The sequence below is a fragment of the Mustelus asterias genome, chromosome 26 (assembly GCF_964213995.1).
Source record: "Mustelus asterias chromosome 26, sMusAst1.hap1.1, whole genome shotgun sequence".
Taxonomy (NCBI): domain Eukaryota; kingdom Metazoa; phylum Chordata; class Chondrichthyes; order Carcharhiniformes; family Triakidae; genus Mustelus; species Mustelus asterias.
This window is the reverse complement of record NC_135826.1, coordinates 45,354,351-45,426,439: the sequence shown is the minus strand read 5'-3', so window position 1 is coordinate 45,426,439 and position 72,089 is coordinate 45,354,351. Positions and strand designations below refer to the sequence as shown.

The 72,089-nt window shown below is 46.1% G+C and overlaps 1 protein-coding gene across 1 annotated transcript; it reads right to left on the bottom strand.

Annotated features, from left to right (window-relative positions):
- Positions 1-37,999: 37,999 nt before the first annotated feature.
- On the bottom strand, positions 38,000-59,369 carry use1 (unconventional SNARE in the ER 1 homolog (S. cerevisiae)). The gene is made up of 8 exons (XM_078198659.1): positions 59,131-59,369; positions 54,272-54,321; positions 53,231-53,309; positions 51,764-51,916; positions 49,874-49,892; positions 47,040-47,070; positions 42,279-42,438; positions 38,000-38,676 (listed from the first exon to the last, which is right to left on the bottom strand). Exons 1-8 carry the CDS (start codon positions 59,230-59,232, stop codon positions 38,494-38,496), a joined length of 777 nt encoding a protein of 258 aa, XP_078054785.1. The 5' UTR covers positions 59,233-59,369; the 3' UTR covers positions 38,000-38,493.
- Positions 59,370-72,089: the final 12,720 nt, after the last annotated feature.

The window sequence follows — 72,089 nt, the reverse complement described above, 5'->3', positions numbered from 1 at the left end:
GCCTGGATTGGAATCCCACCACGGCAGATGGTGAAATTTGAATTCAATAAAAATCTGGAATTAAGAATCTAACGATGACCATGAAACCATTGTCGATTGTCGTGAAAACTCAACTGGTTCACTGATGTCCTTTAGGGAAAGGAAATCTGCCGTCCTTATCAGGTCTGGCCTACTTGTGACTCCAGAGCCACAGCAATGTGGTTGACTCTTAAATGACCTCTGAGCTGACCTAGCAAGCCATTCAGTTCAAGGACAATTAGGGCTGGGCAATGAATGTTGGCCCAGCCAGCAATGCCCACCCCCCCCAAACCAGACAACGATCTGGCCTCACTCCCGTCCCCTCCCCCCCAACCAGAGAATGATCTGACCCGCCTCCCTCCCCCCCCGCCGCCCCCCCCAACACCGATCTGAGTCAGAGAGCCGTTGGAAGCTCTGAACTCGCCTCTTCAACAGCTGGAGCGCCCGATTCAGACTTTTATTCAGCAGGTTCATTTCGGCGCGATTCCGGATCGGCGAACGTGGCGGTAAAGGGGGAAATGCTGATAAAGTTGGCCGGGCAGTTCATTAATTCAGTTGAAATACATGCAAATGCATTTAAATCGTGAATCGGATCGCCGCCATTCCCAGGTCTCGGTAAAGTGGCCATCTGCACGGGCGCGGATCGCGTTAATGGCCTCACACCCGACTTTACCACGTTTTTGCGCCCGAAAACGGGCACGACGCAATGGTAAAATACGGCCCATGGTGTTAAATTCTTTACTATTGAGGGGGTTTCCTCAAGAACTCAGTACACAGACAGGCATCAGGGAACACAGGCATTTATTGCAGCCTTAGTCGCTCCACACTCCAAACAACAACTGCCCCTTCGGAGCGGTTCCCAAGCAGATCAGGGGTTATGGGGGAAAAATGGGGAAAGGGGATGAGAAAAATATCAGCCATGATTGAATGGTAGAGCAGACACGATGGGCCGAGTGGCCTAATTCTGCTCCTATATCTTATGGTCTTATCACCCCACACCCAGGGTCATCTGACCTGTTCCCTTAAAGGGGCTATGCCCCAGCATACATAACACATGGCACTGTTTCAAAGGAGAGTAGGGGGTTAATTCTATCTGGTGTCCCAACCAATCTTTATCTCTCAACCAATGGCCAATTCTTGGAAAATGCAAATAGATATTTCATTATTCTCCAGCTGAAAGTCCCACTAGATAAACATTGTGCAAAAATTTCCACCGTGTGTTGGGCACCACCTTCTGTAAATATTAACTATCACTTCCTCCATCTTAAGCTATTTGTGTCTCTTGAGAGGTAACCTGAGTACAAAGTGTTTGTTGTTGCAGCTAGAATATCAGGTCCCCATTGCACTTATTGGACTTAGCAGCCACCTTGGAATCATCAAATCCCTTGAATCCGAGGGAATGCCATAAAATGAAGAAGTAGCATCACTCACTCGATGTTAGTTTGAAAGTGGCTCATTCTCTGAGCTAGTACAAAGCCAAGCCTTCAAATTCCATAGCATAAAGTGATAACCTCCACTTGTCTGGAGCATCTATAGTGACGTACAGCTAAAAAAGCAGGCGATCTGGTCATTGTGATACGGTTTGTGGGAGCTTGCTGTGCACAAACTGGCTGCTATGTTTCCTGCACTATGAGATGAGATTAGTTAACATTTCGGGTCACTGATCTTTTACCTGAACGGAACCTGGTTTGAGTGGTTCAGTCACTCACTGGATAATGATGGCAAACCCAATGGGGACCTGATATTCTAGCTGCAACAACAAACACTTTGTACTCAGGTTACCTCTCAAGAGACACAAATAGCTTAAGATGGAGGAAGTGATAGTTAATATTTACAGAAGGTGGTGCCCAACACACGGTGGAAATTTTTGCACAATGTTTATCTAGTGGGACTTTCAGCTGGAGAATAATGAAATATCTATCTGCATTTTCCAAGAATTGGCCATCCTGTTATTGTTATGTTCTTCTTTTGGGATAGGTTATTGTGCAATTTCTATTCGAATCAACATCATATCCTACTTCTCACTACTTTTCTCAAAGAGAAAAGATATGATGAGTTTTAGGACTGGAGGTTGTCAGATGGTGCTGGTCAGTCCAGAATAAAAATGACAAGGAAATTTGTGTAAAAACGGTAACTCGGATCTCATGGACTGCAACATATAGAAAAATTGGAGACATATTTTCCACTAATCTAACAGATTGCAAGTATTTACATGAATAAACCATCCCAAGAACTCATAACTTTTGCCTTAAGCTGAGATACCTCAGTCAGGACAATTGTATAGGGGCAGCACAATGGCACAGTGGTTAGCACTGCTGCCTCAGAGTCCCAGGTTCAATTCCAGCCTTGTGTGACTATGTGGAGTTTGCACGTTCTTCCCATGTCTGCATGGGTTTCCTCCGGGTGCTCTGGTTTCCTCCTACAGTCCGAAAGATGTGCTGGTTCGGTGGATTGGCCGTGCTAAATTGTTGTTTAGTGTCCAAAAATGTGTAGGTTAGGGGAATTAGTGGGGTAAATACATGGGGTTACGGGGATAGGTAAGATACTTTGTTGGAGAGTCAGTGCGTACTCAATGAACCGAATGGCCTTCTTCTGCACTGTAGCGAGTCTATAATTCTGTGATTAACAAGGTCAGAAACAATTAGGAGAGAAGTCAAAATATAATGGATAAGAAGGTTAATTTGGGAAGTCAGTGACCACTCAGAGAAACACAGAGGTGAAGTTGAGGCGTCAGAGAGAGTGCACAAAGCTCCTAAACGTCCCAACCCTCCGAGCACCACCTGGCCTCCATGTGGCAGAGCCTGTAGATCACTCATTGGACTTAGCAGCCACCTTGGAACCATCGAATCCGAGAGAATGCTGTAAAATGAAGAAGTAGCACCACTCACTCGATGTTCGTTTGAAAGTGGCTCATTCTCTGAGATAGTACAAAGCCAAGCCTTCAAATCCTACAGCACAAAGTGATAACTTCCACTTGTCTGGAGCACCGATAGTGACATGCAACTCCCACATTTCCATTCAATTTCTTATTTGGTGGCTATTTGTTCAGTTATCAAAAATCCGCGGACAAGGTACATTTTTGCTGAATCCCATGGAATAGTGTTGTATTCAGAAAGAGAAATTCTTACTTCGGATAAGTTAAGCGGGAGGGGAGGGAAGCAGAGGAAATTGTTTTCAATGGAGCCCGTATCAAACATTCTTTCGAGTACTGAGTGTCAGAGAAAAAGCTTTCTAATTTGGAGGGGATATTGGGCTACTGCTTTCCTCCCAATCGTTGCAGAATCAGGAATTTCAGCAAAGCTTTGTCACAACATTTTTTAAAATAATAACTTTCCCAATGTTCCAATGGGTAACGTTCGCCACCTGATGAGGTGTCGAGTTATTTAGGTTAAGAAATCTCCAGAAAGCCCAATCGCTGCGGGGCTACAGCAGTTAGAAAAGGACAAGAATGAGTTCTGGGCTTAGAGAAATATTTGTCCCAGTGCCGAGAACTGGGATGAGCAGCTTGTCCACTCTGGGTGAAGACAGGGTTGTATGGTCTGCGATGCCCCACGTGGCCAAATAGTCTGCACTCACTTCCTAGTCCCAGACTAGAGAAAAAAAATCCCTTGGATGAAGGGACCACAGATTCATTGACAAACCTTCAGAAGTAGACAGGAAAAAAGCTGGAACTAAACTTTTCGTAGGGTTTCTCAAGTTCAAGCATTAACAGCTGTGAAGACGACACAAGGCTGTGTTCATTACAACTCAGCAAGTGAAAGAGTAACTGCTTGGTACAGAATTGGAAAGCTTCTGTGGCAGGGGATAACCAAGATCCTTCAATCCTGACTCAACGTGGGAATCAGGAGTTCCCTGACTCAATGGGTGGAAAGGAAATATTTTAACAATAGGAGAGGAGGGAGAAAAATCATCCAGTCTAGCCCAGTTGGACAGTTACAAAGAACAAAAACAGGGACAGGCCCTTCAGCCCATCAAACCTGTGTCGGCACATGACATCTTTCTAAACTAAAGACACACTCCGTACCTCCCTACTCCCTGCCTATTCATGTATCTCAGTAAGAAGTTTAACAACACCAGGTTAAAGTCCAACAGGCTTATTTGGTAGCAAAAGCCACACAAGCTTTTGGAGCCCCAAGCCCCTTCTTCAGGCCTATTCATGTATCTGCCAAGATGCCTCTTAAATATTGCTTTTGTATCTGCTTCTACCACCTTTTCTGGCAGCACATTCCTTTTTTTTTTCAAAGTTTATTTATTAGTCACAAGTAAGGCTTACATTAACACTGCAATGAAGTTACTGTGAAATTCCCCTGTTCGTCACACTCCGGCGCCTGTTCGGATCAATGCACATCTTTCAGAATGTGGGAGGAAACCGGAGCACCCGGAGGAAACCCACGTAGACACGGGGAGCACGTGCAAACTCCACACAGACAGTGACCCAAGCCGGGAATCCTACCCGGGTCCCTGGCGCTGTGAAGCTGACCACTGTGCTACCATGCTGCCCCTTACCAGGCACTTACCACCCTCTGTGTAAAGAACTTGTCTCTCACATCTCCTTTAAACTTTCCCTTTTTACCTCAAACCTATGGTCCTCTCGTAATTGACATTTCTACCTGGGAAACCTGTAGGTATATCACCTCAAGTAGAGCTGGTTAGTTCAGCTATTCTGGAGCTTGGTGCTTAATTACACAGAAGGCTCGGGTTCAATCCCCCATCGTAGTAAGGTGGTTCTTGGGTCCTGCCTCTGTTACTTGTCCCACTGCGATCTCATGAAAAGACTGCTAGAGATAGAGAGAGATGTGCGGAGAGCCATAACCTCTGGACAACCTGGAATGCTCCACGAAGAGAGAAATTACATCATTGTAATCCAGCTAAAGGAGCCCAACAACTATTTACAATTAAATAGTTACTTGAACACAGAATAACATCCGATGGCAGCTCTCATAGAGCAAGTGGTGATCAAACTTTTGATCAAAGAGATGACTTTGATGTTTTTAAAGTCAGAAAGAAGATCCAAAGGCAATTAAGAGCTTTTACTCTGGAATGGCATGGTAGCACAGTGGTTAGCACTGCTGCCTCACAGTGCCAGGGACCCAGGTTCGATTCCTGACTTGGGTCACTGTCTGTGTGGAGTTTGCACGTTCTCCCCGTATCTACGTGGATTTCCTCTGGGTGCTCCGGTTTCCTCCCATAGTCCAAAGATGTGCAGTTTAGGTGCATTGGCCAGGCTCAATTGCCAGAGGAACTAGGGGAACTAGCAGGGTAAATGAGTGGGGTTATGGGGGACAGACCCTGGGTGGGAGTATGGTTGGTGCAGACTCGATGGGCCGAAAGGCCTCATTCTGCACTGTAGGATTTTGTACATCGAAACTGAAGTGGACAGAAGGGATAGGAGGCCAGAGTCAGAGAGCTGGAGAACACCAAACCTAATGCTGAAGTGGGGGTGGTTGCAGTGGTTAAGGTGGGTCAAAGCCGTGATGGATTTGTGGATAATGATTTTCAATGCAATCCGTTTCAGGTAATGATGGTCAGTCAAGGATTGGTGGAAGATAGACTGAGGGTGGGAGACCTTTAGACAACTTGGAGTTTACAGAGGACGAAGAACAGGAGGGTGGGAAAGACAAGAATAAAAGCAAATTACTGCGGATGCTGGAATCTGAAACCAAAAGAGAAAATGCTGGAAAATCTCAGCAGGTCTGGCAGCATCTGTGAGGAGAGAAAAGAGCTGACGTTTCGAGTCCAGATGACCCTTTGTCAAAGCCCAAGGAGGATAAGAAAGTGGGGGATGAAGAAAGGTCGGCAATGTGGCACTGGTGCAAAAATAAAGGAAGAATGAACCTTAAAAAGGGAGAAAACTGGGAAGAATGAGAAAAAGCAAATGGAAAGGATGCAAGTCTTTCACCACTTCAGGACATCCCAAAGCATTTACAGCCAAAGAAATACTTTTTAAAAAGTAGTATAGTCACTACTGTAACGTGGGAAATGCAACAGCCAATTTATGCGCAGCAAGATCCCACAGACAATAAAGAGATGATGACCAAGCAATGTTTTGAAGTGATGGATGGAGGGTAAATATTGGCCAGGATACCAGAGGAAGTCCCCAGCAGGCAACAAATATGATTGGTGCTTTAGCTGTTGCCCATTGAATCCCTGCAGTGCAGAAGGAGGTCATTCAGCCCATTGAATCTGCACTGACCCTCCAAAAGAGCAATACCTAGGCCCATTCCCCCACCCTATCCCCGTAACCCTGCACATTGATTACGGCCAATCCACCCAACTTACACATCCTTGGACTGTGGGAAGAAACCGGAGCTTGCGGAGGAAACCCACGCAGACGCGGGGAGAACGTGCAAACTCCACACATATGTAATATATATTGTAATGAACTTTTCTTATGATATTGTTTTTTGAGGCTTAGCCTGACACCAAACATATGGTAAAACTATAAAGCTGAAGAAACATAAAACTGTGTTAAGGGAAGTAGCATAACCAGCAGAGAGAGCACTGAGTATACTTTTTCCATTGAGTAAGTATATCGTCTAATGTATTCCTGAGCTACGTAAACTGAAGGACCCAGGTTCAATTGTTTAGTCTGTCTTAAGTCAGTTGATCTCAGTTAAGGGCAGCAGTCAGAGTGCTGTAAGTTGCCCTCAGTGCCCTGGATTATGAAGGGAAAAAATATATCAAGGGGATACTTGCTTCTAACCTCAAGGCTTAAAAGTTAAGTGAGATCAGGATTGTGCTTGTGGGAAGAACATAAGAAATGGGAGCAGGAGTAGACCATATGGCCCTTCAAGCCTAATGGTGCATCAATTAAAATGAGCATGACAGGTCTTCCTATCAGCTCCACTTCCTCGCCCTATCGCCATATCTCTCAATCCATCAGTATCCAAAAAATCTATCCATCCCAGCTTTGAATATACTCAACAACCGAACATCCACAGCACTCTGATGTTGTGGATGCTAAAGACTCAACTCTTTGGACTGAAGAAATTCCTTCTCGTCTCAGTCCTAAATGGGACATACCATGTGGCTGGAAATCCTGTTCACAGAAGGAAGAGAATAGACCCGTGGGTGAGGTAGAAAAGTTGGTGTTCTCCATCAGGAAACAATGTCCCAGTTGTGGCTATGGATTAATGAAAGGAACGCAGTTAGGAACAGATCCATTTATTACTGATTTCATAGAATCACTACGGGCCCATCGAGCCTGCACTGAGTACAATCCCACCCAGGCCCTATTCCCGTAACTCCCCTATATTTACCCTGCTAATCCCCCTGGCACTAAGGGTCAATTTAGCATGGCCAATCAACCTAACCCGCACATCTTTGGACTGTGGGAGGAAATCGGAGCACCCGAAGGAAACTCACGCAGACACAGGGAGAAAGTGCAAGCTCCACACAGACAGTGACCCGAGGCTGGAATCGAACCCGGGTCCCTGGCGCTGTGAGGCAGCAGTGCTAACCACTGTGCCACCGTGCCGCTCCATAAAAATACAACTTTGAAGGTGCAGAGGAGCCTTGAACCATTAAACCAAATGCAAACCTCTTCTGGCTGTGTCGAGTAAACAAGCATCGCCAGCCCAGAGAGAGAGATGTTTAATCCATTGTCTTCACAGTGTCTTCTTGTCCTATATTCTCATGTACCCAATGGTACTCCCTCAGATTTCCTTCATTGTTTCAAAGTCCATCCTTTCTCTTCACCTGTTAAGGGTGCTATACAAAAGCAAGTTGTTACTGTCTGATGAGACGACGATATTAATGACTGTGATAACGCCCAGGACGTGCATGGGAATCACTGATTGACCTCCCTGTTGGACCCGTTGAATACGAGCTCCTTGACGATAGGTAATTATCTAATCAGGTGGAGCTCGTATACTGAGCCCTTTATAAAGCAGGCCCCCGAGCGGGTCCACTATTTTATTGTCCCGGTTGGGACCAGTTTGTGTTCACCACGGGCTTGTTGTTTTGCTTTACTTTATTTTCTGCAATAAAGTACTGTTCCCTTACAGCTGACTCCTGGAATTATTATAATTACCCCGCAAATGCGGTTGGCACAGGTTTTCATGGCTTTCTACTGTCTGCCATTTTGGATTGTATTGCCTACAGTCCCGCCTTGACAACGGGGCCTATCAGGAAAATGCATGGACTTGTCACATCATACATCAAACTTTGTCTTTCCACTTGGTGCGTGAAAGGTTGCCGCCAATTGTACAAGACTGGAATCAGCAGTGGAGGGCGAGACAAAGGAATACGCTTCAGAATTTCAAAAATATTTCTCTTTCATCCACCCACCTGCATTCAAACATTTCTCAAAATCTTTAAATTGTTTATCCTTCTCAGACAAAAGATAAAATAGAACTCCCTTTGAGCTGCTCAGACTGTGCCAACGTAGCTGGGCTCAGTCAAGGTGGCTATCAGAGTGCCGCGATTGTCTCGGTCTCGGGAGAGGGGGGGGGGTGTGAAATGAAGAAGGCAGTTACTGCTCAATGTTTATCAGTAACTCTCGCTGGAATGTAGCCGCTCTGCGCTGTCAGGTGAGGACAAGGCTGTGATGTCCGCCACAAGTAAAAGAAAAACTCTCATTTATATTTCTAATCTCCGAATGGCCCAAAGTGCTTTAGTGCCAATGAAGTACTTTTGAGGTTTAATTACTGTTGCAATGTAGGAAATGGGGCAGCCAATTTGCCCACAGCAAACTCTCACAAAGAGCAATTGGGGAGGCGATGGCCTCGTGGTATTATCGCCAGACTATTAATCCAGAAACTCAGCTAATGTTCTGGGGGACCCGGGTTCGAATCCCGCCACGGCAGATGGTGGAATTTGAATTCAATAAAAAAGAAATATGGAATTAAGAATCTACTGATGACCGTGAAACCATTGTCGAGGGCCTGAAAAACCCATCTGGTTCACTAATGTCCCTTAGGGAATGAAATCTGCTGTCCTTACCCGGTCTGGCCTACATGTGACTCCAGAGCCACAGCAATGTGGTTGACTCTCAACTGCCCTCAGGGAACAAGGGATGGGCAATGCTGGTCATCCAGCGACGCCCATGTCCCACGGATTAATTAAAAAAAAACCCGAACAGGTGCCAGAGTGTGGCAACTAGGGGATTTTCACAGTAACTTCATTGCAGTGTTAATGTAAGCCTACTTGTGACACTAATAAATAAACTTAAACTTAAAACATGTGACTCCAGGGCCACAGCCCCTCTGAAATGGCTGAACAGTCCACTCAGTTTAAGGGCAATTAGGTTTGGACAACAAATGTTGACCTTGCCAATGATGCCCACATCCCATGAACAAATACATTTTAAAAGGATTCATGGAGCTTGAGATTCCCTTGCCTTCAACTTTTCCTGTCCTTTCTTGGTCTCACTCTCACTTCTTGTGAGCTGTGCCCAGCAAACTCTCCAATTCTATTTTTTACTCTCATTTTTTGCTTCTAAAACATTATTTTAACTCTTTTAAGCTCTACTACATTCTACACTCTTTCCTTTTCTTCTCTATGAACGGTATGCTTTATCTGTATAGCGCGCAAGGAACAATACTTTTCACTGTATACTAATACATGTGACAATAATAAATCAAATCGAATCAAATCAACAAATGGTTTGAAAAGCATTTGAGCAAGTCCTACTGCGCTTTGATAGTCCCCTTTCCAGTAAATGTCAATTACACATGTCATAACTGCCCAAATCTACATCTGAAGTCATGCAGATGATCCAACCTCAGAAAAATTGGACACGGACGTTTTTCTGAAACTAGTCGTCTCTCTCCAAAAAAATGAAGCATTTTTGTGTATTTAGGCCCTTCACCACCTCAGGACGTCACAAAGTGCTTTACAGTCGATTACATCCTTTTTTTGAAATGTAGTCACTGTTCCAATGTAGGAAAGCCAGCAGTTAATTTGCGCCAATGTGGAAGTTCCCAGGCTTATTGTCTTTGGGCACAGGTGCAGTGGATACACCAGGAGGAATCAGGAGGAATCTGGGAAAAAAAGTCAACTGATTTTGATTTATTTAAAGAACAAAGAACAGTACAGCACAGGAACAGGCCCTTTGGCTCACCAAGCCTGCACCGATCACGTTGTCCTATCTAGACCAACCGCCTGTATCCCTCTATACCCCGCCTGTTCATGTGCCTATCCAGGTAAGTCTTAAATGTGGCCAATGTGTCTGCCTCAAACACCTCACTTGGCAGTGCGCATTCCAGGCCCCCACCACCTTTGTGTAAAAAACCTCTCCTGCACCTTTCTACTGAACCTTTTCCCCTTACCCTGAACCTGTGCCCCCTTGTAATTGTCATTTCTGCCCTGGGAAAAAGCTTCCAACTGTTCACCTTATCTCATAATTTTATAAACTTCTATCAGGTCGCCCCCTCAGCCTCCGTCTTTCCAGGGAGAACAATCCCAGTTTATTCGCTCTTTCCTGTCATTAATGTCATTAGTCAGTATTCTGTACATTGAAGAGATGCCCTATCATAGGAACATAGAAACTAGAAGCAGGAGGAGGCCATTCAGCCTTTCGAGCCTTCTCCGCCATTCATTTTGATCATGGCTGATCATCAAATTCAATACCCTGATCCCGCCTCCCCCCCCATATCCCTTGATCCCTTTAGCCCCAAGAGCTATTTCCAATTTCTTCTTGAAATCACACAACATTTTGGCCTCAACTACATTCTGTGGTAGTGAATTCCACACATTCACCACCCTCTGGATGAAGAAAGTTCTCCTCACCTCAGCCCTAAAAGGTTTACCCCTTATCCTCAAACTATAACTCCAAACTATGATCCCTAGTTCTGGCGTTCCCGACTGTCAGGAACATTCTTTCTGAATCTACCCTGTCTAACCCTGTTAGAATTTTATACATTTCTATGAGATCCGTTCTCACTCTTCTAAACTCCAATGGCTGCCCGCCGACTGCTATTGCCCTGACAGCAGGATGCAGTGTGGAGAAAGCAATGAGCAAAAGTCTCATTTTCTGACTGGGAAAGCAGAAGAACCTGACAATAGTTGTTTTCTGCAGTAATGCAGGTTTCCTCGCTGGCGAGGTGCACTTGATGTCAAAGGATCGAGCTCTGGGCTGCATACTGATTCACAGGAGATTTGGCGGTACCTTACTTCCCAATCCCAAGAGTGTTTTAATATAATTAGAAGGTAATAATTGCAGGTGAGGTGAGGGATCAGTTGCAAAGGGTGAAGGACAGTAATAATTTCATTGTGTTAAATGTAACCCCTGGCCTTCTCTGAAATTAATGCATTTTTATTATTGTGAAATTGAGTTAGCATTTGAGCCTCAGCTCATACATACCAAAGGACATCCATTTGAATGTTGTCTTTGTTCTTATTAATTCACTCTCTCTTCAGGAGATATATTTATACAAAGTATTTCACATCCTTAGGATATCCCAAAACAATGACTGTTCAGCCCTTCAAAGCTGTTACAGGAACAGGAGACCATTCAGCCCCTCAAGCCTGTTACATAGAAATGGGAGGTGGCCATTCAGCCCCTCAGGACAATTACATAGAAACAGGAGGTGGCCATTCAGCCCCTCAAGCCTGTTACCAGGTACAAGAGATGGTCATTCAACCACTTCATAGAATACCTGCAATGCAGAAGGAAGCTATTCGGCCCATCGGGTCTGCACCAATTCTCTTTCAGAGTATCTTACCCAGACCCTCTCCCCTATCCCTGTAACATTTACCATGGCCAATCCACCTAACCCGCACATCTTTGGACTGTGGGAGGAAACTGGAGCACCCGGAGGAAACCCACGCAGACACAGGGAGAACATGCAGACTCCGCACAGACAGTGACCGGAGCCGGAATTGAACCCGGGTCCCTGGCGCTGAGTGGCAGCAGTGCTAACCACTGTGTCACCTTGCCGCACTTGAAGCTGCTCCACTTTTCATTTAGGTCCTGATTGATCTGTACCTCAGTCCTATTTATCCGTTGTTGCTCTACATCCCTTGATACATTTTCCTATAATGATAATCGAGCAATCTCAATCTCGAAAGCCCCTGTTGTCCCTTCTCAAATCTATAGCCTTCCAGAGGAGATGTTTCCCGATTTCTAACAAAGAAACAAGCCAACAATTTCACACAATGAGTTTACTTTGAATTGTTTTTCTAGTTGTATTGTTTGGTTACAGACTGATTACAGAGTTTCCATGAACAAGAATGGGTTCAAGTATTTATTAGTCTCAAGTAAGGCTTACATTACCACTGCAATGAAGTTACTGCGAAATTCCCTCATCACCACACTCCGGTGCCTGTTCAGGTCAATGCACCTAATCAGCACGTCTTTCAGATTGTGGGAGGAAATCGGAGCACCCAGAGGAAACCCACGTAGACATGGGGAGAACGTGCAAACTCCACACAGACAGTGACCCAAGCCGGGAATTGAACCCGGGTCCCTAGCACCGTGAGACAGCAGTGCTAACCACTGTGCCACCGTGCCGCCCAAGTATCACCAGCATAAGATTCATAATTCTTGGAATTGGGTCATTGAGTGTTGTTAATGGGGAAATGGATCAGGTTAAACTATTCTAGAGCCCATTTGAAGATTTGTGTTTGATTATGTCTCGTGCTAACAGTACTGTGTATTATCTCGTATACTGTACTGTGTATTATCTTGTATACTGTACTGTGTATTATCTTGTATATTACCTTGTGCCGACAGTTTGGTAAATTGTCTTGTGCATATTTTGCAGGGGAGAGAGAGGGAGGGGAATAGTATTACAGTGCAACAGAAAAGTGGTTGCAGTCTTTGAAGTAATTGCTAATCGGTGCTCTTTTCATATTCAGGCCTCCAATCAATATTTCTCCAAGTCTTCAGTTTGCCAATTAGGTCCTTGACCTCTGATGGTGCTATTTTGCAAGATCAGGGCAAACACTGAATATCATCAAATCTAAGATATATTGACACCAATAGCGTCAGTGCACTGACACACTGAACTGTCCCAGATACGTTAGAAATGTTATTTTCGCTGGAGCGTTAATGGGTCCGTTGTCATCATTTTGCTTCTTCTTCGGTTTTCTTCAAGCCTCCCTCAGTCCATGTTTCAATTTTATCCACCCATTCGATTTCTCTTCTTTCTCTTCTGTCTTTACCCTCGATTCCTTCTTCAATTGTTGCCAGGACAAAGCTGCTCTGTCTTTGTTTCCATTGATTATACTCAGCCATCTCTCTCTCTCTTTCTCTCTCTCTCTCTCCTCTGTCTTTCTCTCTCTCTCTCTCGCTCTCTCTCTCTCTCTCTCTCTCTCTCTCCCCTCACTGTATTTTTGATTCCTGAACTTCTGGTCTTGATCAAATCCCCACCTGTGTCTTTCTGTCCATCCAGCTGATTTGGAGCATCCTCCGCCATTCTTCCTATTTGGCGATTACTCACTAACGAGTATGATTGTCTACCAAATAAACTCCATGTTACGGCGGACAGTGGTCAGCGCCACTGCCTCACAGCGCCAGGGACCCAGGTTCAATTCTGGCCTCGGGTTACTGTCTGTGTAGAATTTGCATGTTCTGTGTCTGCGTGGGTTTCCTCCAGGTGCTCTGATTTGCTCCTACAGTCTAAAGATGTACAGGTTAGGTGGATTGGCTGAGTTAAATTGCCCCTTAGTGAGAGAGGGATTGGCACAGTAGGAAGTCTCACAACCCCACCAGCTTAAAGTCCAGGTTAAAGTCCAACAGGTTTATTTGGAATCACGAGCTTTTGGAGCGCTGCTCCTTCATCAGGTGAGTGGAGAGGTGCCTCTCATTAAAAAAACTCATTATTTAAACTTCAGTGAGCACAGCCCCACTCCCCCCCACCCCCAACCCCCGCCACTCACCCGATGAAGGAGCAGCGCCCTGAAAGCTCGCAATTCCAAATAAACCTGTTGGACTTTAACCTGGCATTGTGAGACTTCTTACTGTGCCCACCCCAGTCCAACGCCGGCATCTCCACATCAGGGGGATTAGCAAGGTAAATACGTGGGATTATGGGGATAGGGTCTGGGTGGGATTGTTGTTGGTGCAGGCTCGATGGGCTGAATGGCCTTTTTCTGCACTGTGGGGATTCTATGATTCTTTATGGTCTTGGGTTCTGTGGCTGATGACCCCCGACCTTAGAGCCGCATCTCCAACCACACACTTGGCAGCTGTTTCCGGTCCTTGGACTCGAGACCGCTGGGATTACATTCTCAATCTCCACATTTTAAAAGCTCCTTATCCTTCTCTCAGCCTCTTTCCTCAGAGACTAACTCTCACATCCACAACGCTCCACGCTACTGGGAGTTTTTTATCTGCTTCAACACTGATGCTTTTGGAATTCCAGACACAGGAGCATCAAGGATAACAAATAGCGCTTACCACACTTAGCTATAAATTTGTATCTGCATTAACCATAGAATCTCTACAGTGCAGAAAGAGGCAACCAGCCCATCGAGTCTGCACCAACTCTCTGAAACAGCATCCCACCCAGTCCCTCCCTTCCACCCAATCCCCATACCTTGCACATTTACCCCCATAATCCACCTAACCGACACATCTTTAGACACTAAGGGGCAATTTAGCATGGCTAATCCATCTAACCTGCACATCTTTGGACTGTGGGAGGAAACCGGAGCACCCGGAGGAAACCCACGCAGACACGGGGAGAATGTGCAAACTCCACACAGACAGTGACCCGAGCCGGGGATCGGACCCGGTACCTGGCGCTGTGAGGCAGCCGTGCTAACCACTGTGCCACCGTGCCACATCTGCTTTATCACAAAATATGACCACAGGCACTTCACAGGACAGGTAAGGAGAAGAAAAATAAAGATATAAACAAATAAATAAAATTAATAACAGCGACGGAAGTAGAAACAGGGATGGCTGAAAGCTTATTAAAAGGATTTTGAAAGTTAATGTATTTATTAGTGTCACAAGTAGGTTTACATTAAGACTACAATGAGGTTACTGTGAAAATCCCCTAATCGCCACACTCCGGTGCCTGTTCGGGTACACTGAGGGAGAATTTAGCACGGCCAATGCACCCTAACCAGCACGTCTTTCGGGAGGAAACTGGAACAACTGGAGGAAACCCACGCAGGCACGGGGAGAATATGCAGACTCCGCACAGACAGTGACCCGAGACCAGAATCAAACCCAGGTCTCTGGTGCTGTGAGGCAGCAGTGCTAACCACTGTGCCACCGTGCCTAGGATAGCTGTTTTGAGAAGATATTTAAAGCCAGGAGGCAGAGAGATTGAGGGAGGTAGTTGTAAAGACAAGACCCATGGCAGCAAAAGACCAATGGTGGGCTGGGGGAAAGGTGGGCTCAAGCACAGCCTGGTCACATCTGGGCAAGCAGAGGGTGATGGCTGGGGGGGAGGGGTGGGGGGGGGGGGGGGGGGGGTGTTGCTGGTGGAGTAAGGCGGGGGGAGGTGGCACAGACCGGAGAGAGGCTGTGCAAAGATTTGAAAATAAGTTGAAGGGTTTAAATTCGCCGCTTTAGGAGCCAGGGAGCCAGAGTGCATTAACAAGGATAGGGTGAGTGGAATCTAGGCCACAACATGATATCAGTAGCAGAACCCTGGACAAGTTGTGAATTTATTTAAGAAAGGAGTCCAGCAAAGACATTGAAGAAATCAAACTGAGAGGTGGCAAAAAAATGGATAAGGGTTTTTTTGAGATAACTTTTGACACTGCTCCAGGAATGGGAATATGAAACAGGAGACTGACACAGATGGAAAAAATATTATTTTTCCCAACATCTGAATACTATTCCCCCCAGATGTTAAGCTGGAACCCTTGTGGATGTTCGGGAACACTTGTGGATGTTCGGTCCCAAGGGGTCAGGCTTGGCTCGGCAGGTAGCACTCTCACCTACCAGACTGAAGGATTTGAGCCCTGACCCCAGAGGCTTGAGCAGAAAATCTAGGCCGAAAGCCCTGGTGCAGAACTGACAGAGTGCTGCACTTGCCAGAGATACTGGGCAAGAAAATCCCGCCCGAGGTCAACGGACCTTTCCATGGTCCACCCCCCACCCGCTATGATTCCCATGGCGGACGACACGGGAAAATTCCCTCCACTGATTTTTTTGGTTGAGATTTTAAATGAAGGCCCCATCTGCCCACACAAGTGGATATAAAATTCCTACTTGAAGAAGAGCTGGGAGATATGCAAATATCCTGGCCAATACTTATCACACAAAAACAGATTATCAGTTCATTTATTTGATTGCTGTTTGTTTGGACATCCCCAGAAGACAGGCAATTGGGGGATAAGGGAGGAGGCGATGGCCTAGCAGTATTATCGCTAGATTATTAATCTGATTATTAATCCAGAAACTCAGCTAATGTTCTGGGGACCCGGGTTCGAATCCCGTCACGGCAGATGGTGGAATTTCAATTCAATTAAAAATATCTGGAATTAAGGATCTACTGATGACCATGAAACCATTGTCAATTGTCGGAAAAACCCATCTGGTTCACTAATGCCCTTTAGGGAAGGAAATCTACCACCCTTACCTGGTCTGGCCTACATGTGACTCCAGAGCCACAGCAATGTGGTTGACTCGCAAGTGCCCTCCAAGGACAACTAGGGATGGGCAATAAATGCTGGCCAGCCAGTGATGTCCATGTTCCACTAATGAATTTTTAAAAAGAACGAAAGAAAAAGGAATAGAAGTCCATTCGGCCCCTCAAGCCTGTTCTGTCACCATTCGCTATGATCATGGCTGATTTTCTGCGCAACACCGCTTTCCTAACTGTCCCCATAACCCTCAATTCCCCAAAATCGCTCAGTCTTATTAAATTTCTATAAACTTTTATTTCTCTACATTTTAAATAGATAGTCCCAAGCAGTCATTTTACTGAAATTTATTTAAGTTGGGAGTTCAAGATTCAGATGGGAATTCTGTTCTAGTGATTTTGGTTGGACACTGAGGAGAACGCCCCTCCTCTTCTTTGTAGTCGCACCGTGGAATCTATCACGTCCACCTGAGAGAGCAGATGGGACCTTGGTTTGATGTCTCTTAGTGACACCCCGTCACACCCCATCACACCCCGTCACTCCCCATCACACCCCGTCACTCCCCCCAAATGGCATCCATTTGCCACGACTTTGTGGAGCGGGGTTTTGAACGCTGCATGTTCTAACCCAGAGACAGACTGCTCTGATGGAGTCTAAGACCTGATCCGGGTGCGGGACTACACCATTCAGCCGCATTAACCTTCCGACAGGTTTATCCATTTGTAAACGTACGTTACACATGCACAATCCCAGTTTGTGCTCAGGCCCGTGCCAGAGTTTAGGAAAACCCTCTCAGTGGAATCCTGGACAGGCAGTCGAGAAATGAGCGGCCTGATAGCACACACGTAACCGGGGCCCTGTGCAGTAACCGACCCTGAGGAGGGTTAGAGGCCTCCCTGGTGCTAGCAGGGATATTTCTGCGGATAGTATTGTCAGAAGCGTGCAAGATTCCTCACGCAAAGCCCAATGATTGTGGAAAAAAAGAGCCGGGAAATACAATTACAGATGTTTCCTCCCCCCCTCTCCCGCCCCCCGCCCCCCTGCTGAAGTCTGGCTGATGCCCAGAGGGGTGGGATTTAGAGAATTATTGCTGGAGGGTATTTAAGGTGAGCAGCACATTAGAAGCATGTCATACAATATTGGCATTCACTCGCTAAAGTGTGATTACTTCTTCGGGGAATGCATTACTTCCAATTTGCTGCTTATTGTGTACAATGTGGAGCCAATGATTCGCTTCAGCTTATCTCAATGGAAGAGGTTATGTTAAACTGACTGTGTCATTCTAATTGACTGCTCAGGAGGGAGGGGTGGGGGGGGGGGGGGGGGGTGGTCACTGGATTATATTCATGGTGTCGATGCGGGATGGACCAGCAAAGTCTGAATTTTGGGGTCATAAAGTCCGAGGGTCAGGACAGCACAGGAGACTATTCGGCCCATCGAGTCTGTGCAGACTCTCTGTGCCGCAATCCAGTTTTTGTTTAAAGAGAAAAACTTACATTTATATAGCGCCTTTCAGAACCTCAGGACCATTCCAAAGTGCTTTGCAGCCAATGAAGTACTTTTTGAAGTGCAGTCACTGATGTAATGTAGGAAATGATTTGATTTGATTTATTATTGTCACAGGTATTAGCAAACAGTGAAAAATATTGTTTCTTGCGCGCTATACAGACAAAACACACCGTTCATAGAGAAGGAAATGAGAGAGTGCAGAATGTAGTGTTACAGTCACAGCTAGGGTGTAGAGGAAGATCAACTCAGTGCGAGGTAGTTCCATTCAAAAGTCTGACGGCAGCAGGGAAGAAGCTGTTCTTGAGTCGGTTGGTACGTGACCTCAGACTTTTGTATGTTTTCCCGACGGAAGAAGGTGGAAGAGAGAATGTCCGGGTTGTGTGGGGTCCTTAATTATGCTGGCTGCTTTTCCGAGGCAGCGGGAAGTGTGGACAGAGTCGATGGATGGGAGGCTGGTTTGGATTGGGCTACATTTACAACCCTCTGTAGTTTCTTACGGTCTTGGTCAGAGCAGGAGCCATACCAAGCTGTAGCAGCCAAGTTCCCATAAAAGTATAATCTGATGATGACCAGATCAACTGTTTTTCGTGATGTTGGCAGCGTCAGTGGCAGGAATGTCCCTGATTTCTGTGGAAATTTATTTTTCAGTTTTTTTTATCACAAGCAGACTTACATAAACACTGCAGTGAAGTCACTGTGAAAATCCCCTAGTTGCCACACTCCGGTGCCTGTTTGGGTACACTGAGGGAGAATTTAGCACGGCCAATGCATCTGACCAGCACGTCTTTCGGACTGTGGGAGGAAACCGGAGGAAACCCACGCAGACACGGGGAGAATGTGCAATCTCCACACAGACCAGGGACCGAACCCAAGTCCCTGGCGCTGTGAGGCAGCAGTGCTAACCACTGTGCCACCTTGCAGCTTTCTGGAGATGCCAGGGAACTAACCCTGGCAAGAGACAGCACCTTCAGGAAAGGAGAAAACATGAGCAGGGCTGAAATAAAAAGCTGTATGATTTGAGTGAAGGCAACCTTCACTGTCAGAGAGTAGAACAAGAGGCTAAAGGATCTACACGCACACCATGGACCTTGGCTAGTGGGGGAGCTAGTTTCTTTTGGAAATGATGAGTCTGTCAAGGATGATGTGGGGGTTGTCTCATGGGATTACGGGCAGCAATTCAAGTACATTCAGTGGGAAGAGCTGCAGCAACTGAAACATCATGAGATAGCCAAGAAATAGACTGAAAAAGGAGAAGTGTTTGTTTATAGGAACAATGCACCGTTCAAGGCTTCAACTGCAAATCACAGACCACAAGGACCAGGCGTTGTGATGGGAAATAGATAGTCAGTCTGATTACACATTTATAACATGGGCTGATGTCCTTGGGGTATCTCAGGATGGAACTTCAAAACCCAATTTACGCAACCCATCTGTTCTGTTCACTCTACAAATTGCAATCGATGGGACCCCTCTAATAGGTATACTTTATTCCCTTTCAATTGATAAATTGGACGCGCTGATCTCCCTCAGTCTCAGTTAAGTAAAGGCATTTCCACAATGCTTTCACCAGGCAATGAAAGATAGAGTCAAGTATTAGCTATGGCTCAATGGCTAGCACATGTGCCTCTGAATCAGAGAGGTGTAGGTTCAAGTCCCACTCCAAAGACATGGGTACAAAAATCTAGGTTGACATGTCTAGCAGGGTGCTGCACTGTCAGAGGTGTCACTAAGAGACATCAAACCAAGGTCCCATCTGCTCTCTCAGGTGGACCTGATAGATTCCATGGAGGAAGGGCGTTCTCCTCAGTGTCCTGGCCAATTCATTCAACCAACATCACTGGAACAGATTGCCTGGTCATTATCACAATGCTTCGAAAAAGGGTCATCTGGACTCGAAACGTCGGCTCTTTTCTCTCCTTACAGATGCTGCCAGACCTGCTGAGATTTTCCAGCGTTTTCTTTTTTGATTATCACATTGCTGTTTGTGGGATCTTGCTGTGTGAAAATTGCCTGTTGTGCTTTCTACATTATGGCAGTGACGACATTTCAAAAGTCGTCCACCATCTGATGAGGGCACACATTGAGAAAGTGAAAGATGTTAACAGAATATCCAAGTCGGTCAGTGAAGTTAAAACCAAGACACAGAACCTCTCTTTACTGTTATAATCCAGGTCAGAAACTCCAAAGCATTTTATGAAGTCAGCCACAACCATAAGTTTTGCACTTTGAATTTAGTTAGGTTAAACATGAGATGTTTCATAGAAATCATAGAAACCCTACAGTGCAGAAGGAGGCCATTCGGCCCATCGAGTCTGCACCGACCACAATCCCACCCAGGCCCTACCCCCACATATTTACCCGTTAATCCCTCTAACCTACGCATCCCAGGACTCTCAGGGGCAATTTTTAACCTGGCCAATCAACCTAACCCGCACATCTTTGGACTGTGGGAGGAAACCGGAGCACCCGGAGTAAACCCACGCAGACATGAGGAGAATGTGCAAACTCCACACAGACAGTGACCCGAGCCGGGAATCGAACCCGGGACCCTGGAGCTGTGAAGCAGCAGTGCTAACCACTGTGCTACCGTGCCGCCCGTTTCACTGCAGGGATGATTCAAATGATCCACTAAGGAGCTTTTATCAAATAAAGTTTATTTAAGAATACAGCTAACACATAGAAAGAAACTTAGGAATAACTTTTACCAATTACAAACAAGAAAAATAACAAACATAATATTGTTTAAACCTTAACAACTGAGTGCATTGTTCCAATACAACAAAACCTCCTTATAAACATACACCTGCCACAGATTTAGCACAGAAAATACGAATGCTCACTTGATGCTGGAACTTAATCCTTTGGTTGGAGAATTGAAACTCTGACTTTCCCATTCTGGAAACTCCCAGCACCTCGAGGCAGAGATAATGCCACGCTGGCCTCTAGCGAGCAAGCCACCAACATCAGAATTTTTCACTCCAGGAAGGCAAGAAAAGCTGCTTCCAATATAGCATCACACTGCCTTCAGCCAGGAGTCTACACACCTTCTAACTAAACAGCAGCAAGCAGAATTCCCAATACCAGGGAGAGAGGCACAGACATACTGCTTTTCATTCTCATAGAATCATAGAATCCTACAGTGCAGAAGGAGGCCATTCGGCCCATCAAGTCTGCACTGACCATAATCTCACCCAGGCCCAATCCCCATAACCCCATGTATTTACCCTGCTAATCCCTCTGACACTATGGGTGATTTAGCAAGGCCAATCAACTTAACCCACACATCTTTGGACTGTGGGAGGAAACCGGAGCACCCGGAGGAAACCCACACAGACACAGGGAAAATGTGCAAACTCCACACAGACAGTGACCCAAGCCAGGAATTGAACCCGGGTCCCTGGCGCTGTGAGGCAGCAATGCTAACCACTGTGCCACCCTTTTGCACTGCAGGGAGTCCAACAGTTTCTCAAGACTCTTCAGAAGGGACATTTAGATTCAAAACGTTAACTCTCTGTTTCTGTCTCCACAGATGCTGCCAGACCTGCTGAATTTATCCAGAATTTTCTGTTTTTATTTTACAATCCCAGGAATATGTTGCTAAGGGGGCTAAGAAAATCTTCAAACTCATTGTTCCTGCAGTGAGGGAATGCACTCTGGCATCCTGATCACCAAGTCTCTCTTCAAATCCTCGAGCTACTAGTATGGCTCTTGTCGTTCTCCCTGCTATCAGAAAGTACTTTTTCTGTGAATATCTCCCTGTGTGATAAGGTTGAATATTGCCCCACCCCCCGTTTGGTATTTCACAGGGTGGCACAGTGATTACCACTGCTGCCTCACACTGCCAGGGAACTGGGTTCAAATCCAGCATCGGGTTGTTAAGGTTTAAACAATATTATGTTTGTTATTTTTCTTGTTTGTAATTGGTAAAAGTTATTCCTAAATTTCTTTCTATGTGTTAGCTGTATTCTTAAATAAACCTTATTTGATAAAAGCTCCCTAGTGGATCATTTGAATCATCCCTGCAGTGAAACATCTCGTGTTTATCCTAACCAAAGGTGAGACTGTGTGGAGTTTGCACGTTCTCCCCATGTCTGCATGGGTTTTCTCTGGGTGCTCCAGTTTCTTCCTACAGTCGAAAGATGTGCAGGTTAGATGGATTGGCCAAGCTAAATTGCCTCCTGCAGGGATTCTATGATTCAATATCCACATCAAATTCTTTCCAACTCCTTTTGTTTGGCATTCTTTATGAATCTATCTTTTAATTTGTTAGTAGTCACTAAAACTTCTCAATCATGAGACCTTCTACTTCCAGTGGCATTCCTAATCTGTTCTAAGATCCTTGTTCTTGACAAACTATAGCCTCAACTTGCACTCCTCTTTCTGGACTACTGTTTAAACCTCTCCCTCCTACGGCTGGAGTCTCTTTCACAGATCCACTTTCAGAACTTTCACAGTGTTTTCCGTCCTTCCACATCTTTACGTTGATCTGCCAATCTGTGAATCTTACCTCCTATCCCTCATCTTATACATTCAGCCAATGTTCGTATTTGCCGATAGCCTTTTCTGCTCTACTATAATGGTGGCAGTCCACCATTCACTGACCCTTGTTGGCATACATCTTACTTTAATACCAACTCGGGTAGCTGCCTTTGGGATAAATAGCCTTACCCTGCGCTTCAATATTACTTTGTTCATATTTAACCATCCCTTTTTTTGGATAATCTGTGCCTCATAATCGTCCACATATATTTGATTTGATTTGATTTATTATTGTCACATGTACTGGGATCCAATGAAAAGTATTGTTTCTTGCGCGCTATACAGACAAAGCATACCGTTCATAGAGAAGGAAAGGAGAAGGTGCAGAATGTAGTGTTACAGTCATAGCTAGGGTGTAGAGAAAGATCAACTTAATGCGAGGGAGATCTATTCAAAGGTCTGACGGCAGCAGAGACGAAACTGTTCTTGCATCGATTGGTATATGACCTCAGACTTTTGTATCTTTTTCCTGACGGAAGAAGGTGGAAGAGAGTGTGTCTGGGGTGCGTGGGGTCCTTGATTATGCTGGCTTCATTTCTGAGGTAGTGGAAAGTTGTAGACAGAGTCAATGGATGGGAGGTTGGTCTGCGTGACGGACTGGGCTTCGTACACGACCCTTTGTAGTTTCTTGAGGTCTTGGTCAGAGCAGGAGCCAAACCAAAGTGTGACACATCTGGAAAGGATGCTTTCTATGGTGCATCTGTAAAAGTTGTTGAGAGTCGTAGTGGACATACCGAAGTTACGTAAAGTACATTGTGCCTCTTTGCTTTCTGTTCACATTCTGTACGTGTACAATTAGTGCTAATTAGCCTCAAGGAATTTTCCCTAACAGTTTGATTTCCATGCTGTAAAGTTACTGTTTTTCCATCAATGCCTTTAACCGTACCTGGGCCTCTTCACTGCTGCTGCCCTTCTGTTTTGTATTACACCATGTCCCCAGATTAAAATTTATTTCCAATGGCCTTCTGCAGTGCCGTAAGTCTCACCGATTTTTCTTTGAAACATCAGCTTTGATAAATGTCTTTCTCCCTGGACCCAGGGCATTGACGTACTCAGAAAGAACTGAACTGACCTCAGTCCCTTCCAAGGCCTGGGGATGATCCCACATCACCAAAAGTGTTTTTGGATTTCCCCCACAAGCTAAGGGGCGGCACGGTGGCACAGTGGTTAGCACTGCAGCCTCACAGCGCCAGGGACCCAGGTTCGATTCCTGGCTTGGGTCACTGTCTGTGTGGAGCTTGCACGTTCTCCCCGGATCTGCGTGGGTTCCCTCCGGGTGCTCCAATTTCCTCCCCATAGTCCAAAGATGTGTGGATTAGGTGGATTGGCCATTCTAAATTGCCCCTTAGTGTCAAGGGGACTAGCTAGGGTAAAGGCGTAGGGTTATGGGGATAGGATCTGGGGCGGGATCGTGGTCGGGGCAGACTCGATGGACCGAATGGCCTCCTTCTGCACTGTAGGATTCTATGATTCTAATTGATCGGGACTGTAGGCCCCTAATGGGAATGGCCATGCCAGGGCAGGTGTCAGTTTGTAGAGGCGTTGGTCAGCTAAGATTCTGTGAAGCATCTCATCAGTTACTGCGTGATTTCTTTCACAATCCCCGGGGGTTTTCTGCTCATGTTCATTACTACAATGTTCATATTTTCATTGGCCAATTCCATCCCCCTCCCCTCCCCTCCCCTCCCCTCCCCCCCCCTCCTCATTGTCAGTTAGGAATTTAGTCAGTGCTCCCCAATCCAGTTCCTATCTAGTTTTTCTTTATCTTGTCCACAATTACTTGATTGCCCTATTTCCATTTATTTTGAAGAAGGGAAAGGGTTAATGCTTTTTGTCCTCAATGTATTTTGTACTTAGAATGTATCACAAGCATAACCCTTCATTATGGCTAATCCCCTTGTTTATTCTGCTTCTGGCATTAATATAAGTTAACTTTTATTCTTATAACAATAGATAGTCAAATGTAAATGTGAATGTGTTTGCAGACATGCAAGTCTTACCTTTTCTACAGGCTTGCCTGGTAAATATAAACGGAAGAAAGCATTACAAGATGCGGGGCAGGATAACGGCCGTTTAAAGGAGGACTCCCACTGGGCCAGCTACAATTGTGCCGGTAACTTCAAAGGAAGGGCCGTGGAAGAGCAGGAAACCTCGGACTGTATCGTAACTACAGCTGCCAGAGAACTGCTGCTTCGTGATCAAGGACTGTTGTATGGACTTTGATTCATGACCAGACCTGTGTTTGTGTCGTGACTGGTGCTGGGAGCCATAATGTATATATATCCCCACTTTTCTGTGTTCAGAGAGAACTTTGGCTTCCCCTTTCAAGGGGCCAGGTTCTCCCGCAAGCTTGTGAGAATAAAGCCTTACTCTATTTTGACTCATACCAGCCTCAGAAGTATTTTTACTGACTACAATTTTATTCCATTTCATTTCATTTCATTCATCCATTTTATCACCCTTCTAATAAAAAGCTCTGACGAAGGATCATCCAGACTCGAAACGTTGGCTCTATTCTCTCTCCACAGATGCTGTCAGACCTGCTAAGTTACTCCAGCATTTTCTGTTTTTGTTTCAGATTCCAGCATCCGCAGTATTTTGCTTTTACTTGATCACTTGTTTCTCTTTATTATTTATCACTGTCGATGGTCTGAATCCAGTTCTCATGTTAATAAAATGTAAGAGAAGATGTTCTAGTCCTTATCCCATACCTTTAAGTCCATTGATACAATATCATTAAAGTCTCTTGCTAATGGGAGACTGCATACCCTCCTGGGGTCATGTCTGCAGCCACAGAAATGCCTGTCTGTTCCTCAATGTCCTGTCACTATTGCTTTTCCCTTCTTCTTGCTCCCCTCCTGTACAGCCGGGCTCTCGTGGCGCCACAAGCCTGGCTCTGACCGCACTCATCCGAGGAACCAGCTCCCTCACCAATTTCCAAAATGGGAAAACGATTTCCCAGCGGGATCCCAGGGGACTCCTGCACGACCTGCCCTGTTCCCTTGGACTGCCTGCTTCCCTCTCTGTCTCCAGGCCCTGAAGCTGTGGTGTGACCACCTCCCTGAACGTAGCTCTCAGCCTCGTAGATGCATCACAGTGATTCCAGTCACCGCTCGAGCTCTGAAACCTGGAGCTCAGGTTCCTGCAGATGGCAGCACTTTCCACACAAAATGGTCGTCTTGGACAGTGGTTCCCAATCTTTTCAGAAACACGGCACACTTCACTGAGGCAAACGATTCCACTTTCTTTCAGCTGAATCGATTGCTCATTTAAGTCACATTTACTTTCATTTAACATGGTTACAGTCTTACTATGGAAGTCTACAGCATACAATTGAAATCCTTTCTGTCTCTGTGGACTCGGAGGTGGGGGGACACCGGGAGACGGTGATGACCAGAAGATCCAGGTCTTCACCACTCCATATTTGGTCACTCAACTCACTGATATTTTGATTTGATTTATTATTTTCACATATATTAGCATACAGTGAAAAGTATTGTTTATTGCGTGCTATACAGACAAAGCATACCGTACATAGAGAAGGAAAGGAGAGAGTGCAGAATGTAGTGTTACAGTCATAGCTAGGGTGTAGAGAAAGATCAACTTAATGCAAGGTAGGTCCATTCAAAAGTCTGATGGCAGCAGGGAAGAAGCTGTTCTTGAGTTGGTCGGTACGTGACCTCAGACTTTTGTATGTTTTTCCCGACGGAAGAAGGTGGAAGAGAGTATGTCCGGGGTTGTTAATTATGCTGGCTGCTTTTCCGAGGCAGCGGGAAGTGTAGACAGAGTCAATGGATGGGAGGCTGGTTTGAGTGATGGATTGGGCTACATTTATTTTTCTCCTCCTACTGTTCACATCAGAGGAGTCAGCGGAGGGTAACTGGAGTGGTTTTTAAAGTTTAAGTTTTAAGTTTATTTATTAATGTCATAAGTAGGCTTACATTAATGCTGCAATGAAGTTACTGTGAAAATCCCCTAGTTGCCACACTCTGGCGCCTGTTCAGGTACACTGAGGGAGAATTTAGCACGGCCAATGCACCCTAACCAGCACGTCTTTCGGACTGTGGGAGGAAACCGGCGCATCCAGAGAAAATCCACACAGACAGTGACCCAAGTCGGGAATCGAACCTGGGTCCCTGGCGCTGTGAGGCAGCAGTGCTAACCACTGTGCCACCGTGCCGCCCATAACTGCTGGGAGAAAAAGCAATGCTCCCCATGTTTTTTGGCTTGTCAGAGCTTGAGGTTAGAAAGGGCTGTCTGTGATCCAGCTGCGATAGGGCAGAGTCACCGATGCAGCCTCAATCGCCTCCAAAAAGCAGGAGACACAAGTTTGTTCCTCAGACTCTGTGACCAGGGCCTGAGGGTGGGCAGGCGTCCAGTGTCGCCGATTGTTCCAGTTCACGGAGGCTCTCAAAATCTCACAAACCAAAACAAAGCACCCTTTGTTTCTGCAAGTCCGTGTCCAATTTATTAACAGCTTGATCTGGTCTGGGACGGCAATATCTAACTGTCGCACAAATCTGCCCGAGAAGCTGCTTCCCAAACAGTGTTTAAAATGCAACAGATCAAGAGTTGAGGATGATTTAATGTAAATACTTTTAGAGATCATGCACATTGTGGTCATTGGAATCCTCGTTATCTTTCTGTGTCCATAATGTCTGGATCCTGCCTTACAATTCATTCCCATTTGTCGGTTTATACTTTCTCAGATTAACAGTCGTGGTGCTGGATGTTAAATTGCCAGGACCAGTGAATATCATGGAGACTTTTAAGTTTATTTATTAGTGTCGTAAGTAAGGCTTACATTAACACTGCAATGAAGTTACTGTGAAAATCCCCTAGTTGCCACACTCTGGTGCCTGTTCGGGTACACTGAGGGAGAATTTAGCACGGCCAATGCACCTAACCAGCACGTCTTTCAGACTGTGGGAGGAAACCGGGAGCACCCGGAGGAAACTCACGCAGGCACGGGCAGACTCCGCACAGACAGTGACCCAAGCTGGGAATCGAACCCGGGTCCCTGGCGCTGTGAGGCAGCAGTGCTAACCACTGTGCCGCCCCTTTGTAAGGAAGATAGTTTCGGTGATTTCTGAGAATCTACTCGGAATGAGTGCTATTATTAAGGCAGATCAGACATTTTGGGCAGGATTTCACAACTTCGCTCGGGCGAGATAGTAAAATCCCGCCCAAGGCCATCGGAGATTTCCGTTCTGCGCGCCTCGTCCACCCCAATTCCGGCAGTAAAATTCCAGCCTTTAAGTGTAAAACGCTGTGACACTGAAGGGCACAACCTGACTCCGTAAATTGCTCTGTTTAACCCAAAATACCAATCCCGGTTAACTGGGAGCCAGTTGAACTGCAGCATTGATCACTCCTTTGGGAGATTAAGTAAATTTATCAAGACCGTGTCAGTGCACCTTAGACATGATTTGCAGCAAAGATTGGGCTCCGTGGTCCAAATAGTGTTTTCTTGTTCCAGGTTACCCTTGCAGGAGGTAATAACTTGCTCAAGATCGATCGGTGGTAAGCACGAACCACATGACAATATTTTTCCCCTGACATCAAGTTTCTCAAAAACGTGTTCTAAAATTATTCCAGTTTTGTGGACTCCAGGTTTATCAGAGTTTCTGTTTTTCAATGGGATGTATTTTTGCTGAACATTTTGAATTGTTTTTTAAAATATTTCCCACTCTTTATTTACCACCATATCTTTTAGTCTATTGACCTAATCAATTTTAGCCTGTTCTCCCCTCAAACCTTTGTAATTGTTAAGTTTAAGATTCTTGTTTGTGATTTTAGTATGTAATTTTCAAACACAAACCTTGAATTCAATTGTATTATGATCACTATTTCCCAATAGGTCTTTTACTATGTGATTACTAATTAATCCTGCCTCATTGCACAATTCTAGATCTAAAATAGCTTTAGTCCATGTTAGATGCTCCAGGCAAGTGTAACAAAAATATTCAACAAACTCCTTTTTCAGGCCACCTTTGCCAATTTAATTAGTCCAGTCCAAGATCAACATCCTATTATATTCGTTATAAGCTCCAGGGAATTCTTGTTTAAAGATCTTTCCAACATCATAACTACTGTTAAGGGGTCCTGCAAACTATTTCTCCTGGCAATTTTTGTCCCTTGCAACTCCTAATCTCCACCCACACAGATTCGACTTCCTGATTTTCTGAGCCAAGATCCTTTCTCACTAAAGTCCTTACATCATCCTTTGTTATCATGGCTACCCCACCTCCTTTTCATTCTTTCAGAGATGTGCACCCTGGGATATTTATTTATTTCCCATTCTTGGTCACCTTGTAACCATGTTTCTGAAATGGTGGTGAGATGTAAGCCAGTTATCATTATTTGTGCCTCTAGTTCACATGTCGTATTATACAAGCTCTGTGCATGTGGATAAAGTGACTTCCATTTTTTTTACAACTATTGCCTGCATGGTCCTTTATCTGCAAACACCGTTACTAATAAACCTTTTGTCCCTCTCCGTCCCTCTCAGATTGTATTTGCCCAGATTAATACTTTGCTTTTGCCTCAATATTAATCTTTAGATTTCAAAATCTCCCGACACATGAACATTCCTCTCTCTCTGTTGGCTTAAAGCTGTGTTTTCATATTCCTACCCTATTTGCTGATGTACTCGGATGTTTGCACCCTCTATTGCTTCCTGTTTCACTCTGGCTAGCATTGCCAGTATTATCCTGTACCACTGGGCAGCACGGTGGCACGGTGGTTAGCACTGCTGCCTCCCAGCGCCAGAGATCCGGGTTCGATTCCCGGCTTGGGTCACTGTCTGTGTGGAGTTTGCATGTTCTCCCCGTGTCTGCATGGGTTTCCTCTGGATGCTCCGGTTTCCTCCCACAGTCCGAAAGATTTGCTGGTTAGGTGCATTGGCCATGTTAAATTCTCCATCAGTGTACCCGAACAGGCGCCGGAGTGTGGCGACTAGGGGATTTTCACAGTAACTTCATTGAGTCTTAATGTAAGCCTATTTGTAACACTAATAAATAAACTTCTTTTTGATTTCCCTCGATTTGAATCCCTACCTCACTATTTTGCTTCAAGCACTCTCGACAGCCCTAGTTACATAATTCTAAGGGATCGGGAGCAAAGGCGGGTAAAATGGAGTTAAGATACAGATCAGCTACAATCTAATTGAATGACAGAGCAGGCTCAAGGGACTGAATAGTCTCTTCCAGTTCCCATGTCTGACCTTAGAGCACTCAGTGTTGGCGCATGTACAGTATCCTCTGGAAGTGTTTCCTTGAAGGATAGCGGAAACTCTCATAACCCCTCCACCCCACCCCCGCCCTCCCGCCAAATCCCACTGGCATTGCTCACGATTTAGTGCTCCCATGCCACTCGGTTTTCTATAAACTGTTACTTCCCAATGCATATCCTTCACGTCTGCAAAATAAGACAAGGTTTCCTGTAACTGTACACCGCGTGTTTTTCGGGAGAAGTGCAGGAAACGTATGCAGACGTTAACTTTGCAATAATAAAAAAGGAAGAACACAATGCTGTCATTAAAAATAATCCAAGCCAAAACCCACTCCAGAATTAATCACAGAGTTTTAGAATAGTTCCGCACCGACAGAGGATGTTTGGCCCAACTCTTCATTTGAAGAGTTACTCCCACTCCCTCGCTATTTCTTCACATCCCTGCAATTTCTTTTCTACTTCAATTATCCATCCAGTCCTCACTTGAAGGTCATTATATCAGGCATCCCCTCCAACCCCACAACCCTGTGAGATATGAGCATTCCCTAATTCCGGACATTTGAAGATTCCATCATTAGTGACCATCCCATCAGTTAGTAATCCCCAAACTCTGGAAGACAAGCATCTCCTTTTAGATGCTCCTTAAAACCTACCTTTCCAAACCAAGCTTTTGGCCACTGTTCTGCACGGTGGCACAGTGGTTAGCACTGCTGCCTCACAGTGCCAGGGAACCGGGTTCGATTCCCAGCTTGAGTCACTGTCTATACAGAGTCCACACGTTCTCCCCGTGTCTGTGTGGGTTTCCTCTGGGTGCTCCAGTTTCCTCACACGCTCAAAGAAGTGCGGGTTAGGTGGATTGGCCGTGCTAAATTGCCCCTTAGTGTCAGGGGGAATGAGCTAGGGTAAATACGTGGGGTTACGGGGAGAGGGCCTGAGTGGGATTGTTGTTGGTGCAGACTCAATGGGCCAAATGGCACTGTAGAGATTCTACGAGAGAATCTTTTCGATATGGCAAGTTGTTATGATTGGGAATAAACCAGATGAGGTAGCAGATTTCAAAAGAGAATTTGAGACGTAATTGAAGGGGAAAGTTTGCAGGACTGCAGGAATAGATCGGGGGAAATGGGACAAATTGGATAACTCTGTCAGAGAGCTGAAGCCGACATGATGGGCCAAATGGCCTCCCTCTGTGCATCACTCGTGATGCTATAAATAATGGGGGAAAATCTCAGTCTGTGGTTTGGAGTTTTGTGAAGGCAGGAATCGACAGAAATTTCCCAGTCCTCTATCTTTCTGGAATTTTCCCAGTGTGTTTTTTATTTTAGACTCCCTCAGGAGATGAATTTAACTGAAGAGACCCTACAGAGCTACAGACTGTAACGAGCGGCAGAAGTTTCAAGAACCACACAGCTTCCTCTTGTCGCCCGCTTGCTGATTTTCCTCCTTCACCCGCTGTGACCTCCCTTGACCTCGCAGTGGCCAGTTCGTGCTGAATTATGGGATGTCTTGTACAAACCTATATTTCACTTTCAGCCCAATGCTTTCTGAGGTCGAAAGGCTTCAAGTAGGAAAATGGGCAAAACTGCCTCAGTGGGTCACATTCTAACCCCTGGGACAGAAGGTTGTGGGTTCACGCCCCCCCTCCACAAACTAAAGTGGAGATGCTGAGGGGGTGCTGCATTGTTGGAGGTGCTGTCTTTTGGGTGAGTTGGTAAACTGCGGCTCCATCATCCCCCTCAGGTGGACATAAACGATTCCATGACGTAACTTTGAGAAAGAGCGGGGGAGTTAAGTTCCGATTTGAGTATAAGGATAGGGATGTTTTGCTGCAATTGTACAGGGCATTGGTGAGGCCACACCTGGAATATTGTGTGCAGTTTTGGTCTCCTTATCTGTGGAAGGATGTCCTTGATATAGAGGGAGTGCAGCAAAGGTTTACCAGGCTGATTCCTGGGATGGCAGGTCTGTCATGAGGAGACACTAAGTCGGTTAGGATTATATTCACTGGAGTTTAGAAGAGTGAGAGGGGACCTCATAGAAACTTATAAAATTCTAACAGGGTTAGACAGGGTAGATTCAGAAAGAAAGTTCCCGATGGTGGGGGTGTCCAGAACTAGGGATCATAGTTTAAGGATAAGGGCTAAACCTTTTAGGATTGAGGTGAGGAGAAATTTCTTCACCCAGAGGGTGGTGAATGTGTGGAATTCACTCCCACAGAAAGTAGTTGAGGCAAAAACATTGTCTGATTTCAAGAAGAAATTAGATATCGCTCTTGGGGTTAAAGCAATCAAGGGATATGGGAAGAAGGGGGGAATCAGGATATTGAATTCGATGATCAGCCATGATCAAGATGAATGGCAGAGCAGACCCGAGGGGCCGAATGGCCTCCTACTGCTTCTCATTTCTATGTCAAGCATTTGCCCCATCCAGCACCGGCGCACTGTGGCTGCAGATGTGTACCGTCTACAGGTTGCCATTCCAACAACTTGCCAAGCCTCCTTTGCTAGCACCTCCGAAACCTGTCACCTCAACCTGCAGGAATGACAAGGGCATCACCTCCCAGGTCATCACCTCCCAGGTCCACCCCCAAGTCAGGCACCATCCTGACTTGGAAATGTATTGTTAACTCCTTCGTGGTGGCTGGGTAACAAAGTCTCGGAACTCCCTCCCCAACTGAGTGGGCCTATGCCACAAGATGGTGACTTGGTGCCACCTTCTGAAGGGGAGGGGCAAGGATTGGATGATAAATGCTGAACTTGCCTGTGTCACTCCCCATCCTCAGATTGGGTTTATAAGAAATGTAGAACTTCAGAAACTCTCGGGATCAAGGTTAGCCAATTGGGCACAGACTAGGGTTCCGAGAAAATCATAGAAACCCTACAGTACAGAAAGAGGCCATTCGGCCCATCGAGTCTGCACCGACCACAATCCCACCCAGGCCCTACCCCCATATCCCTACATATTCTACCCGCTAATCCCTCTAATCTACGCATCCCAGGACACTAAGAGGCAATTTTTAACATGGCCAATCAACCTAACCCGCACATCTTTGGACAAGCTTACACCTTCTAGTCTAAATGGACCCCATTACATGAAACCAAAAGAGAAAAAGCTGGAAAATCTCAGCAGGTCTGGCAGCATCTGTAAGGAGAGAAAAAAGAGCTGATGTTTCAAGTCCAGACAACCCTCTGTCAAAGCTAAAAGGCATAGAAAATGGGAGATATTTATACTGCAGGGTGAGGGAATGAGAGATGAGTCATAACCACAGAAATGAAGGGGAAAGACTGCTAGTGGCAGCCCATAGAGAGAACAGAAGGTGTGAATGGCCAAACGGCAGAGAAACTGAAATCAGAGGGTGAACTGTGACAGAAGATGTGGCGGGGGGGGGGGGGGGGAGAGAGAGAGAGAGAGAGAGAGAGAGAGAGAGAGAGAGAGAGAGAGAGAGAGAGAGATTGGTGGGAGAGAGGTAAAATGGAGACAAAAAACAGGGAAAGGGGACGCCTGCACCCGCCCCCCAATTGGCATTTATGCTTGTTTCAGGATGCGGCAAGAACAGCAGTTCGAAGAATGTTGTATATCCTTTGTCAGCTTTGACAAAGCGTCATCGAAACGTCTCCTCACGGATGCTGCCAGACCTGCTGAGATTTTCCAGCATTTTCTCTTTTGGTTTCAGATTCCAGCATCCGCAGTAATTTGCTTTTATCGAGGGATTACAGTCGTGGTCCAGGGAGACTGGAGAAGCTTAGAGAGAGAACGCCAAAAGGTGATCTGACTGATAAGAGGTGTTTAAAGTCATGAAAAGTTGCAGAAACTGCTTCCAGTGGTTAAGGAGCTGACGGCCAAGCAGCACAAACTGAAGGTGAGGGGAAACGAACCAGAGACAACATAAGGAAAATTATTTTAATGCAATCGGCAGATAGGATTTAGAATTGAACCACAACTTTGCATCGATACCTTCATCGCAACACAATAAAATGTCCTGAGGCGCTTCACAAAGGGGTGGCAGGGATGTTATCACAGAAAGTCTGACACTGAGCGACAGGAGGAGGTATTAAATTTAAAGTTTATTGATTACTTTATCACAAGTCGGCTTACATTAACACTGCAATGAAGTCACTGTGAAAATCCCTTAGTGGCCACACTCCGGCGCCTGTTCGGGTACATAGAAGCCCTACAGTGCAGGAGATCGCCATTCGGCCCATCGAGTCTGCAGCGACCGCAATCCCCATAATCCTACTTATTTACCCGACTGACCACCTGAGAAGTACACCGGGGGAGAACCTAGCACGGCCAATCCACCTAACCAGCACGTCTTTCGGACTGTGGGAGGAAACCGGAGCACCCGGAGGAAACCCACGCAGACACGGGGAGAATGTGCAGATTCTGCACAGACAGTGACCCGGGATCCCTGGAACTGTGAACAGAATAATTTGTGAACTTAAAAATTACAGCAGAGGTAAAAAGGACTTTGATAAATGTTTGAAATAAATGCCAATTTTGGGGGGTGGGGGGGGGGAAACGGAAAGAGGGAGGACCAGACTGTTGCTTGCTCAGCATGGTAACAGAGAAAAAAAGATCACAATTAAAGTCTGCTGTCTGGCAACAAGCAATCTAATTCTCAGACCAGGTTGACTGCTGGCATCTGGTGGACATTTGCAGCACTGCAGCCAAAAAACATTGAACTGGATCTCAAACCTATCCGCCCCACTTTCCGACATTTAGCTCTGATGAGACATTTGATGCAGAGCGAAAGCGAAATAGTTAAAAGGAGCCGAGAGAAATCACGTTCGCTAATTAATTACACTAATAACCAATTCCGATTCAGTCCAGCTCGCAAGGATGCTGACGTACACTTTTGCCAGAAGCGACATATATTCTTATGAAGGGGCCTGCTGTCCTCTGCAAACAAAAGGAACATGTCCAGGCAGTGTCTCTCTTTAAAATTAAACAAAAGCATGAAGACAATAGTTCCCCTGTGCATTCTCCATAACAACACCTTGACCAGAGATCAGAGTTGACTCACCGCCAATCAGCACTCTTTTCTCATGCAGTTATTTATTATTCGCTCATGGGATGTAGATGTCATTGGCTATTAGTTTATTAGTGTCACAAGTACGCTTACATTAACACTGCAATGAAGTTACTATGAACAACCCCTAGTTGCCACACACTCCGGCACCTGTTCAGGTAGACCGAGGGAGAATCTAGCATGGCCAATGCACCGAACCAGCAAAACCTTCGGACTGTGGGAGGAAACCGGTGCACCCACGCAGACACAGGGAGAACGCACAGGCTCCTCACAGATAGTGACCCAAGCCGGGAATCGAACCCGGGTCCCTGGCACTGTGAGGCAGCAGTGTGCTGCCCAGAAGGCCAACATTTGATTTGATTTATTAGTGTCACATGTATCAGTATACAATGAAAAGTATTGTCTCTTGCGCGCTGTACAAAGCATACCGTGCATAGATGTGCGGGTTAGGTTGATTGGCCAGGTTAAAAAATTGCCCCTTCGAGTCCTGGGATGTGTAGGTTAGAGGGATTAGCGGGTAAAATATGTGGGGGTAGGGCCTGGGTGGGATTGTGGTCGGTGCAGACTCGATGAGCCGAATGGCCTCCTTCTGCACTGTAGGGTTTCTATGATTTCTATGATTTCATAGAGAAGGAGAGAGTGCAGAATGTAGTGTTACAGTCATACCTAGGATATAGAGAAAGATCAACTTAGTGCAAGGTAAGTCCATTCAAAAGTCTGACAGCAGCAGGGAAGAAGCTGTTCTTGAGTCGGTTGGTACGTGACCTCAGATTTTTGTATCTTTTTCCCAACGGAAGAAGATAGAAGGGAGAATGTCTGGGGTGCGTGGGGTCCTTAATTATGCTGGCTGCTTTGCCGAGGCAGCGGGAAGTGTAGACAGAGTCAGTGGATGGGAGGCTGTGATGGATTGGGCTACTCTCACGACCTTTTGTAGTTTCTTTCAGTCTTGGGCAGAGCAGGAGACGTACCAAACTGTGATACAACCAGAAAGAATGCTTTCTATAGTGCATTTGTAAAAGTTGGTGAGAGTTGTAGCTAACATGCTAAATTTCCTTAGTCTTCTGAGAAAGTAGAAGTGGTGGTGGGACTTTCTTAACTATAGTGTCGGCATGGGGGGACTAGGACAGGTTGGTGATCTGGACACCTAAAAACCTGAAGCTCTCGACCCCTTTCTACTTTGTCCCTGTTGATGTAGACAGGGGCATGTTCTCCTTTATGCTTCCTGAAGTCGATGACAATCTCCTTCGTCTTGTTAACATTGAGGGAGAGATTATTGTTGCCGCACCAGTTCACCAGATTCTCTATCTCATTCCTGTACTCCGTCTCATCATTGTTTGAGATCCAACCCAATACGGTGGTGTCGTCAGCAAACTTGAATATAGAATTGGAGGGGAATTTGGCCACACAGTCATAGGTGTATAAGGAGTATAGTAGGGGCTGAGAACACAGGTCTTGTAGGGCACTGGTGTCGAGGATGATTGTGGAGGTGTTGTTGCCTATCCTTACTGATTGGGGTCTGTGAGTTAGGAAGTTCAGGATCCAGTCACAGAGGGAGGAGCCGCGGCCCAGGCCATGGAGTTTGGAGAGGAGTTTAATGCCCATCCCCAGTTGGAGTTAAATGTAGGCTCGACCGGGTAAGGACTGTAGATTTCCTTCCCTAAAGGACATCAGTGGTCAAACTATTAATTCCAGGTTATCAAATTCAAATTTCACCCAGTCCTGTGATGGGATTCAAACCCGGGTCCCCAGAGCATTACCCTGGATCTCTGGAGCACTAAGCCTGGTGACAGTACCATTACATCACCACCTCCCCTTCTTAAATTCCCTTTGAAATTTGGTATTCTTGCATCTGTCCTGATGTAAGCAAGGTAAAAAGTTTCGACGACACACCTCTCTTTTTTCCAAACAATGTTCGCTAATTTCCTGAGTTCATACCATTTGGTTCAATTACCAAAAGAGGTCGCACAACCCTCAGAGCAAGTACACAATCATCACTTTCTCACAGAAATAAACTTGATTATATCTTGAGGAGCAATGAGCAAAAGGTTACAGGAAACTGGGCAGGCAACCATTAAAGAGCAAAAAATATATTGAGAATGACACCACAGGAAAATCTAGGTGGAGTTTCCAAAACGCGGAAATATTTCAAACAAGGTGATGTGGAAATTCAGAGAACAGTTAAAATAACACTCATTGTTTCATAGCTTTAGATCCATAATAGTATCTAGGCCTTTGCTTTGAGAATTCTCTCACCTTTTTCCAGAGGTTTGCAGAGGTAGTTTCGTGTCTAGCAGCCCCACAATAGAGCATCATTTCTTCAGCTGTCAGCCCAGATATCCGAGTCAACGGACTAGCCAACTGCGGAGGCCATCACAGCTAAACCCTTCTCTCTGTCCTCGTGCAACTTACCCGCACTTTCCAACTGGGCATCGAACGGAAGCTGATCAGGAGCAAGGATTCCAGCCAATTTCCCCTCTCCCAGGAGTTGTTGCATTTCCTGGTGCTACTCGACAACCTACCCGCTGGAATCTGGGACTGCCCAGGTCTGAAAACCATGGCAACACCTGCACCCAGGAAAGACCAGCCCGATAATTCTTATCCCACTGTGGATAGACCACGTGGGTTTCCTCCCACTGTTCAAAGCTGTGGGCATTAGGTGGATTGGTCATGTTAAATTCACCCTCAGTGTACCCGAACAGGCGCCGGAGTGTGGCAACTAGGGGAATTTCACAGTAACTTCATTGCAGTGTTAATGTAAGCCTACTTGCGACTAATAAATAAACATTCACCTTTGTGTTCAAATTCCTCCACGGCTTTACTCCTCCCCTACTTCTGCAACCTCTTCCAGGATTCTGTGCTGCTCAAATTCTGACCTTGTGTATCACTGGTAGGAATTCACTCCACCACTGCTGGCCATGCTTTCAGCCAGCCCCTCCCTCCAACCCCCCTCACCGGCTGCACGATTCCCTTCCTGAACTTTTCTACCTCCCTCTTCTCCTTCAAGACACTCGGAAAAGCCGACCTCTTTTTGTGGTCACCTATCCCAATAACTCTTTACGTAGCTCAGTGTCAAAACCCTGTTTGATGACGCTCCTGTAAAGCACCAGGTATGGTTGAGTGTCAAAGACGCTATATAAATGCAAGTTGGTCTTGCTGAATCTCAAAATAGACCTTGGAACCAATCACGTATATCTGATCAGCTGTTACACGGATGTGTGTTGCGGATAAGTGTTTTATTAATTTTTGCAAACATATCAGTGAAAATTTAGGAGTACATTGTAATAAAAGTCCATCATTAAATATAATGATGCGCTAGGGGGAAAAAAAAAGTTAGCCATTTTGCAATCCTGTAAATAAATGTCAGTATGTTTAAATTATTGGTTAATCTTTTGGTCTTAAATCCGTCTCTTGCTGTGAGGGAGCTTGTTTCCGGTGGATTTGGGGGCAGATCGCGCTGTACTTGCTGCCGACCATCTCACCCCATCACTTCAGGCTGTCACATCGGCAGCAATGATCCACACGTTCATGGGTTCTTTCTAACTCCAGTCAGGAGGAGGAGGGGAGAGTGATCTCAGTGGACGGAAAGCTATTCAAACCCTCGCACTCAGTGAGCTGTGCGTCTACAGTGCGGCCCGGAGGTGGTGCTGGGGCTGAGGAAACCAGCCATCGTTGGGTCACCTGAGCTTGGGGAAGACACGAATAAAGAGGATCATGCTGATGAAGGTAAAACACACCACGACCAGCATCAGCCACAGCAGCCAGTTGACGGATTTCTTCGTGTGTTGCTCCAGACGCTCCGACTCCACTTTCAGCTTCTCAAAGTTCTGATCGGCCATCCGCATCGACTGGGTCAGGGTCTGCGCAGACAACACCGAGCAGGGGTGAATCGCATCGGCTAAAGACATTCTCCCCCCGCCCCACCCCCGCTTCCCATCCACTCCAACTTTACCCCTTCCTCACAGAAGTACTCAGAATCCCTACAGTGGTTAGCACTGCTGCCTCTCGGCGCCAGGGTCCCGGGTTCAATTCCAGCCTTGGGTGGCTGTTATTAACGCATTAGCCAGTGGCCCTACACGGTGAATCATTAAGATGCAATGATCACCACATGATCAGTGGTTAGCACTGCTGCCTCACAGCGCCAGGGACCCGGGTTCGATTCCCGGCCTGGGTCACTGTCTGTGCGGAGTTTGCACGTTCTCCCAGTGTCTGCGTGGGTTTCCTCCCACACTCCAAAGATGTGCGGGTTTGGTGGATTGGCTGCGCTAAATTGCTCCTTGGTGTCAGGGAGACTAGCTAGAGTGAATGCATGGGGTTATAAGACCATAAGACATAGGAGCGGAAGTAAGGCCATTCGGCCCATCGAGTCCACTCCACCATTCAATCATGGTTGATTTCAACTCCATTTACCCGCTCTCTCCCCATAGCCCTTAATTCCTCGAGAAATCAAGAATTGATCAATTTCTGTCTTGAAGACGCTCAACGTCTCGGCCTCCACAGCCCTCTGTGGCAATGAATTCCACAGACCTACCACTCTCTGGCTGAAGAAATTTCTCCTCATCTCTGTTCTAAAGTGACTCCCTTTTATTCTAAGGCTGTGCCCCGCGTCCTAGTCTCCCCTGCTAATGGAAACAACTTCCCTACGTCCATCCTATCTAAGCCGTTCATTATCTTGTAAGTTTCTATTAGATCTCCCCTCAACCTCCTAAACTCCAATGAATATAATCCCACGATCCTCAGACGTTCATCGTATGTCAGGCCTACCATTCCTGGGATCATCCGTGTGAATCTCCGCTGGACCCGCTCCAGTGCTAGTATGTCCTTCCTGAGGTGTGGGGCCCAAAATTGCTCACAGTACTCCAAATGGGGCCTAACCAGTGCTTTATAAAGCCTCAGAAGTACATCCCTGCTTTTGTATTCCAAGCCTCTTGAGATAAATGACAACATTACATTTGCTTTCTTAATTACGGACTCAACCTGCAAGTTTACCTTTAGAGAATCCTGGACTAGGACTCCCAAGTCCCTTTGCACTTTAGCATTATGAATTTTGTCACCGTTTAGAAAATAGTCCATGCCTCTATTCTTTTTTCCAAAGTGCAAGACCTCGCACTTGCCCACGTTATGGGGATAGGGTCTGGGTAGGATTGCTGTTGGTGCAAACTCGATGGGCCAAATGGCCTCCTTCTGCACTGTAGGGATTCTATGATTCTATGAAGAGGAAAGAATCTTTCACCAGAGATTCCCTCAAGGAATATTGTCAGGGGGACTAGCTAGGGTAAAATGCATAGGGTTAAGGCCTGGGTGGGATTGTGGTTGGTGCAGACTCGATGGGCTGAATGGCCTGCTTCTGCATTGTAGGGATTCTATGAGTACACTGAAAGGAGAGTCGATCCTGATACCAATGATATCCAAGGATACGGGGTGAGTGCGGGAAGATGGCAGAGGTAACAGGTCAGCCATGATTTAGTTAAATGGCAGAGCAGGTTCAATGGGCTGAAGGGCCTACTCCTGCTCCGACGCTCCCGAGAGGCTGGTTTGAGAATCTAGAACCAGGAGTCATAGTCACAGGATAAAGATGTTGGCCATTTAGAACTGAGATGAAGAGAAATATCTGCAGAGGGCTGTGAATCTTTGGAATGTAATCAGTGCATCTTTGGACATGAAGCGAATTTTGAGATATTGGGAAAAACTTGGATAATGTCAAGAAGAGAGGAACAATGAGATAACAATGAGATGCAGAGGCCGAGATAGATGTGTATGATGTAACGAGAAAGTTAAAGTTTATTTATTAGTCACAAGTAGTTTACATTAACACTGCAGTGAAGCTAATGTGAAAATCCCCTAGTCGCCACACTCCGGCGCCTGTTCGGGTACACTGAGGGAGAATTTAGCATGGCCAATGCACCTAACCAGCACATCTTTGGAATGTGGGAGGAACCGGAGCAGCTGGAGGAAACCCACGCAGACACGGGGAGAATGTGCAAACTCCACACAGACAGTGACCCAAGGCCAGGAATCGAACCCGGGTCCCTGGCGCTGTGAGACAGCAGTGCTAACTACTGTGCCGCCCCAAAATCAGGGAGTCAGTGAAGATTTGGGGGCATTGGAAAACAGTGGCCGAGGAGAGTGTGAAATGGTGCAGTTATCTGTCGTGTCGAGAGAGGAAATGTGGTGAGGCGAGTGATGGAGATGAGGCCGCCAGGAAGAAAAGGAAGGCCCAAGACCAGATAGGAAGACGGGAGTTGTGAGGGACATGCACACCGCAGGATTGGCAAGAGGAATGGGTGACTAACAGGAGGAGATGGAGATGGGTGATCCACCCAACATGGCGGTGACCCCAAATAAGACGGAGATGGGCGGGGGGGATCTTAATGAAAGGCGCAGCAGGCTGTTACGGCTCAGTCCCATTAATGTTCCACACTCACTAATGTCGTCAACTAATATTTTCTTCAGTTAAATTGGAGTTGAAATCTTATTCTCTTAATCATGATACTTGTGTGTATGAATTTGTGAATATTACACTCACACCTTCTCGGCACCACGAGTACTCCACACAGACCATACTTGGCAACAAACACGGGAAACAAGTTTTGCAATCAGAAATTTTACACTGACCCTCACCCAGCTTCTCCTTTATCCAACTCAACAGAGATCAGCAGCTCACACACTGCAGCGATAACCGCAACAACTGCCTGAAAGTGACAGTATTGGAGTGGAAATTCACTGTGCGGTCACCTTCCCATGGGCGTCACTAGCCGCAGACAGAGCGCCAGACTCCTGATCGATTCTCCCGAATACCTTCCCTCCAGCACTGCTTGGAACCAAAACGACCAAACCATATGGGGTGGCACGGTGGCTAACACTGCTGCCTCACAACGCCAGGGACCTGGGTTCAACTCCCGGCATTGGGTCACTGTCTGTGTGGAGTCTGCACATTCTCCCCGTGTCTGCGTGGGTTTCCACCGGATGCTCCGGTTTCGTCCCACAATCCAAAGATGTGCAGGTTAGGTGGATTGGTCGTGCTAAACTGCCCTTTAGCATCCTAAATTGGGTAGGTTAGATGGATTAGCCATAGGAAATGTGTGGGACACAGAGACAGGGCAGGGGAAAGGGCCTGGGTAAGATATTCTATCAGAGAGTCGGTGCAGACTCAATGGGCTGTAGGGATTCTACAATTCACACTGATGGCGCAGAAACAGGCCATTCAGCCCCAACAGATCCATGCAGTTACTTATGCTTCACATGAGCCGTCTCCCACTCATCGAACCTTAATCAATGTATCCTTTTACCCCATGTCCCATCGTGTGTTTATACATCTTTCCCCTCAAACGCCCCAGCTGAAATCTGCTAACTCGGCACAAAGCGGGGGTTGGAGGTGGTGATCTGGTGTGGTCTTGCCTCACTCTGAGCTGCAGTGTTGGTGCAGTCAGGGTTCACTCAGCCCCGACACCCAGCCCCCTACCTGATTGTCCTGTTTGATAACGCTCTGTGCCGCCAGCGTGTTGTTCTTCAGGTTACGGGCCAGGCTCAGCATCTCCTCAGCGAGACGCTCCTGCATGTTGTGGTGACGATGGAGAACGGCATCTAGGTCAGTGGTAGATTGTTTGTCATCCTCCAGCCCGCTGCAAAAGAGAGAGAGAGAGAGAGAGAGAGAGGGGGGGGGGGGGGGCGGGGAGGAGTGACAAAAGCAGCAAAAATATAAAACATAAGTGATGTGGCCCATTGTAATCAAAATGTAGTCAGTCTAATCCAGTTTATCAATTACTGCTGGTGTTACACAAAAGGAAGTGGAAGAAGTCTCACAACACCAGGATAAAGTCCAACAGGGCAGCACAGTGGTTAGCGCTGCTGCCTCACAGCGCCAGGGACCCGGGTTCAATTCCACCCTCGGGTCACTGTCTGTGTGGAGTTTGCACGTTTTCCCCGTGTCTGCGTGGGTTTCCTCCCACAGTCCAAAGATCATAGAATCCCTACAGTACAGAAGGAGATCATTCGGCCTATCAAATCTGTACCGGCCACAATCCCACCCAGGCCTTATTCCCGTAACCCCAAACATTTGCCCTGCTAATCCCCCTGACATCAAGCTAACCCGCACTTTGTGGGGGAAACCAGAGCACTCGGCGGAAACCCACGCAGACACAGGGAGAATGTGCAAACTCCACACAGACAGTGACCCGTGGCCGGAATTGAACCCGGGGCCCTGCTGCTGTGAGGCAGCAGTGCTAACCACCGTGCCACCCAAGATGCGCGGGTTAGGTTGATTGGCCATGCTAAATTGACCCGAGTGTCAGAGGGATTAGCAGGGTAAATATGTGGGGTTACGGGGATAAGGCCTGGGTGGGATTGTGGTCGGTGCAGACTTGATGGGCCGAATAGCCGCCTTCTGCACTGTAGGATTCTATGATGTATTTGGAATCACGAGCTTTCAGAGCGCTGCTCCTTCAGGTGAGTCACTTGATGAAGGAGCAGAGCTCTGAAAGCTCGTGATTCCAAATAAACCTGTTGGACTTTAACCTGGTGTTGTGAGACTTCTTACTGTGCCCACCCCAGTCCAACGCCGGCATCTCCACATCACAAGAGGAAGAAAGCAGTCTTGCATTTATATAGTGTCTTTCACGACCTCGGTATATGCAAAGCATTTTACAGCCAATGAAATGTAGTCGCCATTGTAAAATAGGAAACACAGCAGCCAATCGGTGCACAGCAAGATCCCACAAACAATAATGAAATAACAACCTGAAGCTGTTTAATTATTTTTTTAAAGTGATGACAATTGAGAGACAAACCATGGCCAAAATACTGGGGAGAACTTTCCCCTCTTCTTCAAATTGCTGCCCCTGAAACTTTTTCTTCCACCCAAGAGGGTAGAGGCACTTTGGGTTAGCATCTGAACCAAAGAGGGTGCGACTGACAGTGCGGCACTCACTCGGTACTGCACTGGAATTTCACCGTAGATTTTGTGCTCAGGTCTCTGGGAGTGGGATTTGAACCCATAACCCTGTGACTCAGAGGTGCGAATGCAACTGACTCTGCCACAACCGACACTGAAAATCCAAACACACGCTCACATGAAATTCCCTTGCCTGCTATCTTAATGGGGCTGCTAAGAGGTTAATGGCTGCAGACTAGACCATTTAATTTGAGTGCAAGATGTGTCCCTACAGTAACATTGCAGACTGTTTTATTAATGTAAATTGGCCACACACCTCTCCCTTCTGATTAACTGCAAATCATTGCACCATAAACTTTAATCTTTCTGCATTAATATAAGGGATGTATTACTGGTCGATAACACCAGACAGACATCTGCTTCTGCTCAACACATCTCCAAACGTGCGCACTAATATCAGATCCAAGTGGCGATTCCTCAGATAAGGTGGTGGTTGGGAGGAGAACAATGACATTTCCATTCACTCAGTCTTTAATCTAGGAAAGTGTCCCGTGGCTCCTTACACAAGCATCTAGAATAAACTTAACATGGCATGGTGGCACAGTGATTAGCGCTGCTGCCTCACAGCCCCAGGGACCCGGGTTCGATTCCTCGGCTTGGGTCGGAGTTGGGTCGGCTTGGGTGGAGTTTGCACGTTCTACCCGTGTCTGCGTGGGTTTCCTCCGGGTGCTCCGGTTTCCTCCCACAGTCCAAAGACGTGCTGGTTAGGGTGCATTGGCCGTGCTAAATTGTCCCTCAGTGTTACCCGAACAGGTGCCGGAGTGTGGCGACTAGAGGATTTTCACAGTAACTTCATTGCATGGTTAATGTCAACCTACTTGTGACTAATAAATAAACAAATCAGACAGAAGCAAAGATCAAAAAGGTAGGTTTTAAACAGTGTATTAAGAGAGGGAGAGAACGAGAGAGAGAAAAGAGAGGTTTAGGGAGAGAATTGAGAGCTTAGGTCAAAGAATCCTACACTGCAGAAGGAGGCCATTCGGCCCATCGAGACCGCACCGACCACAATCCCACCCAGGTCCTATCCCCATAACCTCATGCATTTTACCCTCACTGGTCCCCCTGACACTAAGGGAGAATTTAGCATGGCCAATCCACCTAACCCGCACATCTTTGGACTGTGGGAGGAAACCAAAGCACCCGGAGGAAACCCACGCAGACACGGGGAGAACGTGCAAACTCCACACAGACAGTGACCCAAGGCTGGAATGGAACCCTATCGCAGTGAGGCAGCAGTGCTAAGCACTGTGCCACCGTGCCGCCCCTCAAACAGGTGTAGGCATGACTGGCAATGACCGAGAGGTGAAAATCACAGATGCATTTGATGCCAGGATTGGAGGAGCACAGAGGGTTTCTGCAGCAGGTAGGGGTGAGGGAGTGCAGTCAACACACCAGGAAGTGGAGGAGATATGGCATCAGATCATAGAATCCCTACAGTGCAGAAGGAGACCATTCGGCCCATCGAGTCTGCACCAACTCTCTGACAGAGTATCTTACCCAGGCCCTCTCCCCCACCCTATCCCTGTAACCCCACACACTTACAATGGCTGAACCACCTAATCTACACATCTTGGGACACCAAGGGGCAATTTAGCACGGCCAATCTACCAAACCTACACATCGCTGGACACTGGGAGGCTGTGTGGAGTTTGCACATTCTCCCCGTGTCTGCGTGGGTTTCCTCCGGGTGCTTTGGTTTCCTCCCACAGTCCAAAGATGTGCGGGTTAGGTGGGTTGGCCATGCTAAATTCTCCCTTAGTGTCAGGGGGACCAGTGAGGGTAAAATGCATGGGGTTATGGGGATAGGGCCTGGGTGGGATTGTGGTCGGTGAAGTCTCGATGGGCCGAATGGCCTCCTTCTGCAGTGTAGGATTCTTTGACCTAAGCTCTCAATTCTCTCCCTAAACCTCTTCGGGAGAACAGTGACCACGACACCACACAACCCTGCCACAGCAACCTCTGCAAGACGTGCCGGATCATCAACACGGATGCCATCATCTCATGTGAGAACACCATCTACCAGGTACACGGTACCTACTCTTGCAACTCGGCCAATGTTGTCTACCTGATACGCTGCAAGAAAGGATGTCCCGAGACATGGTACATTGGGGAAACCATGCAGACGCTACGACAACGGATGAATGAACACCGCTCGACAATCACCAGGCAAGACTGTTCTCTTCCTGTGGGGGAGCACTTCAGCAGTCACGGGCATTCAGCCTTGGATCTTCAGGTAAGCGTTCTCCAAGGCGGCCTTCACGACACACGGCAGCGCAGAGTCGCTGAGCAGAAACTGATAGCCAAGCTGCGCACACATGAGGACGGCCTAAACCGGGATGTTGGATTTATGTCACATTATCAGTAACCCCCACAGCTTGCCTCCTGGACTTGCAGAATTTCACTAGCTGTTCTGTCTGGAGACAATACACATCTCTTTAACCTGTGTTGAATGCTCCCTCCACCCACATTGTCTGTACATTTAAGACCTGGCTGGCTGTAGAGATTTGCATTCTAATCAGTATTCTGTAATTTGATTTCTGTGTCTGTTTGCACTGTTTGAGAACAGATAACCACTCCATCTGACGAAGGAGCTGTGCTCCGAAAGCTTATGGTATTTGCTACCAAATAAACCTGTTGGACTTTAACCTGGTGTTGTGAGATTTCTTACTGCACTGGGAGGAAAACAGAGCACCCGGAGGAAACCCGCGCAGACACGGGGCGGATGTGCAAACTCCACACAGTGACCCAAGGTCGGAATCGAACCTGGGTCCCCGACGCTGTGAGGCAGCAGTGCTAATACGGTATAGAAAGTGAAGGAGAGATATCAACTGCATTGCCCCCAAACAACAGTGCGCTGCTATCCACCAACACGGCCCAGGGAGCAGGTTTCCTGTTTAGATTGGGGTGGCACAGTGGTTAGCACTGCTGCTTCACCGCGCCAGGGACCTGGGTTCGATTCCCGGCTTGGGTCACTGTCTGTGTGGAGTTTGCACGTTCTCCCCGTGTCTGCGTGGGTTTCCTCCGGGTGCTCCGGTTTCCTCCCACAGTCCAAAGATGTGCTGGTTAGGGTGCATTGACTCGAACAGGCGCCGGACTGTGGCGACGGGGGGAATTTCACAGTAACTTCATTGCAGTGTTAATGCAAGTCTTAATTGTGACTAATAAATAAATTTTAAACTTTAGATTCCCAAAATTGTATGTGCTGGGAAAGCAGGATCCTGATTGTGAGACAGATGGTCATGGGTATTTATAAACTTAGAAAAAAATCCTCACCTTCGTTTTCTCAATTCAGTAATGTCAGAACCTAAAAAAAAACAAGCAAGACAAAATATATATTTCTTTTAATTCCACCTCGTCTCCCGACTGAACTTGCTGACAAAGAACAAAGTTATTAGGTGTCCACATCCAGTCCTTAAAATGGGAAAAATTATTTAGTGAAGCTCACGTTTCAAATCTGGATGACTCCTCGTCAGAGCTAAAGGCGTGACTGGCAGAGAGGTAAAAATCATGTATACTCGATGCCAGAATTGGAGGAGCGCAGATATCTTGGGGGAGGCTGTAGGGCTGGACGAAGGGTCATCCAGGCTCGAAACGTTGGCTCTGTTCTCTCTCCACAGAGGCTGTTGGACCTGCTGAGATTCTCCAACATTTCCTGGTTTTGTTTCAGATTCCAGCATCCGCAGCAATTTTGCGTTTTATAAAAGTAATTTAATATTTGTCGATGCTTCCATTTAAATATTATAACGCACTCAGAAATGCTTCAAAGCGTTTCAAAACTTGAACTGAATTGTTCTGATGCGGAAGCAAAGCACAGCATCGACTTTGGAAGGCACTCAGTAAAGACAAGGAGACGAATGACCAACTGATCCACTGAGGGGAATGAAACAAGTTAAACAGCAAATAAAAAACAAGAGGATACTGGAAACAGTCAGCAGGCCAGGCAGCAGCCGGGGAGAGAAGCACGCGCGGGTTTGGTGATCTTTTTCACTAGGATTGGGAAAAGTTAGAGACTGAACAGACTTGAAACAAGCACAGGGGCAGGGAAAGGGTGGAAGGGAGGAAGAGAACAAAAGGTTCAGTGATAGGGTGGGAGGTGGGAGAGATGAACTAACAAAAGGGGTAATAGTGCAAGGCTAAATTGAGAGGGGAGGGGGGCTGGTAATGGGTCAAGAACAGGTCAGGAGGGTATGTAAATTACAAGACAAAACCATCACCTTACTATCCACACAAACAGGAGCAGTGGCTGTAATTTTGCAGATGGTAATGTACGACCAGTAATAGACGCCTGAACTACAAGGAATGGGGGAAAAAAAGGTTGCCGTCTCCAGAAGACGCTGCAATGCAGCACTCCCTCAGAACTGCCCGTGATCAATCCTGGAGCAGAGGCTGAACCCATTGCTGCACTGGGAGGGAAGACAGCAATTATTTTGTGATCAGTCTAATTAATACATTCGCAGCATTCCTTCCCTGGGTCAAAGGGGAGGGGGCTCAAGCTGCACATCCCGTAAACTGAGCTGGCTTCTCAGTGTGGCCTAGTTGGGGGGTGGGGGGGGGCAGCACTGCTAAAGATGCCATTCTTCAGGTTAGATCCTAACGCAGTGCCCTGATCAGGTTTCCAGCAACCACCTCCCGGGTGCTGTCTGTCTAAGAGCAGGAATGTTGGCAGATCCCACATTCCACCCTCAGTGAGCATCAAAGAGAAATAAAAAGATGAACTGGCCAAGCATCTCATCAGCACAGGTGGGATCTTGCTGTGTTCAAAATGGCTGCCATGCTCGCCTACATTACAGCGACTGCACTGCAAATTAATTCACTGCAACATGAGACACTTTGACGATGCTTTGTGATGTGCTAAGGCACTATATAAGCAAAGCCTCATGGTTAATATGCACAGTTTGACACAAGGGGATCCCACTAAAGGAAACTTTAGCATAATTTATATTTTTTAACAATATAATTTATATTATTTATATTTTAATGGGCTTCCAATCTGATCAGTGAGGTGAGTTTGACTCTCAGCTGCCTGTTGGTAATTATTGCTTCCCCTCCCCCACCATAACGTGTTACCGCGGTGGGTGAACACAGATGGCAGCGTGGGGCAGGGGAGACATCGATTTCCAGGGGCTTTACTCAATTGCAAAAACTCTGGTAGAAATTGTGTTTTCAATTTGCCTCCAGGTTACAGACACAGCTTGAAACGTTGGTGTTTTTGGGCGGCACCATGGTTAGCACTGCTGCCTCACAGTACCAGGGACCTGGGTTCGATTCCCAGCTTGAGTCAATGTCTGTGCGGTGTCTGCACATTCTCCCCGTGTCTGCGTGGGTTTCCTCCGGGTGCTCCGGTTTCCTCCCACAGTCCGAAAGACATGCTAGTTGGATGCATTGGCCATGCTAAATTCTCCCTCAGTGTGACCCGAACAGGCGTCGGAGTGTGGTGATGAGGGGATTTTCACAGTAACTTCATTGCAGTGTTAATGTAAACCAACTTGTGACATTAATAAATATTGTCCATTCCTAGGTGCCCTTATACAAGGCTCATCAGTCACTTCATAGGGACAGGTTACAGTCCGACCCATGTTGGGTATGGGACTGGAGTCACATATAATAGAATAGTCACATATTAAAATCATAGAATCCTACAGTGCAAAAGGAGGCCATTCGGCCCATCGAGTCTGCACCGACCACAATCCCACCCAGGCCCTATCCCCATAGCCCCATGCATTTACCCGAGCTAGTCCCCCTGACAATAAGGGAAAATTTAGTATGGCCAATCCACTTACCTAAGAGGCCACTAGTGAATTAGTTGTGTTCTACTGACTGTCTGACAGGCTTCACGGTCACTTTCATTTTGCAACGGGAATTAAAATTCACAGCAGTTCAATTTCTACTCAGACTCTTTAGGGGTTATTTACACAGGCCTCTAGTACTAATCCACTAAATTAACCACTGCCCTGTTGCATATCTCCATGCGGCACACAGGATTAAGAAAGAAATATATAGTTTTCCAAGTACTCAGCATTCACTTGACCACCCTTTGAGGTCAGAATGTGATTAAAATTAAACTGATCAACAAGCAGGAATGGGGTTAGGATTTGGTGTTTACTCACCATTGGAAGCCAGGGAAGACTGCAAAACAAGGGGAAAAAAAGAAATGAAATTGGCACCACTCGCTTGTGCAAAGAACAGAAACATCAAAACTCCCAGAGTTCAGTGTCAAATCAAAAAAAATTCTCTTTGGCTGCTCATTCATTATGAATGGCGGGATTTTGCAATGTTCAAAAAAAAATGAGGTGTTCCCCAAGTTTAAGAGCGCGCCCTCTCATCCCGGACTCACCCACAAGAGCAAGCATCCTTTCAACGTCCAGCTGGCAGGGGTGATACGGTGGCACAGTGGTTAGCACTGCTGCCTCACAGCGCCAGGGACCAGAGTTCGATTCCCGGCTCAGGTCACTGTCTGTGCGGAGTTTGCACATTCTCCCCGTGTCTGCGTGGGTTTCCTCCCACAGTCCGAAAGACGTGCTAGTTAGGTTCATTGACCCAAACAGGCACCGGAGTGTGGCGACTAGGGGAATTTCACAGTAACTTCATTGCAGTGTTAATGTAAGCCTACTTATGACACTAATAAATAAGCGAAATAAAGTTCCCGACCTTTGGCCATTTCTGGGATGTTAACAGGTTGGATAATTTCCAGACGGGTCATTTATTTTTTCTCCTTTCATATTAATTTCATAGTTCATTTGAAAAGCCAATCTTTAGATCTTATTAAAATACAAGATTCTGAGGGGGCTGGACAGGGTTTTGAAAAGGATGTTGCCCCTTGTGGGAGAATGGTAGAAGCCAGAACTGGGGTGGGGGGGGGGGGGGGGGGGTGGGGGAGGGGAGTAGGGGTCTTCAATTTAAGACAGAAGTGAAAATGAATTACTTCTGATGGTCATGAGAATTTGGAATGGTCTCACCCACGGAGACTGGGTCAGTGAATATGTTCAAGACAGAGTAAGGCAGATTTTGATTGACAAGAGTCAAGGGTTGTGGGGAACAGTGGAGTTAAGGTCACATCAGATCAACCATGACATTACTGACTGGTGGAACAGACTCCAGAGGTTAGATGGCCATACTCCTGCTCCTATATCTTATGTCCTTATAGTTGATAACATATAAATCTTGTTCCTCAGCTCACACAGAATCCAATTTAAGAGTGGATCGATCGTAGTTACTGTAACCTTGAGCCTGTGCTACTATTCAATTAGATCACTGCTCATCTGTAACTCACTTTATCCAGATCCCGGATGTTACCACAGGTTTGTATGTAGCACATACACCCAATGGCACAGTGGTTAGCACTGCTGCCACACAGCTCCAGAGACCCGGGTTCAATTCCCGGCTTGGGTCACTGTCTGTGCAAAGTCTGCACGTTCTCCCCATGTCTGCATGGGTTTCTTCCGGGTGCTCCAGTTTCCTCCCACAGTCCAAAAGGCGTGCTGGTTAGGGGCATTGGCCATGCTAAATTCTCCCTCAGCATGTCCGAACAGGCGCCGGAGTGGGGATTTTCACAGTAACTTCATTGCAGTGCTAATGTAAGCCTACTTGTGACACTAATAAATAGACTTAAACTTACAACCCTGGGTCCTGACTAGCAAAGGCTCACAAATGAAAGCATGATAATTGCAAGCTGGATTTCACTCGGGGTAACGGGGGTTGCCAACCCTCCAGGCATTAAATATTAATCTCCTGACCACTGCTGCAAACAACATTGGGAGGAAACTCATGGCGCTCCTAAAAATATGTGCGTTTTGCATTTTCTTTCAACACTGTATTGTGAAATAATTTATACTTTAAAAAAAATTTTACTTAAAAAAAAAATCTCTTATTGGGGTGAGGCAATTGAAAGCAGGAGGTCATGTGATGCAAACCCCAAGAATGTATCCCCACTAAAACTGGCAACTGTAAATGAGGCTGATTCAAAGTGCTCGTAGTTTAGAGCTGGAGCAGGCACTCACCAGGCCGAGAAGCTCACTCCTCATTTCGCCTGTGTACCTGGCTTTCGCCTGGAGGTGGACGGTTTGGGTGGCGGATATCCTCTCCTTTCCGGTTGTAGAGGTCCTCCCGGGAGCCAGAAACTGATTGGCCAGAGCCTTCTCGGTAGGGTTAGGCTAGAAACCAAAAAACAGGTGAAAGGTTCATCAACGGAATCCGCTACACATGACATCACACATCCACTCCAGGAAAGGGAGTTTCTTTACATCTATTTATGGGACATGGGTGTCGCTGGCTGGGCCAGCATTTATTGCCCATCCCCAGTTGTCCTTAGAGGGCAATTGAAAGTCAACCACATTGCTGTGGCTCTGGAGTCACACGTAGGCCAGACCGGGTAAGGACAGCAGATTTCCTTCCCTAAAGGACATTAGTGAACCAGATGGGTTTTTATGACAATCGACAATGGTTTCATGGTCATCATTAGACTTTTTTAAATTCCAGATTTTTATTGAACTCAAATTCCACCACTTGCCATGGTGGGAATTCAAACCCAGGTCCCCCAGGACATCAGCTGAGATTTCAGATTTCTTTCTGGAATAATAGTCTAGCGATAACACCACTAGACCATCGCCTCCCTGAAAATTGACAATGGTTTCAGGGTCATCATTAGGCTTTTAATTCCAGATCTTTATTGAATTCAAATTTCACCATCTGCCGTGGTGGGATTCGAATCAGGGTTCCCAGGGTCTCTGGATTACTAATCTAGTGACAATACCACTACGCCATACCAATACACCACGCCGATATTATAGTTAAGAAAGCCCCACCAACGCCTCTACTTTCTTAGAAGACTAAGGAAATTTGGCATGTCAGCTACAACTCTCACCAACTTTTACAGATGCACCATAGGAAGCATTCTTTCTGCTTGTATCACAGCTTGGTGTGGCTCCTGCTCTGCTCAAGATCGCAAGGAACTACAAACGGTCGTGAATGTAGCCCAACCCATCACGCAAACCAGCCTCCCATCCATTGACTCTGTCTACACTTCCTGCTGGCCTTGGCAAAGCAGCCAGCATAATTAAGGGCCCCAAACACTCCAGACATTCTCTCTTCCATCGGGAAAAAGATACAAAAGTCTGAGGTCACGTACCAACCAACCCAAGAACAGCTTCTTCCCTGCTGCCATCAGACTTTTGAATGGGCCTACCTCGCATTAAGTTGATCTTTCTCTACACCCTAACTATGACTGTAACACTACATTCTGCACTCTCTCGTTTCCTTCTCTAGGAATGGTATGCTTTGTCTGTATAGCGTGCAAGAAATGATACTTTTCACTGTATGTTAATACATGTGACAATAATAAATCAAATCAAATATGTAGGTCCCTCATCCTTCGAATATACAGAACAATAGAAGACACCCACTTACTCCACCCCAGGATAGAAAGTACCAAGCACTAGAATTAGAAATGACAGCCAGGTTGCCCCTACCAGTTTCTCAGCTTCCAAAAGCCCTTTCAAGAATTCTACTTTCCGGGTATATTCATTTAGAACTTCGGGGGCAGGTTTGCTGCAGGCAAAAGAAACGTCATTAGTCCAATTATATGAATTTATATAGTGCCTTTAACCTAGTAAAATATCCCATTTCAAATGTGGGGCCTTTCAATGTTTTGAAATGTTTCCTTCAATTTAAGCTGAAGTAGAACGCTCTAAATAGGGGGATGTAAACTTTGCCGGAGACAGGCCCACGTGATCTGCCTGCCATGGAGAAAGAGACTCAAACCTCAGGGTGGCACGGGGTGACACAATGGTTAGTACTGCAGTCTCACAGCGCCGGGGACCAGAGTTCAATTCCGGCCTTGGGTGGCTGTCTGTGTGCAGTCTGCATGTTCTCCCCGTGTCTGCGTGGGGTTGCTCCGGGTGCTCCGGTTTCCTCCCCCACTTCAAAGATGTGCAGGTTAAGTTGATTTGCCATGCTCAATTGCTCCTCAGTGTCAGGGGGATTAGCAGTGTAAATAGGTGGGGTTACGGGGATAGGGCCTGGGTGGGACTGTTGTTGGTGCAGACCCAATGGGCCGAATGGCCTCCTTCTGCACTGTAGAGATTCTATGATTCTATCGAAAATTAAGTGGCAGGTTTCTCACCATGACAGAAAGGAGGAGAGCAGATTTTTGGACACAGAGGCACATTGAGATAGAGACAGACAAAGGAATTACTGTTGTGGGAAACAGGCAGCAGGCAGTGCTGTGAAGAGCAGAGTGAAATGTGTATAACAGATAAATCACAGTAATATCAGCTTTCCGGCTATATGCAGTGGGGACCTCACTGTAAACGTGTCAACTAAGGTTAGGCCTCTGAATTGGGGCTCGTCACCACAATCTTCTAACCCAGAGTCGAGAGTGTTACCACTTTTTTACATTTTTATTTAAAACCTGCTGGTTTTGCGCATTTACTGCTCGCATCGCATCTCTGCAAGAAAAATCTTTAGACCGACAAAGGTTACAGCTGAAAGCAATTGTTAAAGGACTTTACCTGACATGCTTCTTCAATTCAACCAACATCTCCTGAAGTGCTCCTACATACTGGGGAAAATCACACACAGCGACATTAGCAGCACGTTACATCTTAAACCCGGCTTCATTCAAGCTTTTGCTTCGATTCTTAAGCTCTCTTTTATTTGTTTTGCAGGATGTGGGAGTCACTGGGGAGGCCAGTATTGGTGCCCATCCCTAATTGCCCTTCATCCAACCCGAGTAGCTTACTTGGCCATTTCAGGGAACAGTCTAGAGTCAACCACGTTGCTGTGGATCAATATTGTGACAAACCCCCAGACAGGGAGAGCACGATTCCTTCCCTAAGAGGATATGAGTGATATTATTCTACAACAATCAGTGCGTGTTGGTGTGATCACCATTACTGAGACTAGCTTTACATTCCAGATTTTAAAAAAATCAAATTTAAATTTCACCAGCGGCTGTGGTTGGATTTGAACCTGACTCCCTGGATTACTATCCCAGTGACAATACCACAACACCATCACCTCCCCTTGGACAAGCAATTAGCCTAGGTTTTGGGATAACTAGTCCATTGGCATCAGCACAACACCACCATCTCCATCTCAACACAGATTGGTGTTGATGAAATCGGTATTGACTGGAACAATAAGTGTGGAACAAGATGGAACCACAATAAAACGATGCATCACAAAATCCTGGCACAGAATGAATAAAGCCTCTGGTTGCAGAGTAACTGATTACGCGCAGCGTGTGTGCAAAGGATGCCAGTGGTGACTTGGTTTATCCAGCACCATAATCTCATCTTCAAGGTCATCCCAAAGTGTTTCACAGCTAATGAATTACTTCTCAACTCCAGGCACTGTTGCCAAGAAGGAAATGTAGCGATAATTCCCACAAAACAAGACCCCGCAAGCAGTGAACAAGATGAACGGCCAAGTGATCTATTATGTGGGTGGAAAGTTGGCCACGCTGCCGAGAAAACGTCCTGTGAATCGAGCCGTGGGATCTTTCACACCACCTGAAGGGCACACTGGACCCCTTTATTAACTTTGCATCTAAAAGACAGCAATGATGGTCCAATGCTCTTGCATGACTGCACTGAAGTGCCAGCCTAGATTATATTCTAAATGCCTGGAATGGGGCTTGAACCTCCTGGTTTACAGGCAAGGATTCTATCACTGAACCAGGATTGCCATTTAGAACTTCTCTCCTTTGAGCAGATCAACCAAGGTGAAGTACAAATCACCCGCTACGTGAAATAGGAAAAGGAGAAGTGGGAGAAACATTGATTTCCAGAAAGTTGGGCTACATGATTTTGCCCATTCATTCCACGAATGCTTATCGTGCATAGGGGGAGGTGGTGGCGTTGTGGTATTGTCACTAGACAAGTAATCCAGAGACCCAGGGTCATGCTCTGGGGACCCAAGTTCGAATCCCACCGTGGCAGATGGTGAAACTTGAATTTAATAAACATCTGGAATTAAAAATCTACTGATGACCCATCCTCCTTGGTAACAGTGCCTGAATTTGACTAGAAAACACTCACCCGAGAGCAGGACAATATATTGGGGCCACTGAGGGTTGGGGAATGTCAATCCACTTTGTAAAAATACTTCATCTCAATTCCAGTGTCTCATAGAGTGTGTCGAATCATATTTCCCATTAATAACACAAGTTATTTTCTTCTGTTCTTCAATTAACCATACCCAGTCTCCCCTCTTCTATTTAACACCTGCCCAAGCTACAATGTGGAGGTGGGCTCCTGGCCCACCAAGGAGATCGTGTTACACCTTCCAAGCTGAGAAATACAGGGTCCGTGGTTTATAACAAAAATTCTGAATTTCTGTAGTTAATTTCTCAGTTAGGGGATTGGCTGGGATGATCCAGTGCAATGAAAATCGACGTGTTACTGATATCAATTAATATTTGCAGTAACGGAAGCCCAGATAGCTTGCACACTCTCTCGGAACACTCCTTCCTTTTCCAAACTACCAAAGGCTGTCCGTGATTTGATTTATTATTGTCACATGTATTAGCATACAGTAAAAAGTATTGTTTCTTGCGCGCTATAAAGACAGAGCATACCGTTCATGGAGTACATTGGGGAGAAGGAAAGGAGAGAGTGCAGAATGTAGTGTTACAATCATAGCTAGGGTGTAGAGAAAGATCAACTTAATATAAGATAGATCCATTCAAAAGTCTGATGGCAGCAGGTAAGAAGCTGTTCTTGAGTCGGTTGGTACATGACTTCAGACTTTTGTCGGAAGGTGGTGGTCGTGTTACTTAGCCACAGCCAAAACCCTTTTTTGTTTTATTCATTGATCATGTAGGCCGGACAAGGATGACAGATTTCCTTCCCTAAAGGGCAATAGTGAACCAGATGGGTCTTTGCAACAATGGCTTCATGATCATCATTAGATTTTTAATTCCAAATTTTTATTGAATTCAAATTTCATCATCCACCCTGGTGGGATTCGAATCCAGGTCCCCAGAGCATGACCCTGGGTCTCTGGATTACTTGTCCAGTGACAATACCACTACGCCACCACCTCCCCCTATGCACAACAAGCATTCATGGAATGAATGGGCAAAATTCTCAATGGATCACAACACCTCCCTGGGATTAAAGGAAGGCAATGTTTCAATACGCGGAGCCTAACTTTCTGGAAATCAATGTTTCTCCCACTTCTACTTTTCCTATTTCTCTTAGCAGTGGGGGCAATAGGGGCAGCATGGTGGCCCAGTGGTTAGCACTGCTAGCTCACTGCGCCAGGGACCCAGGTTCGATTCCCGGCTTGGTCACTGTCTGCGTGGAGTCTGCACATTCTCCCCGTGTCTGCGTGGGTTTCCTCCGGGTGCTCCGGTTTCCTCCCACAATCTGAAAGACGTGCTGGTTAGGTATATTGACCCGAACAGACGCCGGAGTGTGGCAACTAGGGGACTTTCTCAGTAACTTAATTGCAGTGTTAATGTAAGCCTTACTTGTGACTAATAAATATACGAACAAACAATAACCAGGGGGCAGAATGGTAGAGTAATTGGTAGATTATAAGAGAATTGAGAAGTAATTTTTTCAAGCAGTGTGTGGTAGAGTCAGGAACTCAAAACTTCAAAAGGATGGTCGAGGCAGAAACCCTCATCACATTTCAAAGCACTTGGATATGTACTTGAAGTACGTCAATCAGAAGCGGGACTGTTTGTTTGCAACATTGATACAATGGGCCAAATGGCCTCCTTCCATGCTATCGGTTTTTCTACATTTCAATCTCTCGTGGCTTGGAGACATTGGTTTGAAAATTCATTGCCACGGCAACTTTGGAGCTCGAACAACAAATCTCTCTCTGTCCCATCATCGCCAGCATAAAGGAAGATGATTGTTGGAGGTCAATCATCTCAGTCCTGGAACATCAAAGCAGGAGTTCCTCAGGGGAGTGTCCTAGGTCCAACTATCTTCAGCTGCTTCATCAATTACCTTTCTACCTTAAGGCCAGAAGTTGGGAATCTTGCTGATGATTCCACAGCGCTCAGTTCCATTTGCATTTCTCAGATACTGACGCAGTTTGTCCCCACATGCAGCAAGAAGTGGGCATTCAAGTTTGGGCTGCAGAGTGGCAAGTAATATCTATACCACACAAGAGGTAGGGAGTGGCCATCTTCAACCAGAGAGAATCTAACCATCTTTCCTTGATATTTAATAGCATTACCATTACTGAATCTCCCACCATCAGCAACTTGGGGATCATCACTGATCAGAATGGAAATGGGCCATCCATATAAATACCGTGACTATACAAGCAGGTCCAAGGTTGGGATTGTCCGGTGAGTGACTGATCTCCTGACTCTGCAAAACCTGTCTACTATCAGCAAGACACAAGTCAGGAATGCAATGGAAAACTCTCCAATAGCCTGAATGAGTGCAGTTCCAACAACACACAAGAAGTTTGGCACATCCCGGACAAAACAGTCCACTTGGTCAGAACCTCATGCAAGACTGGCGCACCACGGCAGCAATGTGTACAATCAACGAGAGGCAGCAACTCACCAAGAGCTCCTTCGACATCACCTACCAAACCCTCTAATTTCTACCATCCAGGGAATAAGGGCAGTGGATGCATGGGAACACCACCACCTGCAATCTCCTCTCCAAGCCGTGCACCGTCTAACTTGGAATTACATCACCATCCCTTCATTGCCGTGGGATCAAAGTCTTGGAGCTCCTCCCTCACTGAGGGTGCACCTAAATCAATTGAACTGCAGGAGTTTGAGGAGGCACCAGGACCTCCTCCAGGGGCAATTAAGACATGTCAATGAAGCATACATCCATGAATTAATAAAAACACACAAACCACACAAGAACAGCTTCTTCCCTGCTGCCATCAGACTTTTGAATGGACCTACCTCACATTAAGTTAATTTTTCTCCACACCCTAGCTATGACGGTAATAGTACATTCTGCACTCTCTTGTTTCCTTCTCTATGAACGGTATGCTTTGTCTGTATAGCGCGCAAGAAACAATACTTTCACTGTATACATGTGACACACTGGCCCGTCCAAGTCTGTGTCTGACAATAGGTACAACCCAATTCAGAAAACCACTCCCCACCGCCACCTCGTGCCCAGAGCCTGCAACTACACCGTGACAGTTGACATAACAAAATTCAATTGAAACATACTGGAATACAGGAACAAAAAGATAAAGGCTCGAGGAAAGAAAAATGCAAACTCTCTGCAACTTTTACACCGATGTCGCTGATGAGAAGCTGCAGAAAGAGTTTGGAGAACACTCCTGTGACGTGGCCCCTGCCCCGGACCCAGTATTTATTCTCGGTCTCCATCCAGCCAGTGCCCCCGGGTCTCCCCCTCTCCCCGGGTACCTTGTCCAGCCGCCAGTCCTTCTCCTCCCTCTTCTCCGCCGCCATCGTCTCGCATCTCACCAACAGCCGCAAGAAATTCTTCTCCAACCTGGAGGTCGCCATCTTTGCGGCGGAAGCTTCCGGCACCCGGCTTTCCAGACGTCACTTCCGGTGGGCGGTAGCCATCTTTCATGCTGGCGATGCCATTTTCATGCGGGGGAAGCCATCTTTCATGCTGGCGCACAATTAAAACCGAGGAGAAGCCGAAGCAGGTCAAGATGGAGCTTGACCCTCTAACGGATCCGTGAACAGCGCCGCCTCGCATCTCGGCGCACCATGACACCTTAAAACCTGGTTGCATTTGAATCAAAATCCCCATCTCCTTCATTATGTTCACAAAAAGAATGTTTATCATCAAGTTGTTCTTCCTGTTGAGAAAAAGCAAATAACTGGAAGCTCCTGTCTGAGGCAGATGCAAAAAAATGCTCAGCAGGGTTTGGATTGTCCTGGAGTTCGTTCCCAGCAGGGACCGGTTTTCCAGGACTTTGCAACTCAGGAGAAAAAACCATCACCGTGAACCACAACAGAAAACACTGGAAAGACTCGGCGGGTCTGGCAGTATCTGTGCAGCGAGAATCGAGTTAACATTTCGAGTCCAATATGACTGCTTCAGAGACAAAGAGAGGAAGAAACGTGATGGATTTTATGTCCCAACCACACCCCCCTTTCTCTCAGCGGGCCATCTGTCACTTGTTAAGTTTTACTTTCCCAGTGTGCCGATACTGTGCTTTTAAGAAATATATTTTAATCATGTTTCCATGCAGGATGTTTTGGCAGATCCTGGAATTTTGTCGGAGCAGTGTAGCCTGCAGCCGGTGCCCTTCACTGTAACCGAAGCAGTATAATTGACATCATGTTGGTTTTAATCTGAACTAATGCAGTGTTCAGTTGTTTTATATGTTCCCCTGGGATGGCAGAGTTTGATTGGGGGTGACTGACACATCAGGGCATATGGTTCGGGACAGCTATTTTCACAGAGAAGTCCAGTGTTAGTCTGTTTTTCAGAAGCTGCTTGGAGCTGAGAGACAACTGTGTTTCTCCCCCTCCCTGGAGTTGGAGTTTTTGCTGTCTAAGTGATTTGATTTGATTTATTATTGTCACATGTATTAATATACAGTGAAAAGTATTGTTTCTTGGGCGCTATACAAAGCATACCGTTCATAGAGAAGGAAATGAGAGGATGCAGAATTTAGTGTCACAGTCATAGCTAGGGTGTAGAGAAAGATCAATTCAGTGCGAGGTAGGTCCATTCAAAAGTCTGACAGCAGCAGGGAAGAAGCTGTTCTTGAGTCGGTTGGTACGTGACCTCAGACTTTTGTATCTTTTTCCCGACGGAAGAAGGTGGAAGAGAGAATGTCCGGGGTGCGTGGGGTCCTTAATTATCCTGTCTGCTTTGTCGAGGCAGCGGGAAGTGTAAACAGAGTCAATGGATGGGAGGCTGGTTTGTGCGATGGATTCGGCTACATTCACAACCTTTTGTAGTTCCTTGCGGTCTTGGGCAACCGGAAAGAATTCTTTCTATTGTGCATCTGCAAAAGTTGGTGAGAGTCGTACCTGACATGCCAAATTTCCTTAGTCTTCTGAGGAAGTAGAGACATCGGTGGGCTTTCTCAACTATAGTGTCGGCATGGGGTGGGGGGGGCAGGGGGAGGGAGGTGGAATCAGGACAGGTGTTGCTGTTTTAGATGCTGCTTTTGAGTTAAGAGAAAACAGTCTCTTTTTCCCTCTTTGAAGTCTGGCGACTGGAAGCTCAGTAAGGAGTCTAACAACACCAGGTTAAAGTCCAACAGGTTTATTTGGTCGCAAACGCCACTAGCTTTGGGAGCGCTGCTCCTTCGTCAGATGGAGTGGAAATGTGCTCTCAAACAGGGCACAGAGACACAACATCAAGTTACAGAAAACTGATTAGAAGGCGAATTTCTACAGCCAACCAGGTCTTAAAGATACAGACAATGTGAGTGGAGGGAGCATTAAGCACAGGTTAAAGAGATGTGTATTGTCTCCAGACAGGACAGCCAGTGAGATTCTGCAAGTCCAGGAGGCAAGCTGTGGCGGTTACTGATAGTGTGACATAAACCCAACATTGGAGGGCCGAAGGGCCTGTTTCCTGTGCTGTACTGTTCTTTGTATCCCGGTTTAGGCCGTCCTCATGTGTGCGGAACTTGGCTATCAGTTTCTGCTCAGCGATTCTGCGTTGTGTGTTGTGAAGGCCGCCTTGGAGAACGTTTACGCGAAGATCAGAGGCTGAATGCCTGTGACTGCTGAAGTGCTGCATTTCCACATCATGACTGGAAGGTGCCAGAGACTGGATTTATCTCTCTGAAGTTTTCCTGTTTGAAGGGTATCCTTCTATGAAATCTGCTGACTTGAATTTCCGTTCATAGGTGTAACAAAGCTGGAAATCCAGCATCATGTGATCATCCTTGTGTTTGTGTAAACTAATTCTGATAAGGGTGTATGTCTATGGTTTATTGTTTTAAACTGGAACAACAGAGATAGCTAGCTATTAAGAGTTATACTGTGTCATGTCTAAGATTTGTAATTGGTAAAAATTATGCTAATTCATTTTTATTATATTCTAACTGTGTTCTCAAATAAATTTTGTTTGATAAAGCTTCCTAGTGGGCCACCTGAATCATACCTGGAGTGAAACACCTTATGCTCACCAATGCCTAAAACAAATGTAAAACTTAGGATCTAGGCAGCACGCTGGCACAGTGGTCAGCACTGCTGTGTCACAACCCCAGGGACCTGGGTTTGATTCCCAGCTTGGGTCACTGCCTGTGTGGAGTCTGCACGTTCTCCTCATGTCTGTGTGGGTTTCCTCCGGGTGCTCCAGTTTCCTCCCACACTCCAAAGATGTGCGGGTTAGGTGGATTGGCCATGCTAAATTGTCCTTAGTGTCAGAGGGAATGAACTAGAGTAAATACATGGGGTTACGGGGATAGGGCCTGGGTGGGATTGTTGTTGGTGCAGACTCATGGGCCAAATGGCACTGTAGAGATTCTATGAGAAAATGTTTTTGATATGGCAAGCTGAGGTAGCAAATTTCAAAAGAGAATTTGAGACATAATTGAAGGGGAAAGTTTGCAGGACTGCAGGAATAGATCGGGGGAAATGGGACAAATTGGATAACTCTGTCAAAGAACTGAAGCCAACATGATGGGCCAAATGGCCTCCCTCTGTGCATCACTCGTGATGCTATAAATAATGGGGGAAAATCTCAGTCTGTGGTTTGGAGTTTTGTGAAGGCAGGAATCGACAGAAATTTCCCAGTCTTCTATCTTTCTGGAATTTCCCCAGTGTGTTTTTTATTTTAGACTCCCTCAGGAGATGAACTTAACTGAAGAGACCCTACAGAGCTACAGGCACCGGAGTGTGGCGACTAGGGGATTTTCACAGTAACTTCATTGCAGTGTTAATGTAAGCCTTACTTGTGACTAATAAATAAACTTTAAATTTTATGACATATTCTATCTTACCTTTATGCTGCTATTAGCATCTTCTTTTAATCTTTAATGCTACCATTAACAATCCCTTGGTCTTGTGCCCATAACATCTTTGTCAAATCTCTCCTGAACCCTCACCTATCCCTGACCTTCTATTTTAGTCCAGCTGATCCGCTCCCTCTTAAGCAGCACAAGGTTTTATTTCAGACTTCCAGCATTCGTGGTCTTTTGCTTTTAACCTGAAACATTAACCTGAAATGTTAATTGTTTTTCTCTCCAGTCTCCACCGCCTGACCTACTAAACATTTCCAGCAATTTTCTGTTTTTATTTCAGATTTTCAGCATCTGCAGGATTCTATAAGACCATAAGACATAGGAGCAGAATTAGGCCACTCGGCCCATCGAGTCTGCTCCGCCATTCAATCACGGCTGATATTTTTCTCATCCCCATTCTCCTGCCTTTTCCCCATAACCCCTGATCCCCTTATTGATCAAGAACCTATCTATCTCTGTCTTAAAGACACTCAATGACCTGGCCTCCACAGCCTTCTGCGGCAAAGAGTTCCACAGATTCACCACTCTCTGGCTGAAGAAATTCTTCCTCATCTCTGTTTTAAAGGATTGTCCCTTTAGCCTGGTTCTAGTTTTTCCCACTAGTGGAAACATCCTCTCCACGTCCACTCTATCCAGGCCTCGCAGTATCCTGTAAGTTTCAATAAAATCCCCCCTCATCCTTCTAAACTCCAACGAGTACAGACCCAGAGTCCTCAACCCTTCCTCATACGACAAGCTCTTCATTCTAGGGGTCATTCTTGTGAACCTCCTCTGGACCTTTTCCAAGGCCAGCACATCCTTCCTTAGATACGGGGCCCAAAACTGCTCACAATACTCCAAATGGGGCCTGATCAGAGCCTTATACAGCCTCAGAAGTACATCCCTGCTCTTGTATTCTAGCCCTCTCGACATAAATGCTAACATTGCATTTGCCGACTGAACTGACTGAAAATTCTGCTTTTCAATTGCTATCATTTCTCTTTAAGTAATTCCAACCTTGAAGAAGTTCCATCTTTCTCAACTAAGGGATTTCCCATTTAAGACTCCTTACCCCTGTTCATCTTCATTGCTTCCTCTAGTCCTTGTCCCACCCATCCCTTGCTCATTCTTTTTCCCAGTTCTGATGAAGGGTCACCAGCACAAAATTTTAACTCTTTCTTTCTCCATAGTTGCTGCCTGGCTTGTTGAGTATTTCCAACATTTTCTGTTTTTATTTGAGAACTATAGGGTTTTTTTCTCCCATTTTAATTTTCCATTGGTACGTACACCATCCTGCCTTAGAAATATATCTCCATTCTCTCATCATCATTGGGTCAGAACCCTGGGACTCCTTCCCCAACATCGCAGAATCCTGGAGCTTACCAAAAGAGAAAATGCTGGAAAATCTCAGCGGGTCTGGCAGCATCTGTAAGGAGAGAAAAGAGCTGACGATTCAAGTCCTGATGACCCTTTGACGGCTTTGACAAAGGGTCACCTGGACTCACAACGTCAGCTCTTTTCTCTCCTTACAGATGCTGCCAGACCTGCTGAGATTTTCCAGCATTTTCTCTTTTGGTTTCAGATTCCAGCATCCGCAGTAATTTGCTTTTATTCTGGAACTTACCCCTGTCATTCAATGAGATCATGGTTAATTTGTATTCTAACAAAAATCTATTGATCCTAAATCAGCTCGCATCAACTGCTATTTGAGGAATATAGTTCCAAACTTTGCATTCAGAAATATTTCCTAACTTCAGTCCTGTAATGTCTGGTTCTAAATTTTAGACTACGCCCTTCGTACTAGACTCACCAACTAGCATAAATAGTTTCCTTCTACCATGAGTTATAGAATCCCTACGGTCAGAAGGAGGCCATTTGGCCCATCAAGTCTGCACTGACTCTCCGACAGAGCATTCCACCCAGCTCTATTCCCGTAACCCCACGTATTTACCCCACTAATCTCCCTAAACTACACATCTTGGGACACTAAGGGGCAATTTAACACGGCCAACCTACCTAAACTGCATATCTTTGGAGTGTGGGAAGAAACCGGAGCACCCAGACAAAACCCACACAGACACGGGGAGAACGTGCAAACTCCACACAGTCAGTCACCTGAGGCTGGAATCGATCCCAGGTTCCTGGCGCTGTGAGGCAGCACGAGCTTTCTGAGCGCCGCTCCTTCATCAGCCACTCACCTGATGAAGGAGCGGTGCTCAGAAAGCTCGTGCTACCAAATAAACCTGTTGAACTTTAACCTGGTGTTGTGAGACTACTTACTGAGGAAAGGTTGGACAGGCTAGGCTTGTATCTGCTGGAGTTTAGAAGAATAAGAGGAACTTGATTGAAGTATATAAGATCCAGAGGGGTCTTGACAGGGTGAATGTGGAGAGGATGTTTCCCCTTGTGGGAGAACCTAGAACTAGGGGTCACTGTTTAAAAATAAGAGGTCGCCCAGTTAAAATGAAGATAAGTGTTGCGAAGTTGGGGAGAGTAATTGTAGGTTGGGTGGTAGGATGTTAGAATTTGGCATTAATAAAATTGCAAACTGCTCGGGGGGAAAGCACCGTGTGGTCCCGATAAAAAGGTGATGCTTTTTCTGTGCTTAGAGATTTGAAATGCAGGTACACACAGAGAGCCCAAACTGAAACATTAATATCGAAAGGCCAAACAGCAGTTTTTACCAAGACAACAGGCTTTTGAATTTAGCCAATCAATTTGAATCAGGCACTTAGATACCAAGAACCTATTAAATTTGCATCTGATGGTTTTGACAACCTTGGACCAATCCTATTGTGGGAAATCTGGTTGTGCCATCATGGGTATAAAAGGAGGGAACACAGTAAGAGTTTTAACAACACCAGGTTAAAGTCCAACTTACTCTCTTACTGTGTTCACCCCAGTCCAACGCCGGCATCTCCACATTATAAAAGGAAGGGACAGTGAGACAAACTGGCGTTGAGCAACTGCCATCTGCCAGGGTTAACAGGTCTCAGCTCTCTCTCTCCCGAGATAGAATCACTGGCTCTCATTGCTTCATCGATGTCTTAAGAGAAAGCACCATCTAGATATGAAGGGTACCAAAGAAGAAAGAAGTTCCAGACAGAAGAATCAATAGAGAAGTTCCAGAATGTTCCAGAAGACACAAAACCTGGTTGTAATTGAGAGAATGACTAAATTCTATTTTGTTAATGAGGGGGAAGTGTATTTCTTGGAACAGCATACCATTAGAATCTTGTTTTATTCAGGAATAGTTAATAGTTTAGTTAATTTGCTTACTGTTAGTTAGATAAATAAATTGTTACGTGTTGATTTTAGAGAGTGTCAGGGATTTATTTTGTATTTAACCACTCGGGGTTGTTGAAGAGCCGGTCACACCACTTCACACACACTTTTTACAGATTATAAGGTGAGGTACTCCTCTTTGGCTGTTTCAGTGCCAGTTCTCGGAGGGGGGAAATCAACCTCCGCTTTATAACATAAATAAACCAATTCTCTCAGAGGGCTGTGAGTGTTTGGAATTCTCTTCTTCAGAGAAACAATTGAGGCAGACGGCGGGATTCTCTGGCCTCCCCATGCCGTCTTTCTTGTGGCAGGAGGTGGCATGCTGTTGGCCAGCGGTGGGATCTTCTGGATTTCCCATTGACTCCATGTCGCTGGGAACTCTGCAGCAGGGTACGCCGCTGGCACGAACAGCCAGAAAGCTCTTGCCAGAGTTTTCGAATGTCTCTGAGGCAGAAATAGATAAGATTCTCAATAAGCAAATTGGGTGAAAGGTTATCACGGGAAGGCAGGAATGTGAAATTGAGGTCGGATGTAGATCAGCCAAGACCTTATTAAATAGAGGCTTGGACTTGAGTGACCAAATGGTATATCCTGCTCCTAATTCGTATGTTCGTGTCTAACATCCCCTCATAATCCAACCCCTGGAGTCCAGGTATGAGTCTGGTAAATCTATGCTTAACAGTGTGTGATTTCTGTGAGAATGACAGTACCTACAAGGACACCATAAAGGTGATTGATTCAACCTTTCTCCTCGCCTTGTACATTTTTAAATAAATAGAAAGTAATGGTTTTTCAGAAGACCTTCAATGAATACTGGCCCTTAAATGTCATCCTCGGACTCATTGCTGAACTCACAACAGTTTAGAATCCTTCAGTTATGTCAGAAGAACTTCACAGATAAATTACTGTATTGAAATTAAATCAATATTGTTATGGATGAAACGTAATGCATTTGGCAAGATCCCACACACAGGCAGAAATCACAGAAACCCTAGTGCAGAAAGAGGCCATTCGGCCCATCGAGTCTGCACTGACCACAATTCCACCCAGGCCCTACCCCCTTATCCCTACACATTTACCCGCTAATCCCTCTAACCTACACATCTCAGGACACTAAGGGGCAATTTTAGCATGGCCAATCAACCTAACCTGCACATCTTTAGACTGTGGGAGGAAACCGGAGCACCCGGAGGAAACCCACGCAGACACGAGGAGAATGTGCAAACTCCACATAGACAGTGACCCAAACCCAGGTCCCTGGAGCTGTGAAGCAGCAGTGCTAACCACTGTGCTACCGTGCGCAATGAATAATTATTGGGGCTAGCCTTATATGGCACAAACATTCCCTGCCTATCATTATGTCAAGCCTGACTGTTGTCCATTCTTGATGTAGGTGGCACAGGTGGTTAGCACTGCTGCCTCACAGTGCCAGGGACCCGGGTTCAATTCCAGTCTTGGGTGATTGTGCGGAGTTTGTACGTTCTCCCCATGTCTGCGTGGGTTTCCTCCCACAGACCAAAGATGTGCAGGTTAGGTGACGGACCATGCTAAATTGCCCCTTAGTGTCCAAATACATATAGGGGGCCCCATTTTTGGAGGAGTTGCAAGTGGAGCTGAACACACTAATTTATGATGAACACAAGATAAAGCAATTGAAGATTGTGGGATTGAGGATATTCCTCTGAGGAACTCCGGCTGCAATGATTAACTAATGACAATCCCTTCAGACTTTCTTTGTGTCACATGTGAGTGCTTTAGTCTTCAATTTGACTCAGTTTTATTGCAATCACCAATGAATTTTTAAAATTGGCAAGTCATGTTGCAGCTCTATAGAACCTTAGTTAGGCCACACTTGGAATATAGTGTTCAATTCTGGTCGCCACACTACCAGAAGGATGTGGAGGCTTTGGAGAGGGTACAGAAAAGATTTACCAGGATGTTGCCTGGTATGGAGGGCATTAGCTATGAGGAGAGGTTGGAGAAACTTGGTTTGTTCTCACTGGGACGACGGAGGTTGAGGGGCGACCTGATAGAAGTCTACAAGATTATGAGGGGCACGGACAGAGTGGATAGTCAGAAGCTGTTTCCCAGGGTGGAAGAGTCAATTACGAGGGGCACAGGTTTAAGGTGCGAGGGGCAAGGTTTAAAGGAGATGTACGAGGCAAGGTTTTTACACAAAGGGTGGTGGGTGCCTGGAACTCGCTGCCGAGGGAGGTAGTGGAAGTGGATACGATAGTGACTTTTAAGGGGCGTCTTGACAAATACATGAATAGGAGGTGAATGGAGGGATATGGTTCCTGGAAGGGTAGGGGGTTTTAGTCCAGTCGGGCAGCATGGTTGGTGCAGGCTTGGAGGGCCGAAGGGCCTGTTCCTATGCTGTAATTTTCTTTGTTCTTTGAAGATTGAGTTTCTAAACATGGAGATCTGCCTCTCGCTGAAAGAATGGGAAACATCGATACATCATCCAGGGTGGCCATTCAAGGGTGACGAAGGTTAAAGATACTTTAAACATTGCCCTTTGATTTGAGCTGACACAGCGCCAGGACCAGTAAGTGTTCATTAACAATTGATGCACTTTCCTGCAATCCCTTTCTTCACTCTTCCAATAGACAGTCAGCAATTATGAGTAAAGATAAATTATAGGGCTTGGTATTTCCTTTTCGTTATCCACAAAACGACTATTACCTTTGCACATCCACTTGTCAGGTATTTGTACATTGATTGCAAGTTAGGAAGAAAAAAAAACAGACTTTAACATTTCTAATTTTTATTTTTTACAAAGTATTTATGTCCCAGTATCATAGGGTTGCAGTGGTCTATTGTAGATCAGGAAGACATGCAGAAACAGGCAAGACATTTGACACACAGATGACAAGAGTCAAGTCATTGAGATCAAACCTTTATGCCTACTCATGGCGATTGGTGGTTGAGGGAGTGAGGGAAACCGGATTATTATTTCGGTGATACATACAGATACATCACTTGAGCTGCTGCCTCAGAGTGGATGTGGTCAAGTAACAGAGGATTATCCAAAGTGTACCCAGTGCATATGCATCTCCCAGTCGCTGCCTGATTCTTGGACGCTATTACCCAGTCCAGGAGATGGACAGAAGTCAGCCAAGCCTCTCATTCTCCATTCCTGTTCAGTCCCCCTTTCCAATTCTTGTGAGAAGAGCAGTTGCTGGAGGAAGTGCTCGGGATTATCTGGTGTTGGTGCAACTCTAACCTAGATTGGCCTTAATACCTTGGGGAGAAACTAGATGTGAAAAGGATTAAAACCTCCCACTGCCATCCTATTACAAACTGTTGTGCTATAGACTTGGCCACACACATTGCAACTTAGTTCCTCTTGTGAATAAGCTCAAGATTTGCGACGGAAACACCAAACATTTCATCGGAATTGAGCTTCGAGTCAGAACAGGGCTGACTAAAAGAAAACTTTTAGTCTCATTGTCCAATATGGGAAGGGTGAGAGGCCGAGGCAGGGAATGGGGAGGGATGGAGAAGGAAGTAGCGACTATTGGGACCAACATTAAAATATTGGATAGCAATAATTGGATTTTCAGGGTTAATGCAAAAAATATTGTTGTCCTCAAATGAATAAGGAAGGAATTGGGAACACTTTAGTGGAAGATGCGATGATTTAACCTTGTGCATAATTGAAGATTAGTTTTGAGTTTAAAGTAAAGTCCCTTAATCAGCCCCATTCCCTGGCTTAAAATGAAGGCAAACAACTTTCCTCCAGACCTTAGGAAAAGGCATTCTTGATCCAACCCCTGGAAGGTTTCAAAAGCACTGACAGATCCCGCCCCTGTCCATTGATAACTTCCCATCAAGTCCAGTTGAGATCAATAAATCTTCCAACTCACTCCCTCCCCCAGGATCAAACAGAATATTCTAATTTTGTAACAATCCGCGGCATACGTCTTAACCCTTTGCTGGTCAAACGGCAGGAGTCAAAGGTTTGTGACCAACCAGAATCACCAGGAGCTTGGGGCCATTTCCAACCATCAGTTCTTGACCATGTGTTTTAACTTCAGAAACACTCCCTTGGATTGGAAGATGCGAATGAGAAGTTCGCCCTGTAACTCAGTATTTCCCTAATTTTCATGGATGTACACAATTCCCCCCACTTCCTCCTGATTTTTCCAGTCTTCACACTGGGGCGGCACGGTGGCACAGTGGTTAGCACTTCTGCCTCACAGCGCCAGGGACTCGGGTTCGATTCTGTGCGGGGTCTGCACGTTCTCCCCGTGTCTGCGTGGATCTCCTCCGGGTGCTCCGGTTTCCTCCCACAGTCAGAAAGACGTGCTGGTTAGGTGCATTGGCCATGGCCACTGGCTATCCCTCAGTGTACCCGAACAGTGTGGGCGACTAGGAGATTTTCACAGTAACTTCATTGCAGTGTTAATGTAAGCCGACTTGTGACACTAATAAATAACGTTAAACTGAAGTCCAATTTCAGTATCCCAGCTGGCTGACACCAGTTATCTCTTCACAAACTGTGGTCAATCCAGAGACCCTCAGGTTTTTTTTATATGGCTTACGGGTACCCTGGGTGGTGCCTCCACCAGGAAGTCCATCAGTGAGCTGGTAGTAACTCTTCAATGTTGCTGAGTTGGTGAACAAGATTTTTAAATGGCGGGATTCCCAAGCTTTACACTGGCCATGCATTGGCCTGACCAGCAAGTACTGGCCCTGCCATCTTGTTTTGTTTAACAGTGTCAAGTATCTGAAAGGGTTGATTCATTTCCATAGCAGTCAAACTCAACCAAGGTGCATTACTCCTCGTCCATCAGAAGATCCCCATCTGAGGCCTCGTATTTTTCCTCCTCAACAGATTTCCTCCACTGAACACAGCAACGGAAGTTGCAATTTATGGGATTAAATTTCCCTTTTTCTCTAACCCAGAGCACTGTGGATACGCATGTCATTGAGAATATTCGGGACTGAGATGAAGTGATTTTTGGACATGAAGGAATCCAAGGATATGGAGATAGAGCAGGAAAATGGAGTTAAGGTGTAAGAGGAGTCAGTATCTTATAGAATAATGGAGCAGGCTTAATGTACCCAATGGCTAACTTGGCTCCCATGTGTCTCCTCTTCTAAAGGTGTTATCTTTTTTCTTACTTTGTCTCCAGTCTTTCACTCAATTGCCCATTCTTCCTACATCAGCTTCAAAGGTGCTTTCGGAAAGGTTATTCAATTGTGGAGACAACATGGTTGTTCTTAATCTTCCCCTTGAGTGAGATCTGCACCCGTCAACAGGGTCAATGGATAGTGGTTGAGAGCCAGAACGTTGGATGTTCTCCTCTTTCGACAGTAATTATTGAATACACAGAACTTTCTTCACACAGATGGTATTGGAAATCCACCCTCCCACCTAAAAAATGCTTCAGAGGTCAACTGAAAATTCCAGAACTCAGATTGGTAAGATTTCCATTAGATAAGAGGATGAAGGAACATGGGAGCATGGGAGCCAAGATGCAAATCAGGCACGATCTCTTTGAGGAGCAGGTTCTCAGGGCTGAATGGTCTCCTCTGGTTCCTATGTTCCAAATGTCTCCCCGAATGAATTTAGATTGTGCTTTGGGTTGAAGCAGCCTGGTAAATACTCGCCAATCAGAAGCTGGGGTTCAGGAGGGTGGTTGAAGCAATGTATCGTGTGGAAGGAAGGGAATGTTATCCATCAAAATTACACAATGCCCGTCTCAGATCAGAGTCTGTCAGGGTTAGGAAGGAGCTTTCTTCATCATCTTTGTCCGTCCATTATATGGCGTCACTGGTTCACCCCACACAGTGTTAGCTGTTTACAACCTTTCTCGGTACTCGTGGTACATTGGGAATTAACCCTCAACACATTTTCCCTTTCTCTTTAGCCCAGGGGCAATGAATCCTATTTGAGCCCATAGACCCTTTGGCTTAGGGGACCTCAGCCAAATATGGAGCCTCACCCAGGCCATGATGGCAGGGGGAGGTGATAGTTTTATTTAAATGTGAAACTTGATGGCCAAAGGAAGGTGTATTCGTAACATGGTTGATGATCAACCTGTAAATCTCTTCGATATGCCTATGAGAGGCAATAAAAGTGGGAGTAACACCTGGTCAGTCACGGTTATCATAGTTGCCTCACAGCGCCAGGGACCCAGGTTC

Excerpts from the sequence above, each read along its gene's own strand:
- use1 (XM_078198659.1), bottom strand. The coding sequence starts at position 59,232 with ATGGCGACCTCCAGGTTGGAGAAGAATTTCTTGCGGCTGTTGGTGAGA. Across the intron at positions 54,322-59,130 it reads AGGACTGGCGGCTGGACAAG|TATGTAGGAGCACTTCAGGA; the intron begins GTACCCGGGGAG and ends GATTTTCCCCAG. Across the intron at positions 38,677-42,278 it reads TTATCAAACAGGACAATCAG|ACCCTGACCCAGTCGATGCG; the intron begins GTAGGGGGCTGG and ends TTGTCTGCGCAG.